Source organism: Prosopis cineraria, unplaced genomic scaffold, assembly GCF_029017545.1.
Source record: "Prosopis cineraria cultivar Desert tree isolate PC_DT_omini unplaced genomic scaffold, ASM2901754v1 PC3, whole genome shotgun sequence".
NCBI lineage: Eukaryota > Viridiplantae > Streptophyta > Magnoliopsida > Fabales > Fabaceae > Prosopis > Prosopis cineraria.
Genome location: NW_026555334.1, coordinates 31,949,692 through 32,015,160, shown reverse-complemented (window position 1 = coordinate 32,015,160; position 65,469 = coordinate 31,949,692). Strand labels below are relative to the sequence as shown.

The 65,469-nt window shown below is 34.2% G+C and overlaps 4 protein-coding genes across 9 annotated transcripts in view; 2 read left to right on the top strand and 2 right to left on the bottom strand.

Annotated features, from left to right (window-relative positions):
* Positions 1-12,828: 12,828 nt before the first annotated feature.
* LOC129306298 (phosphatidylinositol 4-kinase gamma 7-like) lies at positions 12,829-17,542 on the top strand. Of its 3 annotated transcripts, XM_054946805.1 has the most exons (3): positions 12,859-13,115; positions 14,165-14,242; positions 14,964-17,542. In XM_054946805.1, the coding sequence occupies exon 3, from the start codon at positions 15,244-15,246 to the stop codon at positions 17,116-17,118; it is 1,875 nt and encodes a 624-aa protein (XP_054802780.1). In that variant the 5' UTR covers positions 12,859-13,115; positions 14,165-14,242; positions 14,964-15,243; the 3' UTR covers positions 17,119-17,542. The 3 variants fall into 3 exon arrangements, 2 of the variants coding, with proteins under 2 accessions (XP_054802780.1, XP_054802779.1); XR_008592187.1 differs by lacking the exons at positions 14,165-14,242; positions 14,964-17,542 and adding an exon at positions 13,353-13,755 and having other exon boundaries at positions 12,829-13,115; XM_054946804.1 differs by lacking the exon at positions 14,165-14,242.
* A 1,664-nt stretch (positions 17,543-19,206) lies between these two features.
* Positions 19,207-32,016, bottom strand: LOC129306110 (calcium/calmodulin-regulated receptor-like kinase 2). Of its 3 annotated transcripts, XM_054946483.1 has the most exons (9): positions 31,740-32,016; positions 30,489-30,879; positions 30,032-30,185; positions 29,322-29,448; positions 21,302-21,384; positions 21,147-21,218; positions 19,751-19,954; positions 19,560-19,631; positions 19,207-19,420 (listed from the first exon to the last, which is right to left on the bottom strand). In XM_054946483.1, exons 2-9 carry the CDS (start codon positions 30,812-30,814, stop codon positions 19,397-19,399), a joined length of 1,062 nt encoding a protein of 353 aa, XP_054802458.1. In that variant the 5' UTR covers positions 30,815-30,879; positions 31,740-32,016; the 3' UTR covers positions 19,207-19,396. The 3 variants fall into 3 exon arrangements, with proteins under 3 accessions (XP_054802458.1, XP_054802457.1, XP_054802456.1); XM_054946482.1 differs by having other exon boundaries at positions 19,207-19,631; positions 30,501-30,879; XM_054946481.1 differs by having other exon boundaries at positions 19,207-19,631; positions 31,740-32,015.
* A 7,648-nt stretch (positions 32,017-39,664) lies between these two features.
* Positions 39,665-42,091, bottom strand: LOC129307140 (F-box/kelch-repeat protein At5g15710-like). The gene is made up of 2 exons (XM_054948021.1): positions 41,868-42,091; positions 39,665-41,562 (listed from the first exon to the last, which is right to left on the bottom strand). Exon 2 carries the CDS (start codon positions 41,539-41,541, stop codon positions 40,225-40,227), a length of 1,317 nt encoding a protein of 438 aa, XP_054803996.1. The 5' UTR covers positions 41,542-41,562; positions 41,868-42,091; the 3' UTR covers positions 39,665-40,224.
* A 20,472-nt stretch (positions 42,092-62,563) lies between these two features.
* Positions 62,564-65,469, top strand: part of LOC129304668 (uncharacterized) — a 3,643-nt gene continuing 737 nt past the window's right edge. Inside the window, exons 1-6 of one of the 2 annotated variants that reach the window (XM_054944401.1) lie at positions 62,700-62,715; positions 62,854-63,201; positions 63,350-63,386; positions 63,741-63,977; positions 64,096-64,143; positions 65,401-65,469. The exon at positions 65,401-65,469 is cut by the window's right edge and continues 377 nt beyond it. In XM_054944401.1, the coding sequence (XP_054800376.1) occupies positions 62,900-63,201; positions 63,350-63,386; positions 63,741-63,977; positions 64,096-64,143; positions 65,401-65,469 (693 nt within the window). In that variant the 5' untranslated portion in view covers positions 62,700-62,715; positions 62,854-62,899. Of the gene's footprint in view, positions 63,202-63,349; positions 63,387-63,740; positions 63,978-64,095; positions 64,144-65,400 lie in introns of both variants that reach the window. The other variant, XM_054944400.1, reaches the window with a different exon arrangement.

Genomic DNA, 65,469 nt, shown 5'->3' with positions numbered 1-65,469 from the left:
ATATGCTTGTTGATATATAGGTAAACCACTTAGAAAATTAAAAAAAAATCTACTAAATTACTAATCAGGGGTTAGAACCACTAAAATTACTATTATGGGTTGAAACTAATGTTAATCACATTCCTTAGTGTGAATCATGGATTTTCTCAACTAAGATTAATAATAGTTTTAACCCATAATAATAATTTCAATATTGGTTTTTCTTGATTTTTCCAAGTCAAACTCAATTAGTTGTTTTCTCTATGTTTACTCAAGGGTATTTTGTACACTCATATAGGTTCTTAATTCCAAGTAAGAATCATGTTCTATTGTTGAGATTTAATAATTAGGGTCCTTAATTATAATAATAATCTTATGAGGTTTTTTAATTGTCATTTTTCTAAGGTTCTAACTAAATATTAAATATAAATAAATTATTTTATACAATCTTGGGTTGGGGGATTTGTTAGATAAGTGTTACAACATTTTCGCGAGGTTAAGTGGGCCGAAGGCTTCAAAACCCTCCAAGAGGCTTCTGAGTTAACCTTAAGAGAGTATTTCAAGACATTCAAGAGGAAATGTAGAATGTTCCAGCATGTTCTAGAAGCATCTAGAATAATCTAGAAATATCTAGATCAATCTGAAAGAACCTAAAAGGATCTAGAGGTTCTAGAAGCTTATGGAAGAATGTGAAGATATCTAGAATATTCTAGGATACTCCAGAATATTCTAGAATGTTCCAAACATGTTTTGAGATAATCTCTAAATACTTTCATGTAAATATATAGATATTTATTATAAATAGCTAGGAGAGAAATCTAAAAAAATCAGTGATAGCCGTAGGATCAATTTAATCTCCACTATTCATTAAAGAGGTGGAAATTTTCCTAGAATGAAGGGGAGGTTTATAAATACCTCACCCCTCCTTATTTGTAACCATCCTTAAGTTCCTCTCATCTTTAACTTCTCAAGCAATACAACTCTCACATTTCCCAAACTCTCTCACTACCCTTTATTCTCAAGCTTTCCCTTTCCTCAATTTAGTCAAGCATCCTACTTTTCTACAAATCAAGCTTACTTAGCATCTTTCAATAAGATTGTCTAAGTGCTACAAAAGGGTTGAAAGACTAACCTCGTGACAGTTGGTATCAGAGCAATGGTTCAATTGTTTTGTTCTTGAGGAAGGTATTGCGCAATGGTAACCAAGAAAGGAAAGGTTGTTAGCGTAGAAGTGCAAGAGCAAGCTCGCATACAAGAGGAGCAAACTCATATCAAGTCCAAGTGAAGCAAGAGCAAGGTTCCTGCAGGTGAGTCCCTTGAACCCCGAGTTGCTAGCTTGGAATCTCACATAGAGACTGTAAGGTGCATTATGAGAGAACTCGACGATCAACTCAACAATCTCATCTAAGAGAATGCTGAGGTCATGTCCTGCTACCAAGTTGATGATTGAAGAACTTGGCTGTGATATTGGGAAGGATAGTTATTCCCTTACACATGATCTTGTTGATCTTTGCAAATACGTCGAGGACAAATTGCAAGGTCTATACTCTCAAATGGATGAGATTCACCATGAGTTGGGAATCTCATCATCATGCAGGGGCAGTCATATTAGTTGTAATACTTAAATACTACTTTCTCAAGAATGTAAAGGTGCCTAAACCGACAATGTACAATGGGGTGTGTAATGCGACAATTGTGAAGAACTTTCTCTTTAGCCTAAAACAGTACTTTGAGGCCATGGGGGTTACAAATGACTTAATCAAAATCAATAATGCTTTAACTTTCCTTTTAGATGTAGCTCAACTATGGTAGTGCAAAAAGCATATCGAGGGAGCTATTTAAGTTAGAACTTAGCAAGTACTTTGTTCCCTACAATACTAAAATGAAGGCTCGAGGTAGCTCCGAAGGTTAAGACAACTGGTATAGCCTGACTACAATCAAAGAGTTTACTACCATCATGCTCGAGATTAAAGGCCTATCCGACAAGGAGGCTCTTTTCTACTTCATGGATGGGCTTTAAATACTAAGTTAAAGTAGAACTTAACAGACGCAAGGTGCAAACTCTAGGGCAATTATGGCTACTAAGTACTTAATTGACTACTCTACCAAGACCCAAGAAGTTTAATCCTTGTAAGAGTGAGGGAGATAAAGGAGGACAAAAGAAAAGTTCTGATTGTAAGGATGGTGGTAAATCCTCTGGTGAAATTCTAAACAAGATAACCCATCCTCACCAAGCGTGATGCCTCAAGCCATGTTTTTATATGCGATGGTCTACATTAGACTCACGACTGCCTTAATTGCAAGGCTATGAACGCCTTAGTTGCAACAAGTGGGATAAGGAGCAATAGGTTGACCATAGTTTGCTCCAATACTTGAATGCACTGACTGTACTCTTTTCTCCATCCAAGAAGGAAGAGAAGGGTCTGCTTTATGATGCTATATTGCCATCGAAGGCAATTCTGCCTCTGTTATGCTCAATAGGAGCCTCCCACAACTTTATATAGAGTTTGAAGAAGTGAAGAGATTAGGCATCCAACGTAATATCTCACTCCACTAAACACAATTAACCAATAAAACTCATGATAATCAAGGGATTGACTCCAAGAGTGATTACCAAGTTTTAGTTTAAATTCAAGAGATCTAAAGTTTTCTAAATAACAAAGAGTTTAAATCAATCAAAATTCTTTATATCAGAGTAAAAATAAGTTTCTAAAGTATGGGATACCTCAGAGGAATGAAAGAATTCAAAAACTGTTGAAAAAACAAAACATGTGCTATAATATAAGGCAATGTGCCGTGGCTTGTGCACCCTAACGTGTTGCTATCTGCGCAATGTGCCGCGGCATGTTGCATGAAAAATCAAGTAATTCTGCTGTCAGGAACTTCTAACTTGCCTCAATTCTCCATCCGATGTTCGAATGATGTGATCTAGGTGTCTACAAAAAACTCTTAACATGATCTAACTAGTAGCACAGGTTTTACTTCTAAAATAAGTCATTAGACACTCAAACACATTTAACTACTTTCATAACTTTCACACAAATGGGTGTCCAAAAGCCTCAACAAGTGTCAAAAGCCTTTTCTAACACCTGGAACTGTCCATTAGACCTAGGACTACTGGTACAACATGTCACATGCACTATTCCATAGTATAACAAAATTCACGCCGCAACTCCTTTTTACCAAAAACAGGGGGAGGCAATTTTTCATTGTATTGTATTCAAATTGAATAAAACATGTCTAAAACATTATTTTCTACATTGCACTAGTATTTTTAAGCCCTATAAATAATTGTATCTCATCATACATAATTACTCAGGCCCAAAATACAAATCAAACATTTGTAACAACAAAAATAGTGCAAGTGTGATAACATGCAATCTAGAGTTGGCAACATAAGCTATTACATAAAATAAATCTAAACTAGAGGCATACTATAGGAATATGCTAATTTCTAGCCTCTTAAGTCTCTCCCTCTTTGTACTGAGCTAGAGCTTGAAAAGTATTAAATGAAGGGGTGAGTCTAGCCACTCAGTAAATAAGATAAAACCTACCCTATGCAAAGTATATCAATTATAAACAAACACATGCATAGGAAACCAAGTACTTAAAACATACACACACACATCATAACTCATCATTTCCTCATTTATTACTCTTTATCTCACATATACTAGGTGCATTATCACAATATTCTCAGATATTGACCATGGCCCCTCATTCACACGCGACTTGCCATAACTTAGCACGTGTGACACATCATAAATTTATATAGGTAATGATCAACCAACCTTATACCCTACTTATTTCCTCAATTGAAATTGTGAGCTATAACACTAATTAGGGCGTTGTTTGTGTGATTGGACTACCCAAACTCACCAATCATGAGGTATGATTAGGCCAAAGATCACATGACTCACTCTCAGACCACGGCTTCCCCACTTCTCGAATCTCTGGGGTGTCTCATACCCTAAGCTATTCTGCTCATTAAACTAGTGGAGAAAGCTAGGTTTCAGTCTCTCAACAAACTATGGGACAGTCCCTCGACAAATTGTAGGATAAGGCTATACCCCCTACACCGAAGGGTGGCCTAATACCATATGAATTTTTCTCTACTCACAATTCCTAGACGAACTCCCTCCACTGATCATGCTATAATCAATACTCACTCTTTTCACATTTTTGTTTATTCATTGTCACAATAATAACACGGGGTTCACAAATGTGATCAACCCAAGTAAGTATCAAGTTTCATTTCTCTTATAGAACATAAACTCAGCGTTTTCAGTCTTAGTTACTCATCTTTATCAATACCATTATCCACTACTCATATCAAACACATTATAAGCATGAAATTCACCCTTGAATATCACTTTCACAACTTGAAACACATTTGAAATCTTTTAAGCATATTAAATGCATATAAAGTGTGTAGATAAATATATAAGGTTTCATTGCATGATGTATTCATTCACAATCAAATTTACATGTTCAATACATAATTCACTTTATACTACACAATTAATAAATAACTACCTAAGATAGGGTTCTCCTTAGTTACCTCAAACTTTTAAGAGGCCAAAGGTTTACCTCTTAATATAAGAGCTTTCACAAGCTTGGAATTTTCAAGCTAACTAGGTGACCAAGAGTCAAAACTACAATCAACTAAGTTGAATTTCATCACATTACTAACTCAAACATTACAAACACCCTCATTTCTCTACTTCTAAATTGCCTAATGTCCACTCGACAAGAGTTTGAGCCTATCCATTAGATTTATTATCTATTTTTAGTCCGTAATAACATTAATGAGCCTTTAAACTCCTATTAATGGCATCATAATGCTCCCAAAATCCATATTAAATGAAATTTTGGATATTAATAGTGCCCAACAACCTAAGACACCAAAATTCATTATACTTAAGTTTAGATACTCTAATCCACTCCTATAACTCTTGAGTTAATAGATTTAGATCTATAACCTATATAGACTGAAAATCATCTTTCACAATCAAACCCTAACTATAAACTCATAAATGTGGAAGAAATGGGAAGATTAATAAGTGTGGTACTTACCTTGAGTGTTTTATAGCCTCCAAAATACTCCCAATGTTGTCCATAAGTTAACCTTAGCAGAGCTTAGTGCATCTCTCTGTTTTCTCTTTTCTCTTCTCTCTTTTTCTATCTCATTTTTGCAACTTGTATCTGTAAAAAATGACCATGCGCCATGGTAGATGCACAATGCGCCACAATGCATGGCACAAAGAGGTTTCTTACTTGCATTAAAAGTGTTCGTGCGCTATGACAGATGATCTCCATACCGTGATGTGTGGCACAACAACATCTACTCTTCCTTTTATACTCCTTTTGATGCCTGGGTAGATCGACTTGATATCGGACCCAAAATTTGGGCTAAAATACAATTAAACATGATTAGTAGACCTCACTGGCCACACACCACCTCAACTTACTTAATTATCCTAATTAGGTTTAATTAGTCAGAGGTTAAAAATCAGGATGTTATATCTAACTCAATAAGGCAAAAGGCACCATTAAGGCAATGAACTCCGCTACAAAATAAGTCCTTGGCATTACCAAGGATGTAAAAGTAAAGATTGGTAACTGGCAAGGTATGCTAGACTTTACTGTTGTCCTTATGGATGATTTTAAGGTTGTATTAGGATTTGCTTTCTTTTGTAAAGCACATGCCTTTCCCATTCTTGAAGCCAAGTCTATAGTGGTCATCGACTCTAACATGATTTAAGCAATCCCTTTAAAGCACTTGGAGAAATCCAAACTAATGATTTCTACCTTACAATTCAAGAGGGGTCTCAAGAATTAAAAAGGCTATGTTGCCACTGTACATTTATTGGCTGAAGAAGAGGATGACATAACTAACCCACAAGAAGTCGTGCCACCTTGCATCCAAGAGTTGCTACAGGAGTACAAACATGTTATGCCTAATGAGTTGCTAAAGAAACTACCTCCTGAAAAAGAGGTAATCATCAAATCAAGTTGGAGCCTGGTGCCAAACCACTTGCCTTGACACCTTATCGTATGTCACTTCCAGAACTTGTCGAGTGAAAGAGACAAGTAAAAGATCTCATTGATTCAAGGTATATCCAACTATCTATCCAAACCCCATATGGTGCTCTAGTCCTCTTCCAGAAGAAGAAAGATAGATTGTTGCGGATGTGCATCAACTACAGGGCCTTGAACAAGATTATAATCAAGAACAAGTACCTGATACCTTTGATTGTCGACTTTTTCGATCAGCTTGGAAAGACCAGGTACTTCCTAAGCTTGATCTTCAATTAGGGTATTATCAGGTATGCATCACCACAGGTGATAAACTGAAGACAACCTTGTCATGCCTAAGCTTAACCACTCATGTAAGCTTGGACAAAGCCTCCTATATAATGAAGAAGTGGGCAAATAAAAAGCAGTGCCCCACTAAGTTTCAAGTTGGTGACTTGGTAATGGTGAAGCTATTACCAAATCAATTCAAGTCACTATATAAAGTCTATAAAGGCTTGGTCAAGGGATATAAAGGACCTTTTCCTATCATCAAACATGTGGGAAAGGTTGCATATCAGGTACAACTCCCTCCTAAGCTTAAAATTCATCCTGTTATTCATGTTAGCCTCTAGAAGAAATGCTGCGGAGTTAAGGAAGATCCATCTTGAGGTATCTCCAAAAGAGTACCAACAGCAGTCGTCACCAAGTATGACAAGGAGATAGAGGAGATCTTAGTTAACAAGGTGATTAAAAAGAGAGGAGTTTCCAACTACATCGAATACTTAATCAAGTGAAAGGGTCAACTAGACTCTAAAGCCAGTTGGGAATGTGAAGACCTCTTGTGGCAGTTTACTAACCAAATCTAACACTACAGGGAGGAAGGCGTGACGAAGGCGTCACGAAATTAAGTGGGGGAGAATGTCACAATTTGTGACTTTTTACGATGTTCAAGTGATCTGGAATGCTTCAGAACCCTCCAAGAGTCTCCCAGGTTAACCTTAAGAGAGTATTTCAAGACATTTAAGAGGAATCTAGAATATTTCAGCATATTCTAGAAGTATCTAGAACAATCTCGAATATCTAGATCATTCTAGAAGAATTTAGAAAGATTTAGAAGGTTCTAGAAGCTTATGGAAGGATGTGGAGATATCTAAAATATTTTAGGATACTCCAGGATGTTCTAAAATGTTTCAAACATGTCTTGAGATAGTCTCTAGATATTTTCATGTAATTATCTAGATATTTATTGTAAGTATCAAAGGGAGAAATCCAAAAGATCAATGATAGCTATATAATTATCTAGATATTTATTGTAAGTATCAAAGGGAGAAATCCAAAAGATCAATGATAGCTATAGGATTAATTTAATCTCCACCGTCCATTAAGAAGGTAAGAATTTTCTAGAATGAAGAGGAGGTTTATAAATACCTTACCCCTCTTCATTTGTAAACCATCCTTGAGTTCCTCTCATCTTTGAGTTCTCAAGCAATACAGCTTTCACATTTTCCTAAACTCTCTCAACTATTTTTTGCTCTCAAGCTTTCCCCTTTCTCAATTTAGCCAAGCATCCTTCTTTTCTACAAATCAAACTTACTTAGCATCTTTTAGTGAAGATTATCTAAGTGTCACACAGGTTAAAAGACTGGCCCCATGATATAAGGCATTAGATGCTTCAATACCAAGTGATTCACCTTTAGGTAATTTTGGCCCAAAAAAAATTGATAGACTAATAGGATTAGATCTAGCGAAAAGCTCTAGTTCCTTACAATGTAGCAAGCCATCGTTCAAATACCCATTAGAAGAGGTGATGCATTTATGATACATTGTTCAAGTCATTCTTATGATACATTTAGTGCCCGACAGTGTCTCAAACAATATTGCCTTCAATAAAAGAATTTTCTTAGGTAAAAAAAAAAATCAATTGGTAGCATGGCCATTAATTTAGTTTAATACTCCCTTCGGTTCTAATTATAAAACACCTTTTAAAATTAATATTTGATTTAAAATATATGATACTTTATAATGATTAAACCACTTTTTTAAATTTCACTCCTTCTTGATTAGCGTAAAGGTATTCAATATAATGATATTATTTAAAGCTAAAAGTAAAAATGAAAATACATATCACTTTTTTTTTTAATAACAAGGGAGAACTTAATTTTTTTTAATATACATAAAATGATTAAAAGTATCATATAATAAGGATCGAAGGGAGTATATCATAAGAATGTGAACTCAAACTCTATTGTCTAGAATCAAATTTTATTATATACAGATTTTAATTGCTAAATAAAATTTAATGAGAAAACAACAATTAATTTAGTCTAGATATTGTGATTGATTGATTTTTAAATTAACCACAAGACGGCACTCAATTTAATATCTTTTTCGATTTTAACACCTTTACCAAGATTTCATTTGTTGATCTCGCCGGCCCAAGGGGGAAAAAAATGTCTTTTATCATGATTGGCGCATCGTTCTCTTCTGTAACTTTCTTCCTCCGTGATCTCTTCGTCTTTGCAACAATTCATCAGTGCTTTTCAATCACTTTTTCCTCGCGATTCCTTCGATTGATCATAATTCTGTGGCTGAATCTGTTTTCCCCCAGGAATGCCTCTCCGGCAGCCAAACAGCTCAACGGCTGGGAAGGAGAAGTCCCTTCCTCCTCATCCTGCCCAGATTTGGTAAGCCAAACACGGCCCCAAAAGAAAGGGCTAATTTGGACCTTATGTCATACAACAAGGGACCATACTCACGGATGAACGAAGCTATGTCCGAATGAAACCATCTTTGGCCCTTAATTCTTCATATTTATTCGTTTTGTAGATTATTTTTATAATTTATAAGTAATACCCCCTTGGCTCTCTTTTATTTTAACCTCTAATTAACTAATTTACAAAAATCAATAAAGCTAGTTAAATTAATTATTTCTTATAAAATCTCAAAATCACCTCGATAAAAGTTAAGTTTTAGTTAGAAAGCTTTCTAGTCATTCAGAGGTATAAGGTTAAAAAAATAACATTTTAAACAAAACGTTATATTATTAAATATGTAGAAGTCTCTTGTAATAATGATAGGAGGTAATGTTTACTAAATAATTACTAATAGATGATATACCATGCTATATATCAATTAAAGAGTGTTTTCTTTTAACTAATAAAAATTGATCCAATTAATAAAGATTTTGTTTATACCCTTGAGTTTAAATTTGACTATCGATGTGAGAATTTTATTAGTAGATAATTTATATGTGAGTGCTCTTTAACCTTTGAGGTATGCCTTCTATGAGTTTTCAAAATCTAACATACCTAAGATCATGTTTGGTATCTTTAAATTGCAAGTAGGGAAATGAAATTAAATATGAAATCATTCAATTGAGTTATTTGATATCTAAATTGCTTTCTTCAAGGAATTTTATTATATTCCATCAGAATTCCATCGCCATAGAATCAGCCATATATGAACATAGAATTGGCTACTGTGTCGATATATATATATATATATATATTTTAAATGCCCTTTCAACTTCAACCTCCACCGATGCGCCTCCCTACCCAGGTTCTCTCGACCTTCCATTTCATCACTTCCTACTTCTCTTTCCTCATAGTGATGATGCCTCAGGTGAAGCTTTCCTCCAACGTCGTCGATTTGGTTTTGGCCTTATGTCTCAATGATTTTGTTTTCATTTTTTTGGTTCTAACAATGAAGACAGCTTCATCCTTTTGAAGGAAGCCAAGGATGATTCTAGATAAGAAAATGAAACCACATGTGATGGCTCCGAACAAGAAAGGCAAATTTTGTAGTAATATCCACTCATTTTAGAGCCAAAGCTTTTACATTAAATATAATTTTAAATCTCAATTTAATTTAATTTTTATTTTAATTTTATAAAAAAAAACTTTTCTATCATACGTGGCCAAAATTTTTCACTCCCAAGACTTAAGAGTGCTTTCTTTTAGCCCTCATCTAATATACAGAGTTCAAAAACTAAACTGTACATTATTATTTGTATTTTTCCTTATGTGGCCCTCAATGTTTTTTCATTTTTGTTTGTTATCTTTCACCTGATTGGACAGGGCAGGTATGGACGCAACAAAAATGTACATGAAAGAAGGCATGGAGCAAGAAAGTCACTGCCTCCTTGTGCCTTAGTAAAACTACCTAACCCAAACACCAGGGGGCGGGCCTACATGGGTCCTCGGGCCCCCCAGCCCCTCAAACACTATAAATATGCATACTTATACTAATTTTTTTATTGAAACAAAGTGTCACTGTATCCTAATTATTTATATAAATATATCTATACGTATTATATGTGTATAATACAATATGCATACAGTTCTTTTATTTCTATTTCTTTAATCCTATCTATAAAGTAGAGAAAGAATATTTATTTCAGTTCTATTTATAAAACATTTCAATGTTTATTGTGTTTATTTTTATCCTTTTGTTCATATTAAATGTTGAGAATATTATTAAATGTTACAATGTTTTATTTTTAAAATATGTATATTTAATAAGGATAAACTTAAAAATTTTTTAAATTCTTAGATAAAGTTAATAAAGTTTAAAATTTTTTTTAATTTAAATGAAAACACTGAGAGTGACTAAAAACTAGGATTGGGGGGAATATATTTTACTAAAAACAACATATATTATATTTAGTCATTTAGATATATGGTATCTTGTATTTTTTTTTCAATTTTCTTGAAATACTTATGCAATTATAATTCTGATAATTATCATATAATAATATATTTTAACTAATAAAATTATTTTTAAAAATAAACAAACATTTATTTAAAAAAAAAATGGTCCCCTCATTTGTAAGGCTGGTTCCGCCCGTGCAAACACCACATATAATGCTGTAAATAACATTGGTCAAGGGATGCGTTGCTTTTATTTGTTTCCCCCTTTTTTAACATAAAAATGTATTTCAGTTTAATTATTTCTGTGGTGGTTTTTTCAACGAACAATTCAATTTCTATGGTGGTCATCCATTTTTATTACATGCAAGATGAAAACAATTTAAAATGACATTTCCGTTAATTAAAAGAATATAAATCTTAAATATATTAATGGGTTAATAAGTAAATAAAATCCTAAACTATTGCTCAAAAATTATCTTAGATCCTAAACTCTTAAAATATATAAAATAAATCATAAACTTTTAAATTCATATCAAAATAAATTTTGATCATTAACTTTTTAGCACCTTTGCTGTCCACACAGGTATTGTTCAGGGTTTTTTTCTACAAATTTAACCCTCACTGTTACAATACCTGTGTAGACAGTAATGATGTTAAAAAAGTTAATGACTAGAGTTTATTTTGCTATAAATTTAAAATTTTAAAATTTATTTTACATATTTTAATAGTTCAGAACTTAGGGTGATTTTCGAGTAAGAGTTCAAGATCCTATTTATTCATTAATCCTATATTAATTTATTTGTATTTTCAAGATTGTTAGAAATATTCAATATAAATTCAACAATAATGTTATTTAGATCTTCTTCTTTTTTTTTTGAATTTTGTACAATATACCAACAATCCATCTAATTTTTTCAACAACATGATCAGAATGGTTAAAAAAACTGTAATTAAAAAATTTAAATCTATCATGAAATAAATAAATAATTAAATGTAAATATTTTTAAAATTCACATTATATCATGTGAATAATTTCAAGATCCATTTAAACTCTATAGATATCTTTAGAATTCATTTTATATAATTTGAATAACTTTAGAATCCAATCTATATTATATGTAGATAACTTTTAAATTCACTCCATCTTATTTGTGAATAACTTCCACATCCAATATATGTTATTTATGGATGACTTCTAAATCTATTATATATTATGTATGGATAACTTTCAAATCCATTCTATGTTATTTGTGAATTAATTTAGAATCCTCATTTTTTAAAATTTAAGTTGTGTCTCATTCCTCTAGATGTGAGACATAATATGCATTTTATTTAGGAGAAGAAGAAAATAACTGAGTAAATAAAATTGATAAATAAATAACAAGTAAATATGTCATTGAGATTAGCTCATTTTAAAGAGAGCGTGCTTCCCTTCACATCATAGATGTTCATTGACATAAATATTAATTTACAATTCACTAATAGGATAAGTGAAAGTAAATTAAAGAATAAAAATAAAAATACAGACCTAATAATGCTAGGAGTAGAACAATTTGTGTTGACAATGTATTATAAAATAAATAAAAATTTAGAAGAAGAGAAATATTAAAATAAGAGAATGTTAAGATAGTGAGAAAAGAAATGATTCTCATTTTAATATGTTGAATATAACTAAAATGACTCTTATTTATGAGCACAGATGTAACTAATTGGAATAAATAAAGTATATAAAATAAGAATAGTTGAAATATATATATTGAAATAATAAAAAGGTGTTGGAGAAACTGAAACGCAGACAGACATTCACATAATATCAAAAATATTTATAACAATAATTTTTTTGTCAAAAAGCATCGATAACTTTTTAAAAGTAATGTTTAAATTTTTAAAAATTTATTAGTGCACAAAACCTTATTATTATTATTATTATTATTGAAAAAAATAAGACATTAATAAAATTTTCATATCGTCATCATTAAAGTCTTCTACTAAATTTATGCCAAGAGTATAATATAATATGCTGTAATTTACATTTTGATGTAATAAATAGACAGCAATTTTGTAGTAGGTCCACGTGGTTTCCGGAGGTTCCAAGGGGTCCACGTGGCGAAACGATGTGCGTGAGGTATCATTATCTGTTGCCATTATGTTGTCGATTCATGACAGTAAAAGAAATAAGAAAAGTAGAACCATAAGCAAATAAGCATCATTAAAGAATAAAAAATCCGTTGAACCCCGGAGGTGGTAGTCGCACTGTCTCGCTATTATCGAAGGGAAGTTAGACAAACTTCCGATGGCGGGAGTGCCAAACTGACCAACCCATCGCTTCTTTCCCGGCTTTTGATGTAGATCATCAATCTGTCCAATCCTGGCTGTTCATCTTCAACCTTTCTTCCAATATCGGCCCGCTGTCCGCGGTGGGGGCTCCGCCTGAACTCTGCCCTCCCCTGTCTGATCTCCCTGTCGCCGGTGAGTCTCTTCTTCGCCTTTTGTTTTCGCAATTTTGATTGTAACTGACTCAGTATCGACCCTGTGATTGTCGCTTCTTCTTTTGTTTCGGTTTGGAAAAACATCGAGTTGAACCAAGTTTTGGTGTTTTTATTTTCTTCCTCTATATTTTTGGGTTCGACTTTTATTTTTCTAGGTATCGAACGGTTTCCTTTTTTGTCTTCTTTTCTTTTACACTGACAAGGCCAAAATCTTCAGTTCTCAGAATAGATGTTAAGAAAGGCCAGTATTGCGTGGGGAATGGCATGTTTTCTCGCACCGGAGCCTGAAGCAGGGGGGAATCCCATCCGATTAACTATTTATACTTTAAGTTTAATTGTTTTCGCAATAGAATTTATCCATTGGATTTATAAATTTGCTAGTAAAGATTATGAGTGTTAGATATAGTTGATCTCTGAATTACTTCAGTAAATTTTTCCAATCCTTTTCACCGACTTATCAGTTCGACATGCCTGTGTGTTTTTGTGGACCTTCTAGCATTAAATGATTGATCTGTGAATTTCTTGTTTAAGTTTTCTTCAAGCTTTCTGGCGTATAATCGCTATGTCATCCCCGCCCTTAAAGTTGACGACTTGATAAAAAAAAAAATAAAAAAAAAATTTACTCTCATGTTGATTATTTGAATGTTATTCGACTGATTAAAGAGTAAATTAATGCTTATTTGAAATGAGACGTCATTTTTCTCATTATCTAGGCATTTCGCTTAGGCCTTTCAATGGACATGTGAGGAACCGGGTTCCTCTGCCCCTCAAGAGGAACAATATAAAATTTATCAAATTTTGACTATTCAATTTGTTAATCTAAATTTTTATTTTGTATTCTGTTTCATTAAAAATAAAAAAATTTAAAATTTTGAATAAGAATAAAAAGTAAAAGTAATATCTAGAGGCCCAGAAGTAGCAAGCCCTTTACTGCTCCAAGAGAAGCAGCGGAAAATTTGATTTCATGGATACGCGCATCACTTCTGTGCGTTCCATTTGTTTCTGAATCTCCCAATTTGTGCTACATAGTCAGATCTTGGAGTTCGATAATAAAACATGACATGGATGGAATGACTGGCTTGTCTGATTTACGAAGTTTATTTTTAGGTGAGTAGTTTGGCTGTTAGGGCTGTTGCAAGGCTCTAATTAATTATGGTTTTTGATTCTTTTGAATAATAATTTCTAAGGTATGTGTTTTGGCACTAAAATGAAGCCAGGGTAGTATTAGGTTTTTTTTTTTTTTTTTCAAAGGCTTGCTAATTTATGAACAATTGAGATCAAGATGATGAAAAAAGCTGAAAGGAAATTTGTGGTGTAAAAAAAAGTTTATGTGCTGGTTTTTATATTCATACTATCTGGTTTCTTAATTAAAACTAAAATTTGAGACATTACAAGTGTATGTTTTTTCTGAACAACTGTATCGAACCAAACTATACAGTGTCATGACTGAACCTTTTTTCCCACATGGCAAGGCCGATAATGATCATTGCATCTTTTCTGATTCACAAGCCCACTTCATGCAATTGCTGCAACTCTAGCATAATTTATTTGCGTAGGAGTAGCTCAAGTAAGATGTTGTATTTCCATTTTACACTAATGGTGTGGATATCCATGAACTTAGCCTTCCTCCGTGAAACTATAATAATTGATACCTCCTATTATTTAATGGCTGACTGTCTTTACATGTTAAAGTTTAATTATCCTCTTTCATTCCTCTTCTCTAAACATCAAGATTCATACTGAAATGCATAAATTTAAGTGCAACCACTAACCTCTACCAGTTATATATCTTTTTATTTGTTTATTTTTAATGAGTTTCTGTTGCCAGGTTACATTTCCAATGTAGAGGTTTGACCATGTGTAATAAGCGTTACAAATAACGCTGCTCCAATGTGAGAACTGTTGGGGGATTTCAGATCTTACCAACTTGACTATGATTTTTCAAGGCACAAACTCTTCTCTGCAACATCAAGTGCCAGCATCTGAGTTCAGTGTTTGCTTGAGAGAGGAACTCTCTGCCACTGTCACCTCCGCTGCTGGCTTTGAAGTTTGCATCTTCTCCTTTTCCTTCCACGTATCCTGATCTGGAAACCTGTTTGCATGCTGAGATGGCTGTTGCGACCTTTAAAGGACCCCCTAATGGTGAGTGTTGTGGGAACAAGAGAATGGAAAGAAAGCCTTCTGGAAAGAGGCGAGTATTCGTGCAGACTGAAAGTGGCTGCGTTTTGGGAATAGAGTTAGATAGAAGTGACAATGCCCATACTGTGAAGACTAAGCTACGACTTGCATTAAATGTTCCAACCGAGGAAAGTTCACTTATATGTGGTGATATGGTCTTGAAAAATGATCTGAGTGAAGTTAGAAATGATTCTCCGCTTCTTCTCACCAGGAACTTTTTGCATAGGAGCTCATCTACCCCATGTCTGTCACCTACTGGTAGAGATCTTCAGCAGAGAGATCAGAGTGGACCAATTGAGATATTAGGTTACTCAGATCAATTTGGTAAAACAAAACAACTGGTTGATGATATTATGAAGGGATTAAGGTTTGGTGTTGAACCAATCCCCATTCAGAGTGGACTAGGAGGTGCGTATTATTTTAGGAACTGCCATGGTGAAAATATTGCTATTGTGAAACCAGCAGATGAGGAACCTTATGCACCAAACAACCCAAAAGGCTTTGTTGGCCTAGCCCTTGGACAGCCAGGATTGAAACGTTCTGTGCGTGTTGGGGAGACAGGTTTTAGAGAAGTCTCAGCTTACCTTCTTGACCATGATAATTTTGCTGACGTGCCACCCACTGCCCTCGTGAAAATCACACATTCTATATTTAACATAAATGATGGGGTAAATGGTATGCATCGAAAAAAACAGCAGATCAGTAAGATAGCATCACTACAACAGTACATTCCTCATGATTTTGATGCGAGTGATCATGGAACTTCTAGTTTTCCTGTTTCTGCCGTGCATAGGATTGGGATCTTAGACATACGAATGTTTAACACTGACAGACATGCAGGAAATCTTTTGGTCAGGAAGCTTGATGAGGGAAGTTTTGGCCAGGTGGAGCTTGTTCCTATTGATCATGGCCTTTGCCTACCTGAAAGCTTGGAAGATCCTTATTTTGAGTGGATCCATTGGCCACAGGCATCAATTCCCTTCTCAGAAGATGAGCTGAATTATATATATAATCTAGACCCATTTCGTGACTCAGAATTACTGAGGATGGAATTGCCTGTTATTCGAGAAGCATGCTTGCGGATTTTGGTTCTTTGTACAATCTTCCTTAAGGAGGCAGCAGCCTTCGGTCTTTGTCTAGCTGAAATTGGTGACGTGATGAGCAGGGAATTTAACGGCCACGATGAAGAGCCCAGTGAGCTTGAGCTTATATGTATTGAAGCAAGGGAACTGTTAGATCGGGAAGAATTCTCTTCTCCTGTGGCAGAAGTAGGAGACAAAGACGTGATTCAGTTTCATATAGACTGTGAGGATCATGATCTGGACTATACTGCAAATTTAGAGGAGCAACTGACAGAAAGCTCAGGTGAACGTGGAACCAGGTTTAGAAATGGCAGAAACCCTTTTTCTTCTGAACTGGAGGAGATTTTAATGGAGGACGAAGGAGAGAATGAAGGGGAGGAGTTGCCCTCAAGGTCTGATGAATACACTGTTCCTGAAGAAAATTGGGCGCCTAATATTTCGAAGTTGTTGGTGTCTATGAGAAACACTACTGTCGGTGAAAAAAGTTGGCAGCACCAGGGTGTAAAGCAAAAGACTGGCTGTTTGGCCAGCACATCATCTGGAAACAGGAGTGTGAATGAGTTGCCTGCAAATAGTAGTTTTGTGAAGCTATCGGATTTGGATGAAGAGAAGTGGAACCATTTTCTCGAGAATTTTCAGAGGTTGTTGAGTCCAGCTTTTGTTAGTCGCAAGCGACGGCTTGTGGGCCAGAGGCAGAGGCTTGGAACTTCGTGCCAATTTTAGGGGCATCATCCATTTAAATTATGGTGGGAACCATTAAAATTCTAAATAAAGAATTCGATGTGTCAGGTGATAGCCTGAACTATAGACATAAAGAGATGCAGAAGATTTATTTCCGTGTTCTGAGCAGGAGTATTTAGTTGCCATATAATATGAATAGGTTGGCGGAGAAAGCTCTTGCATCAGCATGTAGAGGTACCAATAGATGTGGAGATTGTGTTCTCAATATGTTTCCTCTTTATGTTCACTTGTTAGCATGATGAATAAATCAGATCATAGAGATACACGAAAATAAGTTTGCCTTGATGCAAATACAGTGTTTCTCTTGGGAAGCTATAAACAGTTTGTGTGTTGCTAAAATTCTTCCGTTGCCTTAAATTATTACTGCTACTATAAATTATTTTGTGAGATTTGATTCCATACTCAAGGTGTGAGTGGTGCATTCGTCACGACGCACCCCCAATCCCCTGGCCACAAAAGATTGAAAATTTGTCCCTGAATCCCTTCTCTTCAAAGGGCTTCAAAAGTACCATGCTTCTAAACAATGTAAATGTAGTTAAGTGAAAGTCATCATTTGCGATTTGGTTCGAGATTACTTGCAGAAATATCACCAAGTGTGTGAAAATCGAATCTAAATTTTCGTGTTATACATTACGTCTAAATGGCTTTCTAGCAAATGAAGCATCATGCTTGACCGTGGCTTAACGCTATGCTGTATGCAAATTGAACCAGCAGAACTTCATCCACTCTAGTGCTGAGAGGGACCCACAAATTTTAGTATGTTGGGTAACATACAAATACATCGTGTACGCATATTGGGAATTAGGACTAATATTATTAAATACTCTCTCCATTTTTATATATACAAGAGAAAATACTACAGGACTATTTGAAGTTATTTTTATTTTATTATTTTAAAAATTGATATTTTATAAAATATGTTTTGAAAATAAAAAAAATAAAAATAAAAACAGGTATTTTTCTCATTTTCTCTTGTTTTCCAGAACAATAATCTTAAAACACTTAAAAGTTATTTTCATTTGTTTGTTCTCCAAAACAATATTTTATTTTTTATTTTTCAAAAACACATTTTAAAAATATATTATCAAACAAATTTTTTTGTTCTAATTCTGAAAACAGAAACTATTTTCAAAACAAGTTTCCAAACAGGCCCTATATCTCACAGTTAAAAAAGTCAATTAATTATAATAATTATGTTTAAAAATAAAAAAGTAAACTGAAATGCCCTATATTAATCAACATAAGTATACATTAATTGTTTGTCGTTAATGTAAATTACGAGGGGTGATTTAAAAAATATGCAATAAATGTTTATCATAATGGGTAATTTTACTTATAAAAAAATATAAATCAAAAGTGATAATTTCTCTAACAATAAAAAATTGAGGGAGCATGGAGATCACCTATATTATATACATTGTATAAATAAAAATAAGCAAAATGGAATTTTCCATGTGAGGCACTGGCACCGAAGACCTGTACGCAGGTCCATCCCCGTTGAGTGCTGCTATTACTACTCGCAGGATACAAAGCAAGTTAATCAACTCAGATGTCAGGTCCAAAAACAAAAACTCATGATTTCACTGGGCCAGGGCCATACAAAAGAACGTTATAGCAATGTGCATTTACCTTGGGTTCCGTCTTGTTTCCAAAATTGATGTCCCCGAAGGGACAGGTTCTATCCTGTTTAAATGAACAAGTGAAGGGAAAATGCCGTTTTCTTTCGTCTGAATTGGCTCTCTCTCTCTCTCTCTCTCTCTCTCTCTCTCTCACATTTACACACTTTTTTTTGGGGGGGGGGGTTTTGGTGTTTCATTTTACTACATTCCTGCGTTGCTCGGTGGCCCTCTCCGTAATCCTATTTTCCTCCAAAGACGTAGATTTTTGTCAGCATGGAAGGCAGATGATGGTTTACTTCAAAGAATTTTAAAACTGATATAATCATCATCAATTATCCTGTTGAAAATAACGTGCTTGGTTCTCTGCTCTCCTGCACCAGAGGTCCAGAACTATCAAGAATCAAACACGGAATGCGCCCTTCGTGAATGAAACTGTCAGCAAAGAACAACATTTGCAGAAAACTGAGACAGTAGCTTCAAAATTTCGTAGTTGTTTCATCAATCTCCTGTACATCTCAGTTGTTTCCAAACGAGTACAGAAAGAGATTCCACTCCAAGTAAAAGCAATTGTGTTCACCCAGTTTCTCTGTGGTTCATGGTAGCTAACCTATTTAATTCAACTTGTTGATCCTCTATTCGACTCAAAGCTCTGGAAAAGTTACTGCCTGCAAATGACAAGGTATCTTCTTTCACAAGGTGCCTTTCTTTTATTCTCAATATGCCCTGTGAAACCTCACCAATGGAGGGGCGTTTCCTAGGAGATTTGTGCAAACATTTATATGAAATTTTAGCAAGCTGCCTTACTTCTTCAGGGTTGCATTTTCCTACAAGTTGTTTGTCAAGTATCTCATCCACGCCATCATGATCCATAGCAGCCTTACAGAAAGAGATGAGCCAATTAGAAGAAACCCAAAAGGAGATCTAGGAGGATGGATTACAATGCGAGTATCAAGGATTTCCATGGCATAAAGAAAAAAAAAGAAAGAAATTCTTACAAGGTTAATATATTCCATCAAATTTTGATGCGGGTGGATGGCTGTAATGAGCTCAAAAATGATTATACCAAAACTGTAGATGTCACTCTTCATTGTGAACTTGTTTGTGGAAATGTATGCTGGGTCCATGTAGCCGTATGTACCTTTAAGGCCTGAATTCCGGCCATCAAAGATCACTTCCTTTGACAGCCCAAAATCAGCAACCTACACAATCACAATTTGGAAAATAGTTTAGATATATAATCATAGATGATTCAAACTAAAACGCTAGCATCCACAGTCACAATAATTTTTTTTTCCCTGATTGTTACGTTGAAGTTATCACAAGAATGAGCAACTATGACATGTTAGAAAGTCATATCACATGAGCCTACGAGAAAAGAATATATATAAAGCAAACTGCTTGGGGTGGACAAGATAAGTATAAACTCCCCAAAAAGAAAAAAAAAAAAACTTTCTTATGAATGGGGTAAGAATAAGTCTGGCAAAATCTTCTGTGTTATTAAGCAGGAATTTGCCTCCTAGCGATAAAAATTGAAGAGGAAATACACAAGGGGCAGAGGAGGGAAAGAGAGCAGTGGCCAACAAATGTTAGGCAACAGGGCCAATCGATACTATTAAACAAGTATATAAATAATTATATTTATATATACATATATATATTTATCATCTATACATTACTAAAAAATTTCCGCTTGTCAATAATTTGATGGCGTTTCACATTAACCAAAACAACTTAAAGTTAGAGATCACAAGTCACCTCTATAATTTACACCTGACCTATAAGAACCAGTGGGGTATGATATAGAAGATTTTGAAAAGGTGAAGTGCGGGGAAATGAATGAGAAGGGTCCCCCCCCCCCCCCCCTCCGGTCTTTTTAAGACTATCAAAATCGAAAAGTCCAGTCTTCTCTTTAGACTTCTGATGTGGCTAGAGATGTACTTTGCGTCTACTCAACTCAACTGTTTACACAGGATAGGCAAGATACCAGCCGCTCAAATTGCTTTTGTGGGAACAGGAACAACAAAAGTAAGTTATACATAAATTCACCGAAGATAATATAACCAGCAATCCAGTACTAACCCCCATATGCAAAACATAGATCTTCCAACCTTGGGGAAACCGAGAAAGGAATGTAGGCTAGGTGTGATGTATATGAAGATAATCGTCAATGCATTTGATAACTTCAATGTTAAATTCTTTTTACTAAGCAAATAACCAAAAAAAAAATCACTATAAAATCTCTTAAACAAATGCCCTTGAAATTCTTCTTTTATTAATGAAAATTACTAGATTTATTGAATCACAATAACATGGAAGGATAGAATATCATATGCAAATTTTAGAAACCACATTGGAAATCTAACATATCAAATCACACGAAAGAAAGCTTACCTTAGCTCTCATTGAATGATCTAACAATATATTGGCAGACTTCAAATCACGATGTATAACAGGTGGGACTGCCTGTTCCATGCATATTGATATTAAACAAATGTATTCTCACATAACGTACAAGAAATATATATCTTTTTTTAAAAAAAACATACTCCTTCATGAAGATATTCAATTCCGTGTGAAATATCAATAACAATTTGAAGCCTTTCATTCCAACTCAAAGCCTTTTCTTCACCTAGGATACAAAAGAAAGAAGATATTAAAAAATAATAAAAGCATATTGATGAAATATGAGATCAACATATTTGAAGAAATCCAGGCTAGTAGCTTATTATCATTGTATGTTGCTTGCAAGAAACCTATCTAGGAAAAAGTAAGTTACTTTTGCATTATTTTAATACTTTGTAAAGAGGGAAATCTGAACCTTAGCTTTATCTAGCCAAGTTATCAAGGTTTCCTTAATAGATAGGAAAGTTTAGTTTAAATAGATTAGGCTTTGCTCTTGTAATAACACTTTTGATGAATGAATGAGCATTATGTGTGAAATCTTATAGCTTTCTCTCTCCCTCTGCGTTCTGCCTCTCCCCCTTGCTCCCCCACTGTTCTGTCTTCATCTTCCTCATTTCTTCCTCCTTATTTCTAATTTCTCTCTACCCTTTCCCTCTGTCAGCACCATGCAAGTATGTGTAAGTGTGTGTTACATCAGTATGGTATCAAAGCTTGTGTTCCTACGTTCTTTGGTCATTTCCGTCACCTGAAAATCACATAAAACTCACTTGAAAACCTCGCAGACCCTATTCCACGCTGCCTACCCAAAAACCCCCACTTCCCAATGTCAAATCGCTAAACCACCCTGACCATCATGTTCAAGAGCAGGAATCCAATCAGAACTCAAAGTATCACCTCCTTTCTCCGTCGCACGCGCCTCCACGTGCCAGTGGAGTGTTTTATGTGTGGAATTCACGCGCCAGCGACAGTCCTTGCACGTGACTTCATGCGCTGACGTGCATAGTTCCTAGAATCTGAATTTTTTTTGCATTTTGGATGCTTTCAAAGAGTTTTCTACAGTTTTGAGCAACTTGAGGGTCCCAAATCATCATTCAAAGCATTATTTGGGGTAAAAGTACAACTTTTAGGCTTTTAAAGCCTTGTTCGTAAGCCAATGACCATCTCAAAACCCGTTAGTTCATTGTTTTTTTGTGGTTTTTTTTTTTTTGCATGGTTCCTCCTGTTCAGACCTATCATATGTGGAATAAATCATTTGTGAGAGTTTAGTTTGTGTTTATTATGTCTTGAATCACTAATAGTTGCCCTTGAGGAATCTCGTAAGGCTGGTAAGGAAGATGGGGAAAGAAAAAATCAAGAGTTCAAGAAATACATGGGTAGTAAGGTTGATGAAATCTTAGGAGCTTTTAAGTGTGTACATAAGTGTACAACAACAACAACAACAACAAGCCTTTATCCCACTAGGTGGGGTCGGCTACATGGATTGCAAGACGCCATTGTGCTCTATCATTTATCAAGCTTTTAGGAATATTATTAATTAAGACATCACATTCAACAACTTCCAAGAGTGTTCTCTTAGGCTTTCCTCTACCTCTCTTAATCGGACTCAAAGTTATATGTTCCACTCTTCTCACTGGTGCCTCCCTTGGTCTTTTTGTACATGCCCAAACCATCTCAACCGATTTTCTACCATTTTTTCCTCAATAGGTGCCACCCTCACTTTTTCGCGTATATGCTCATTTCGAATTTTATCTTTACGTGTATATCCGCACATCCATCGTAACATTCTCATCTCTGCTACTCCAACTTTATGCTCTTGCTGTCCCGTTAGAGCCCAGCATTCACTACTATATAACATTACCGGTCTGATAGCAGTGCGATAAAACTTTCCTTTAAGTTTATTAGGCACCTTACGGTCACAAATAACTCCTTTAGCTTTTCTCCAATTAAACCACCCAGCTTGAATTCTATGTGAAATATCTCCACTGATTTCGCCATCATTTTGAATAATGGCTCCCAAATATCTAAACTTTTCCACTTGAGGTATAATTTGATCTCCCAATTTTACTTCCAAATTATTTTCGAATAGTCCTTTACCAAATTTACAATATAAATATTCCATCTTACTTCTACTCAGACGAAAACCTTTCAACTCCAATGTCCTCCTCCATAACTCAAGTTTGCAATTAACCTCTTCTCTTGTCTCTACTATAAGAACTATATCATCCGCGAAGAGCATACATTTCGGGATTTCCTCTTGAATATGTTCCGTCAAAACATTTAAAATCAAGTTGAACAAATAAGGACTCAGAGATGATCCCTGATGTAGTCCAATCTTTATAGGAAAATCTTTTGTTTGACCACTAGGCGTTCTTATACTAGTTTTTACCCCCTCATACATATCTTGTATGGCTTTAATATAAGCAATCCGTACTCCCTTTTTTTCCAACGCTTTCCAAAGCACTTCTCTTGGTATACGGTCATAAACTTTTTCCAAATCAATAAAAACCATGTGTAGATCTTTATCTTTACAACGATACTTTTCCATTAATCCCTTAGTAGATAAATCACCTCTGTAGTTGATCTACCTGGCATAAAACCAAATTGATTCTCAGAAATACTTGTCTCCAATCTCAACCTGTGCTCAATTACTTTCTCCCACAATTTCATTGTGTGGCTCATGAGTTTAATCTCTCTATAGTTAGTACAATTCTGAATATCTCCTTTATTTTTATAAATAGGAATTAATGTACTTCTCCTCCACTCATCAGGCATTTTCTTGGACCGTAAAATCACATTAAATAACTTAGTTAACCATCTCACCCCTTCTTCACCTAAACATTTCCACGCTTCAATAGATATACAATCAGGTCCGTTGGCTCTACCATTTGCCATTTTCTTAAGAGCTTCCTTTACCTCCTTATCACGTATTATTCGATAGAATGACAAATTTTATTCTCCTTCAACAATTACTAAATCCTCCAAGTTACTAGATGAATCCTCTCCATCATTGAAAAGTTTAGAAAAATAAGTCTCCCATCTATTTTTAATTTCATCATCTATAACTAAAATCCTTCCCTCTTCATCCTTAATACACCTTACCTATTCTAGATCTCTTGATTTTCTTTCCCTACTCTTGGCAATCTTATAAATATTTTGCTCTCCTTCCTTCGTCTCAAGGTTCTTATAAAATTCTTCAAAAGCTTTAGAACGAGCTTCACCCACAGCTCTCTTAATTTCCTTCTTAGCCATACGGTACTTCTCTCAATTTTCCTCATTGTTACACAAATGTATGGCTTTAAAACAATTCTTCTTATACTTGATTTTGTCCTGTACACTATTATTCCACCACCAAGACTCCTTATCTCTCGGACCAGAACCTTTCGATTCTCCCAAAACTACTTTTGCAACCTCCCGTATCTTTTTAGCCATATCCTCCCATATGATGTTAGCACTTTCCTGAGATTCCCAAATTCCTTTATCCAAAAGATTTCGCTTGAAAATATCTTGCTTCTCACCTTTTAATTGCCACCACCTAATCCTTGGTGTTACTACTTGTCGACGTTTTTGGATTTTACTCATAATACACACATCAAGGACTAGGACCCTATGTTGTGTCGTTACAGCATCTCCGGGGATCACCTTACAATTTTTACAAAGTTTTCTATCTGCGTTCCTAACCAAAAGAAAATCAATCTGTGACCTTGAGGCTCCACTTTTGTAAGTGATGAGATGCTCATCTCTCTTCTTGAAACAAGTGTTGGCAATCTTAAAATCATACGCCAATGAGAAATCAAGAAGAGTTTGTCCTTCATTGTTTAGCTCTCCAAAACCAAAACCACCATGCACCCTCGCATACTGACCAGCTTCCCTCCCGACATGCCCATTAAAGTCTCCTCCAATAAAAATCTTTTCACTCTGTGGTATGTGTCGAATCAACCCCTCCAGATCCTCCCAAAATAATTCCTTAAGACTGGCTTCTGTCCCGACTTGCGGCGCATAAGCGCTAACAATATTAACAGTCTCACGTCCAATTATCATTTTTAAAGAAATAATTCTGTCCCCAATTCTGCTAACTTCTACAACGTTCTTCTTTCACTCCTTATCTATAATGATGCCTACTCCATTGCGTGCACTTACTTTTCCTGTATACCAAAGTTTGAAACCTTGAATATCCTTAGCTTCTTCTCCACGTCATTTTGTTTCTTGCAAGCAAAGGATATTAATTTTCCTTTGAATCATAACCCCTACAACCTCTACAGATTTACAATTTAATGTCCCAACATTCCAAGTACCAAATCTAATTTTGCTCTTTTGTGTACATAAGTGTGCTGTGGGAAAAACTTTGTAAAGACCAAAAGGGGATCATGATTCTTTTGTGGCATTAGAAAATAGTATCCTCATCAAAAAGCTTCACCTATGTCAGTTACACAAAAAAAAGATACTAACAACATTAGTGGTCTCAAAATTGGAAGCTTAGTTATGGAAGAAGTCAAGGCAATAATTGAGGCTAGCACAAATGTTATTACGAAACAAGAGAATGATGCTGATTTAAAAGAAAACTCCATGAAATATGAAAGCATGAGTCTTGAATTGAATCAAGGTTAGAAATTGGTGGCCAAAGATCTTGAATTGCAAGCCTTAGAGATTTATCAAGTTAAGGATCTCGACAAGAGGAGTGTTCAACTTTGTCAAATTCCTACTTCCAATCATCCATGTGCCACAACATTTGCTGGAAAAGAAGTTGTGGTTATGAAAGATTATATTGCTTTCCCATTTGATAACAGCCTCTACAACTACCTTGTTCATTGGAAGGTTTTCCAAATCACTATAATCACATTGCTTACTCTCCACATAGTCTCATCTTCTACTATCTTGTATGTTGGAAAGGATATCTAGATTAGCTGTGATACATAGGAATATGGGAATTGGAAATAAAAAGGGTAATTGGGGGAATTACGGATAAAAGGGGTAGTCTGGGTATTTTGATATATTATCTATAAATAGGGTATTTAGGGTGCAATGAAGGATGTCAGTGAAATCAGTCTCTCTTTTCGTCTATATCTCTCTTCTTCCTCTATCAAGGTATCAAAGCCATCTCTCCGATCATGTCTCCGCCGGAGACGCGGTCCTCGACTGAATGCGTTGACGACTTGGAACATCGCTTGGAAATGCAATCCTTATTACTTCAAAGTACTCAACAAGTTCTAGACCAACACGCTAATAATATATCTGAGATTAAAACTACCTTGTCTCAGTTTATTAAGGAGATTTTTGATAAGCTTACTATGCTAGCAAATCAACCATTACGTTTCCCTCCACTTCAAGTTGGTGAACCCTCCCAGCAACCTTCCCAAACACCCTCTGTCGCTCTCCCTCGACCTACAACTTCTTTCCCTCCGCCCCCAATAGCAATCCCACCACCACCCCCTTTATCTCGACCAACAATCCCTTTTGCCTCAGCACCCCCTCCCCCCATTTTCACACCACTGCCTCAGTCCAGTTCCTTCCAAGGTCTCCTTCCCACACCACCCAAATCATACTCTGTTCTTACTAAGAGTAGCAGAGTCGCATTTCCCAAATTTGATGGCACTGACTTTTAAGGGTGGGCCTACCATTGCTGCCAATTTTTTGACATGAATGTGACACCTGTTGACCAGTGTATTCGTCTTCTTAGCATCTACTTGGAAAAACATACCCTGCGTTAGCACTTAGCCTTTACTAAATAAAGGCGTTTGGGCGAGATATCATAAGAGGAATACTTTTGCGAAATGGAAACTAAATTTGGGGATATAAAAGATGAAAACCCCATGATTGCTATAAAGAAGTTGCAGATGCAAGACTCTGTTGAAGAATATGAGGAGAAATTCGATGAGTTGCTTACAGAAGTCAACTTATTAAAGGCAGCAGCCATGAATTGCTACATTGAAGGCTTGCAGACTGATGTGGAACAGAGTGTTTTAAGCCTTCAACCGTCTTCCTTGGCAAGCACAATGAAATTGGCCCAGAGGCAAATGGCAGCTATTCGTGCGATTCACAAACACGCCCCTAGTGCGACAACGACTTCTACTTTCTCCATTGCGCTCATGTCCTCTGCAATCTCTCGATCTCCAGTCTTCTCCCAATCGGGTTATAAGGGTAACACGCTTACTAAACCTATATCTACCAATGACCAGATTACTGAGCCTATGTCCACCATTGACTCGGCTAATAAGCCCATATCCACAACAAGCCCATTAACAAACAAATTCAAACAGAACCCATCCTTTAGCACCTCCAGTTCGGCATCCTCTAGGCCCTCAAAACAACTTTCAAAGAGTGAGATGGATGATCGTAGGCGTAAGGGCTTGTGTTATTAGTGTGATGACAAATTCAACAATGCACACCGTTGCCGAGATTTGTAGGTCTTCTCCCTCATTGTTGAAGACAAAGCAGAGCTATTTGTAGACGCTCAAGAGGAGATGGCACCAGAAGAAGTCATATATTAGATATAGGTTTTAACTTTTCATCTTTGTACTAATCCTTGAGGACAATGATCTCTTTTAAGGGGAAGTACACTGATACATGGGAATATGGGAATTGGAAATAAAAAGGGTAATTGGGGGAATTAAGGATAAAAGGGGTAGTCTAGGTATTTTGATATATTCTCTATAAATAGGGTATTTAGGGTGCAATGAAGGATATGAATGAAATCAGTCTCTCTTTTCATCTATATCTCTTCTTCTATCAAGTTGCTACCGGGAGGAATTCCCTACATCGTGCTCTAGTGGAGTTACATCAACTTTTTTTTTTAACTCTCCGGAGGAGAGTTCCATCAAGCAAGGGAGAATGATGAAATATGAGAACAACATATTTGAAGACACCCAGGCTAGTAGCTTATTATCATTGTATGTTGCTTGCAAGAAACCTATCTAGGAAAAAGTAAGTTACTTTTGCATTATTTTAATACCTTTGTAAAGAGGGAAATCTGAACCTTAGCTTTATCTAGCCAAGTTATCAAGGTTTCCTTAATAGATAGGAAAGTTTAGTTTAAATAGATTAGGCTTTGCTCTTGTAATAACACTTTTGATGAATGAATGAGTATTATGTGTGAAATCTTATAGCTTTCTCTCTCCCTCTGCATTCTGCCTCTACCCCTTGCTGCCCCACTGTTCTGTCTTCATCTTCCTCATTTCTTCTTCCTTATTTCTGATTTCTCTCTACTCTTTCCCTCTGTCCAGCACCGTGCAAGTGTGTGTGAGTGTGTGTTACATCACATATGCTCTTGTATGTCTCAGCCAGGGACAAAACAAAATAACAAGGCAAAAATATAAATTACCCCCTGAACTATGAAGATCATTTTCATACACCCCCTTCAACGTTAAAAACAATCAATTACCCTCCTATGCTTTCATCCTCTAGCATTTGTGAATGTCAGGATCTAAGTTGGGGTATATCATCACAACCCATGCCTTTTTGTTTTTAATATTTTAACTGCCCATGCTCACTTTTAAACCAATGGAGGCATGCCATGTGGCTAAGGAAAGGTGTGACCTGACATCTTGTGTTGGTGGGACAGTTTTAAATGCAGGAGGATGACAGGTTAGAAGACTAATCTTTGATTCTTAAAATTGAAGAGGTGCACTTGCATTTTCCCCATATAATAATCATATATCAACAAACGCTAGAGTACATTGATTATTTATTTCCTGATAGATTCTTTTGTTTTCAATTTGGTCCTCCAAATATAAAGTCCCTCAACTTAGTTTCTTACTTTCTGAAAGATTACTTTTTCTTAATTTGATCATCAAAAGATCAAGCCTCTTATTCTTAATTTAGTCCCCAAAACATTTTTCCTAAATCAAAGTTAACACTTTCTCAAGAAAAAGTAGAATCACATGTGGCTGATAATGAGTGATATGAACTTGGCCAGGTGCCTTCATCGTCAATACCCTAACATCAGTTGTGTTAAGAGATTTAGAGCTTGACTTTAGTGCACTAAAGAGTTACAAATGCTCATTAAAGGGACCAATTTGATTGGGGAACTAAATGAGAAGTTGTATCTTTGGAAGACCAACACTGAAAAAAAATCTCCCCTTATATTTGATGGCAATATCAAGTTAGTCTCAATATACAGTTATCATAACAATAGAAGTTCTTTAGATGTGCAAGAGATCTTCAACTTACTGTATAAAAGGTTTGACAAACTTCCATTGCTCATGAACTCATAAACCAGAATACGCTGTCCTTTATCTGCACAATATCCTACTAAATTCACAAGATTCCGATGATGCAACCTTCCCAGCAAAAGCACCTGTAACATTAGAAAATTCAACAAGCTTGACTAAAGAAAGATTTAAGTTATAGTCAGAGTTTCTCAAACAAGTTTCTTCAGTATAACAAAACCAGGTTGAAGTATGGCCATCCGGTGCCATTTCAAAATAATAATGTCTTCTTTCTGATGAAATAAAGGAATTAATTGCCCTTGTAGGCTATCATGTGCCAATCCTAATAATCACATTGAACAATGTGCTTACAAACTCCAAGAATTTCTTAGATTAGGTCATTCAAGAATGATGACCAAAATAAGAGTTAGTACTGATTGACATTTATATAACTTGACTAATTTTTTTTAAGTTAATGTGAACAAGTTCCTCTTCAAAACACAGGCTACTTATGGCCAATTTAAATTATCATGATGCATAAAGTTCCTTCAAATTTATAGTTTTGACTTAGGCCAAAACAACAAACAACAACCATCAAATCAACCATGATTTCTTGAAAACCAAGCGATTAGAAAAGGTAGGGACAAGGCAAGGAAATGAAACAGCAATTATAGAATCTTTTTCAATAATGTTTAATCTAGCATCAAGATCAAAGTATTTTTTTTCTCGCACCTCTGTTTGGAATTCTTTCTCCCCTTGTTTAGAATTAGAGTCAAGCACCTTTACAGCCACCACCTCTCCGGTAGGCATTGTAGCTTTATAAACTGTGCCAAATGATCCTTGTCCCAAAATAGTGGTGAAATTCTGTGTGGCCTTTTGGATTTCTCTGGACATGTAAAGCATCAGATATACCATTACCAATGTTCATGTCTTCGTAGAAGTTATTTAATATGCAATTCCCAGTCCTACTTTTCCTACTCTTTCTTTTTTTTTTTTCATATTATTCTCTATCACACAATAAAACTTCGTTAGAATTAAAGAGACAGCAGCGCCTTCACAAAACCACAAACAATCAGCATATTTTAATACCAATGATTAATAAGCTTTTCACTCTGATAGTAGCCATCCAATAACAAAAAGATTTGATGGAAAGAAATGGATAGGAAAAGAGAGAGAGAGATATACATACTTGTATGAGTACTTTGAAATGCTAGATGTCGGAGAAAATCGATCTTTGTTTTGATGACTCCACCAAGAGAAATTGGAGGTTCTTTGCAGATTTTCTGACATCGAATTGGATATGGAACTTGTAAGAGATGCACTAAAGTCAGTGCTTGTTCCTAATCCATTTGTGCGTATTGGAAGAGTGGTTAAACTACTCTCTTTTGCAGAATGTGTAAGACGAGCATGCTTCTTATACCACCTTATCCCAAAAAATACAAGGGAAGCAATAAAAATTCCAAAGGCCACACCAACTGTGACACCAATGATAACTAAAGTAGTTTGACGAGCCATTGCTTGACCTCTCTTGACGTAAACAAAGAAATCATCGTGCAGAAGATTGGCGCTAGAGACGTCCACTGTCACAAGATTGACATTATTTAAAATTAATTCAGGACTGCATCCAACGAGAACTAACAGAATTGAACATTCAAGACATTGTGCGATCTGAGTTCTCTTTATATTTATTATTCTGTGTCTAGGAGGGACAGAATAGAAGTATAGAGAATTTACATTGGCTGTTTATTTGTTGCAAATGCAAACATATAAGGTGCTGCTAATTTCGGGTATTGAAGTTAAATGGTTGGAACTACTTCTCATGACAAAAATATGAAGGGAACAGGGAAGTGCCTTATGGAACCGCAACAAATTGAAAGAGTACCTTAAAAATGCCTCTCTATGTTAAAATATTTAATACTCTCTTTAAGTATCAGCATCACAGGTGTGACGTAACGAGAGAATATGACGTCGACACCCTGATTATGACACTGAAATTCCGCAGAATACATCCATGAATATTAAGAGAAGTTACCAGAGATGCGTAGAGAGAGAAAAGATTAAAGAAATACCCATGAATTAATATGCATCCCGGCATACACCATGTTTTATTAGTTTCTGTGACAAAATTTGTTTTAATTATGTGGCGAGATGTACAAAATTTGCTGTTTTATGATCACATAGCAGTTATTACAGCAAAGGTTTTAACAGATAGTTATCTATTCCCGGACTCATCAACCGTGCCCCGAAAAAGTTATTGTTTTCCGAACACAACAAAAACAATAAGAACACGAGCGAGCAACCAAAATTCCCCCGGAACAAACAAACCCCTCCACGAAGCACAACAATCCAGCAAGCCAAACCAAGAGAGAAACAAGGAAAAGTCAGAGCAAAAGATGGTTTGGAAGAACGTGAAAAGCAACCACGAAAAATCACTCCGTACCTATTCAACAGAAGAACGCCGTCAAAATGGAATAACCAGTTTTTGCATGAACAATGATCATGAACTTGAACCCCGTCCAATTTTACGCGTCTTTTGGAAGCACAATAAACGACATGGATTAAGTAACGAGCCAGAGAAGGAAGAAGGAAACTGACTCTGGAAACCAAAGAGGAAACTCAAAAAGAAGAAGCGAGCGTGAGTTGGAGCGGGATGGAAATAAAAAGAGAAACGCGGATTTGGTGGTGATGACACGGAAGTGGAGTGGGTCTCAAATAAAATCTAAATCTAAATTTAAAGAAAGCACGAAGCCGGAAAAGCCTGCCATTTGGATTCTGTTGCAAACTAGTAGTAATATTGGATGCGTTTGTGTGGCCCACCATCAAAGTGACTTAATTAAATACAAATTGTAAAACAATTACTTCTCTTAATCGCATTATAAGCCATTTATTAAAAATTTTACCTAATTTAAAATATAGAGAATCAAATAAATTTTATATTCATTTTATTAACTATACTCCTACTTCGTTGCTCTTTTTTAAAAAAATCATGCATTAAAATTTTAATTATTATTATCAAAACTTTTATATAAGATATTAAATAAGATATAAATGAAAAGATATGAACATATTTAAAAATTTAAAATTTTAACTAATATTATTCATAAATTTTAAATTAGTTAACTATAATTTTTATTGTCGTATGAAGTAAGTAAATTAACACTCATACTTAAGGTTTTCCGCCACTAAATATGATGGTTTAAGTTTTGTGCCTCCTCAAGCCTGCATAATTTTTAATGCATTTAGTCATCTTCCTCAAGAAGTTGGCACCTTGCACTGTCTTTTCTCTCATTCAGGATCATTCTATTTTTTCAATAAGTGATAATAATTTTTAATTCATTTAATTTTTTGTGTCTGTATCTTTTGAAATAAAAATATGAAAATAGATGTTCTGTATAAATATAATATAACGTGATTGGGATGAATCTTTTAGATGTTATAGTTTTACCAATATAATGATACTTAACAATTATTTAATTCTTGTCCTTACAAAGTTCTAAGTTTGATTAGGGCGATTAGGGCGGCCATTGATTGCATTACTTGGGCAATTTTGAGCACTCAATTTCGTCATACAATATTTTCACGTATTAGAATCATTTGATAATACATTGACTTATACCTTTCTGGTCCTTTCTCAATTTTCAAACAAAGACCAGTACCATGACAATCCTCACGATTCAAAGTTTCCAACTTTACCAAACTTTATTCTTAAAATAGATTATGGATTTGCGGTTTGGTTTAACATATTGTGAACTTTTATTATTTGCAGCAAACACATATTGAGAAAAGTCGATGTTTAGAAAGAAATAAATATAGTGTTTGATAAATTTTTTATAAAGTTACTTACTTTGAAAATATAATTAATTGGTAAAGCTAAAGATGTTATAACTTGCAAGTACATAAAATGACAATAATGAACCAATGCAAATGTGCATAGAAACATTATTATTGACCATCATATATTCATATTCTATAACTTGGTTTTAATAATCGTATGTGGCGCCATACCTCTGTCTTCTGCATGAATCTAAATTCCTTCTAACCAAATAACATTTCCCTATTTTTTGGCATGAACACAGAAATATAAAAAGCAAGAAAAAGCTATTTTAATGGTGGACCCACCTCCTAGGTAGCTTAGGGAAAACTTCTTGAGAAAATAACATCTAAAAATCCGTGTATCGAATTTATATCACATAAAGATTAAATAATTTGGTGTTTGTTCCACAATTCTCTGGCCCTTCTTTCATGTTAATTTCATAAGTAAAATGATACAATTACCCCTCAAATTAAAAAACAAAAACAAAAAAAAATCTCATTATCTTTGACATCGACTGCCAGACCCCTGCCATTGGAGAGGTCACCCAAGCCCAATAAATTTAAGTTTTGACAACAACTCATTCTAAATTAAATATAGTCCATTTGGACTTCAATAAGCTAGAAAAGTATATAGAATGAACATAATTATGTATATTAATCTTTCATTAATAAGAATTCATTCGGGTTTTAATAATAACTCATTCTAAATTAATGACAATCCAATTGAGATTTAACACGCTAGAAAAGTAACAGTCCATGAAACATGTGCTTTTAATCATCAACTACAAGTATCGATTCAGGTTTTGACAATAATTTATTTTAAATTAACAATAGTTCATTTGACCTTTAACAAGTTAGAAAAACGAATAAGATTAGTTTAATAGTTTGTGTTAGTATTTCATCAATAAGTGCACATTAGGTTTTTACAACAATTTATTTTAATTTTAACAAGTTAGAAAAACTAATAAAATGGGCTTAATTGTACATGTTAGTCCTTTATTAACAAGTATCGATTTGATTTTTGATAATAACCTATTCGTGATTAAAACAATATATTTGAACTTTTAACAATAAAATGTATAAAGTTTTAAAGCTCTCAATTTATAATTGTTTATGTCAAATTAATAAGTAACATTTATAAAATAACAAGTTCTATTCAAAAATTAACAAAATACCGTTATGTTTTTAATATTAAAGTAGTTAAAAGCTTGGTTTATTATTTATATTTTTGTTTGCAATATATAATTAAAGGGTTTAATAGTTACTAGGCCACTAAATTTTTTAAATAGCCAAGGGTCATGGAATCAAAACCTCCCTTCGCCACCTAAACAATTATTCTTGAATAAATATGTCACCGATGCCAAAGGTCTAGTGATCAGCCACCAGCAGCCCCGCCTTTAATAGGGGCTCCGATGACCTCATTGATGGTAGCGGACAGTAGGGTTTCTTTTTTTTTTTTTGTTTTTTAACTTGAGGGACAATTTCATCATTTTTTTTATAAAATTAATACGAAAGAAGGACCAGAGGACTACAGAGCAAATACCAAATCATTTAATTTTTATGTGATATAAATTTAATACAAAGATCCTTGGATGTTATGTTTTCAAACTTCTTCACTTCAGGGATATTCTTGTCCACTCACTGGGATTTTAATGATAACATATTTAATATTTAATTAAAATTATATATATATATATATATATTGGAAGCATATTATCAAACAAACTTAAACAAACTAAAATTCAAAGGCTGTTGTTTTGAAATAAAAAAATGATAATATTCTAACTTTAATCCTCAATTCATTATCATATCTTTGATAGGTTTGGAAGAGAGAAGGGACCAGGAGATAGCCCATAATTTTTTAATTTTTTTCAAATAAAATGTAAGAATTACATATTTTCAACTCCCCTTAAAATATTATGTACACAGCTTAGTTCATTGATTATATATTACTTTTGTTGTAGTTAAAGAAGTAATTGATGTACATTCATACTTTCAAAACTTGAATATGATTATTAACAATGTGTGTTCTTCTTATAAACACAATGATGAATTATAGGATATTTTTGCAATTCAAATTGCCAATAATTTAGTTGAAAATTATGAGATTAAAATAGGAAGGGATAAAGTTAACACATTATAGTGGCTTGGCGAACCAAACAATGTTCTCATTTCAATTTTATAGAGTAAATACATGTATAGTATAACTACTTTAATTTTTGAAGATATAATTGTCACACAATCTATTTATTCTCATTGAGGTGACGTTATAAATATACATAAAGTATTAATGTTATTTGATTTTACTTTGATTTTACATTTGATAAATTTTTTATGAAAATTACAAACAAACTTTGTAAAACATTGCAACAAAAAATGTTAAGATATCTTGAATGCTATATTTTTTATACCACAAAATTATTTATTCAAAAATTAAAAGATTATGATTGAAAAAGGTTTTTAGAAAAAGTTACTTATTTTTGTAATGATGATATGAACGTGTTTACTTTGTAACCTCAGCTCCCCTAATTAAAATTTCTAGGTCGGCCCCTCTTTGATAGCATTCATAAAGGATGTCATATGGAGATTAAAATGATGTTCAGCACCCACACAGCATTCTACATCTATAACTCTATGGAAACAAACAAGAAGTCGTCCTACGGCTGCCTTTGTCACTTACCCAAAAAAAAAAAAAACCCAATAGAAGGCTAAGCCTAAACTTCATTTTTTTTCCCCCCAGTTTCTCGGCTCAAGATAATTGATAGGTGGCTTGCCGTGGGCCATTCCCTTGTAATCCTTATGCATCAGATTCACGATCTCATTTGCAGCCTCACGAAGATTTTTGGCTTCATCTTTCTCAGGATGTTCTTCAGTCATTTGTCTTTGAGTAGTCCTTGAAGGATTCCCAAACCTGCCTCTACCTGCCACCTTTGCATTAGAATATTGCAAACAGAAACACTTCGGATTCCTGCTACAAGACTTACTCCTTTGAATTGCAAATTGGGGCTCTTGGATGCCCTCGGCACCAATATGGTCATATGCCCCTTCTGTGGAAATTATTTAAATTAATGTTGGGTCTGGCGTTTACTACTGATAAAATAAGTGGTGAATTTCAAAATATCAGTACTATTCTTTTTTGGCCCAATAGCGTTATTCTCTTATCAGTAGAGATTTGAAAAACCAAGATTTAAAAAAAATCAATAAATGTAGAACCTGATCATTCATTTGTTACAGTAAGCTTGCTACAGACTTCTTCAAAGTGTCATCCTCCTTCTCTGAAGCACCAGAGCAGACACACATGATGAGCCACATTAATAACTTCATGGTAAAATACTGACACGTTTATGTATATGGTATATATAATTTTCTATGAAAAACTTCAGCAGAAATATATGGATTTTGGGCATCAAATTAAGACTAGGAAACTGCAGTACATGAATTCACACATGAAAGTAACACGAGTGCAAGCAAGACATTAACAAAACAAGTCTTCATTGCGAAGCCGAAGCCAGCAGAATCACAAGGGTTTCAATGGTTTCACTCACAAGTGAAATATACAAACCAGCCCTTTGAGCTTCCTGGGTGCGCTAGTTTTGCCCCTTCTCTAAAGGTTACTTTTATATCTCCCTTTCAAAGTCATTATCCTATTTTTAAAGCTAGGTTTCACCTAAAATCTTTGAACTCCTTGCATGTGCTTCTTTCATTCTTAAAAACCATACTTGGCTCTTTCTGGGCCTTAAGGTTGCTTTCTCTTAGCTCAGGCTTGTTTTCTTTCCTTTCCAGACCTGCTGTTACAGCTTTGAAAATCAGTTCACTCAATCTTATGGTTTGATCATTTTGAAAGTAAAATAAACGATGATGATATGATGATTTTAACTAAAAAAACACTTTCTGACAAATCCACCAGGGTTGTAACCAAGAGAATCCCTAGTAAAAAGCTACGCAGCAATCTGCACTTCATCTTTGCTTGTTTCTTCTCACTCTTGGGTTTGTACAAGTATTGTTCAACTGAGAGAGAGAAACTCAACAAGCGGAACCTTGCTTTTACCTTGCCAAAGCTGGCTAGGATTCTGACATGCTTGTCACATAACCGTACATTAACCCTAGATATAAGGAAAATTTTAAAAATCTCATCAAACAGATTAATAAAAATAACACAATCAAATACAAATTTTGAAACAAAATGGGGGGAAAGTGTTCAGAATTCCAAGTATGAATGTGGTTGTCTGATTTGAACAGAGCAGTCATAACAAGTCATTTGGTCATAATTTGCATATATATTGTCTCCTCTGATGCCTGATGAAAGCATGGTACATAAATGAAGCTGCAGATCACATGGCATATGTCTGAAATATACATTGAGTTATGATCCTCTGGTACACTACTAATAAGGTCATTTCAGCTGGTACTTCATTTGAAGTACCAAAGTCAGTGCAGGACCACATTACTTTTAATATTTGAGAATCATCCGCTTTTCCTGTCAAATAATCCAAGCATCTGACCTTGAACTCCATTTAGCATGTCTACTTGTCTAGGTTCAAGCCAGATCAGCTCAGACAAAAATCAAGATACATCAGAGGTATTATATGATATTCCTTCAAAATCATGCATCAAACTACAAGCGATACTTTGGCCCAAAAAAAACAAGAAGCGATATCAATTTTTTTCTTCCGAATGAAAAGGGAATATCATATCAACTAAACTGTACAAAGAGACGAGGCATAACAGCCGAAGCTGTCAAAAAAGCAGTACAAAGAACACAAAATTATAACGGAGATTTAAAAGTGGAAAAAATTGACAGTATGATCTACAAGAGCTCGGACATGACTCCTCCTTCGTGAAAGATTCATCAGCAAACATGCAGCGATTCCTGGCCTCCCATAATTTCCAACATAGTATGCATATTCCAATTTTCCAGGAAATGTCAATATGGGAGTTTTGTAGGACTTGTAATATCCATTGCTGGAGACTTCCCATAAAAGTCAGCATGCATATCCTGCATCAACACCTTTCGCCGAACATTAGCAGCTAGAGAGCATTCCTTGGAAAATATGGTCTATAGATTCAGCTGGTGAGTGGCAAAATAAGCATTCGTAATCAAGTGCCATCTTTCTTCTGTAGCGTTCAGTGTTAGTCACCAATCTTCCCTCAACCAGTAACCACATGAAGGTTTTAACTCTTTGGGCCCCAGGAAGTTTCCATATATTCAGCCAATTGACGGCTGTGTCTTGCCAATCTAGTGATTGACAGAAATTATAAAAAGATTTGACATTAAATTGGCCATTTGAAGTCAGATTCCAGGAGCAAGACGGAGCTTCTATTCCCTGAGTATTAATAGAAACAGAAGCAATCTCATTAAGAGTGTTCTGCGGCAATAGATGGCTAAAGAGATGCCACAAGTGATATCAACTTAGAACCTAGATGGTTGTCGTTTAATATATTAAAACTAAATTGAACTGAAGCACCATTGTAGCTGCCTGAAAGACTATTAGCATATGGTCAACTCAGGAGATTCTTAGTCAGTGACAGATACATGAGCAAAAGAATGATAAAGAGAATCAGCATTCCTTCTTTCTATGGATGCCTTGATAGCAATAAGAACTAAAAATCTCTCTCTCCCAACTAGCAAGCAATAAATCCCATGTTTCTGTTGATGTTCCAAAATACAATTAGCAAGCAAGGTATAGTCCATTGTGAATCTATCTTACAAGCAGGTTCAGCGTGTTAGCCACAAAGTCTTTAATTTTGAGGCAATGATATTATGAACTCCAGATATCAGCGAGTTCAACCCAAATATCACTTGTTGAGATTACGAATCACAGAAAAATTTGGGTCCTACAAAGTGAAGGTAAATGCAACGATATGATTCAATTGCATGTAGGACACCCATGTCAGACTGTTAAAATCAAATCCCGGCCAGTGAATGATTGTATATTATATGGCAAGAATTCATCAAGAATCACGTCCCTCCAAATCAATAACAGCATACACATAATACAATCTAGGCTACAACTACATGGGGTAGTCCCATCACCACAAGCAGTTTTTGGTAGAAAGTATATCAAAATAATTAGACGTGGGTGAAGATTTCCACACAATAACATAATTTAGAAAACGTGAATCCCAAAACCAACTCAAAAAAATCTTCATTAGCAGCTTTTTAACAATTCAGAGATCTCAGCCAAGCTATATTAATACCTTTCATCCATTACTCTGGGATCACATTAATCATTTCCTGATCCCCATATCTGTCAGAAATTTTAGAGAAAACCTGCTAAATGGAGCAAGTAATTCCAATAGTTTGTTCTTGACTTGACATACATGATAAACATTATTTGATGTCTGCGCATGTGAATATTCACACAAGACTAGAATAGTGGCTTTTTCCACATATATGAAAGTACTTGAATTTTTTCTTTTTCCTTTTTTTTGGGGGGGGGGGAGTGGGCGCATCAATGGCAACAAGAAACAGTAGCTTAGTCACTCTGGTCGAATAAGCTATCTCGTCATTAACAGTTCCTGTACTACAGTAGAGATCACTAAGAAGGATACTATAAAAAATAAAAGATTCACTGATAAACCGCCAGTGGGGGCGAACCCCTTTACAGGAAAAGTCATACAAGGTTATTGTCCAAGACAAGCTTAAAAGAAATTACATTATACTGGTAAGCCAGAATGCGTCAAAACAAATGAAATTTGAAGATATGTAATTTCATTGTCACAAACATTTCCAAGTGGTGTGCAGTTATTCAGGGAAAAAAAATATCTTCTAATTGTACCCTGAACATCATCCTTCCTTTTTAACATGCCAATCCCACGTATATAAGTTTGCAACCTTTCTCAATTGTGTACTTCAAAGGCAGAACCCTAATTCATAGTGACACCCTCTCTGCACAGTTCAATTCTGTTTCTGATGCTTAGTCAGTGTTGATGATCAGGAATCTGCTTAGTAGTACTTGTGAGAACTTGACTGATAAACAAATCAGCCCATTGCAAAATAAATTTTGAATTGTTAGAAGGAATTTAATGGTCAAAAATCCATGTCAGGAAGAAATTTTTCGGTAAGCCCCTCAATTGTCAATTTGAATGGACATCCCACATCATGCCATAGCTTAGTATATAGAAGCATCAAATCTTGGCTCATAGAAACAAACCTGGCTATTATATGACTGAAGGGCAAAGCCCCCAATCCAGGACCAGACCTTTTTATCAACGTCAAATAGAAGGCCCTTTCCCTGGTTCCAAGATGTGAAGCAGATTAAATTGTCCTGTCCAAAGCATTCAAATCTCTCAGCTGATAATCTCAATAAAGTGCGAAAATACTTTGGGGGCATCCTACTTAACTCCACCCACACGATTTTAGCATGATCCAATTCCCAAATTCTCATACTCTGAAGAGTACTATAAAGGCCAATCCTCCCAACAAGAAAAAGACGTTTCTGGGTTCCAGCAACCAAATACCCATCCAATAAGGAGCGGGGGAACTTTGCTGGAATATGTTCCCAATGACCTGTGTCTATCCGATACATCATCAAACCAAGTGGTGAAAGGGTCTCCAAATACAATCTGGAATCACAATATGCCATCTTTGAAGAGCAGAGATTAACTGCTGGCATAATTTGATGAACTGACCAGCTGTCAAGCTTTGAGTCATAAACTTCAGTTGGCAAGGACTTGTCACCATATATATCACTAGTGGCTATCAATTTAAATGACCGATCCACTCGATCAACAACCATTATGAGCTGCCTCTGCTGATTATAATGCATACTTGGAAGTGTCCTCCATGTTTGTGTAAGAGGATTACAAACCAAAGTCCTAAATGTCAACCCATCAAGCCCTGAAAAGCAAACAAGACCGCCGGAAGAACCAACTAACCAGAAAGCCCAGTGAGGCAAAAATGTGAATGGTATTCTATACCATGTTTTGAGAGGCAAGCTAAAGACCGAGCATTGTGGGGTTTGTGAGTTCTTCCAGAACGTAAGAAGACACGGCCCATGAGATGGCACCCGCGAATGGAACTGGAGAAAACTGCTATCTTGAAGCAATGAATACCACCGCTTACAGACAGACCGAAGCCGAAAAATAATAAATGGAGGGACCCTTGCTAAGATCTCGTACAATAAGTCCTCAGGTAACATTGCCCATATATTATCCTCCATTTGAACATCAGTATGTACTGCCTTTCCAAATGTAGCGAGTGTTTCCTCGTCTAAGCCTCGTGGCTTGGTCTTAATGACCTTTTGCCTTGACGGGCTAGTGTTCCTGGACCCTGCACGACCCATAGGGCTCGTATTCCTCGAACCACCAACCCTTGGAGGCGAAACTTGCTTAAAGCATCTTTCATCTCCCCGAAGAACTCCATCTTCCATTGACTGAGCATTAGACACTCCAGGCCGGGACTCAACATAATCCCCATTACAATCCATATTCTCTATTTCCTTGAAGTCCTAAAACAACCCAATATCTCAAATCATGCATATTTAAGACATAATCACTATTTGAGTCGCATCCAAACAAATTTTTTCAGATTGAAATTATAGATATTGGCAAAATCACTAGAAGCCTTTGTTCAAACTAGTCAAGCAACTTCCAACAACCTAATCCAGATCAAGATGCCAAATGCTCATTTCGGTCCAAAAATGACGATTGACACCAAGATACACAGGTAACTCAACCAAAAGATAGTTTTTCTAGTCATGGACCAGAGAAGGAAGACGGTAGACTGTAGCTGTGGAGGTTCGAGATAAATTACCTTGGATTTCGACGTCACAAAGCTCTCCGTGATGAGAAAAGCTTGTCAGAGCTAGACAAAGTTTGGTCTTAACCAGGAGACGAGGAAATTAGAACGACAAAAACCTAACCAGGGTAGTGCCTGTTCGGTATGTCTCCGTGACTCCTTTTGCTAGCTTTGCTTCCCTTGGATTTGATTTACTTTGTCATTATTTGACAAAGTGCAGAACAGAGAGAGAAGATTGGAAACGGCGTTCTCGGATATTGTCCAGTGAGAACAGAAGTAGAATTCTCGGTGATTAATCAACAATTTTTTTTTTAATCTACTTACTCAAAAAAAGGTATATATTGAATCATTTCTCATTAATAATTCTTACGTATATATAAATATAAAATTAATAAATTGCTTTGTTGTTTATTAATTAATTTAGAGGTCTCTGGTCTCGTTTGAGACCAAACAAAAATGCTCTAATCTTTATTACAACCTTTTTTAGCAAGTATGACATATTTTCACTCAATTTATATATAAAATAACAATATTTTTTTATATTTATTCTTATTTAATAATATACATAATTTTAATGTGAATGGTTAAATAATTTATTAATTATGAGTATTTAAAAAAATTATTAATTTTATATTAAAAATATCCTATATTTTTAAATATTTAATTTGAAAAAAACTTATATTTTCAAACTGAAGGAATATTAGTTATAAATAAATTGTATATAAATTATCTTAAATTTTGTACAAAATATTGAGTTACAATTTACGAATTCATCTTCAAAGTCTATGCATAAATATTAAAAAAAAAAAACAATACATACCAAACAGTGAACAACTGTGAATCTGTGATAGGAATAAAATAAGGTCAAATCAAATTATTCAGACCAGAATTATTTTACTTAAGTATTATGTAACTGTAAAATGACAGCGAGCCAAATGGCATGGCTGGGCGAATGAATGAATTTATCGGACGGTGGATATTGATGCATTTCAATTTTGAAAACTTGTTAATACGATTTCTTTCGAGAAAAGCATAGAGTTAGAAGATGGGGGCCCACTACTGGTAGTCCATTTCGCTGCCGGGCTCCACTAACGTTCAAGTGGCTGTGCAGGATTAAAGTTTTCAAATAATAAAAAGGATTGAAAAAGTCACAATCAAAAACCGTGAAGATAATTAATTGCGCTGCTGAATTAAATAATTCTCATATTACTTTATAGCATTAAAAATCTGAATGTAATTGAAATTTATTATAAAAAAAACAAAGCTACTCTTGATACATATTCGTTGTGATAGGAAATTGAATGTTGTTGAAATAAAGATGAAATTTTTTCTTAAATGAAGACTTATTTGTCATATTACAATTATTTATTTTTATCAAGTTAATATTTTATAATTAATAAAAAAAATTAATTATTATTAAAATATAAATGAAATTTATTTTTTTTTGAATGAAACTTATTTACTAAATTATAACACTATTTTCTACAGTCAAATTAATTTTTTTGAGTTGCTAAGAAAATTAATTATTGTTAAAATAAAAATGAAACTTTTTCTTTTCAAATGGAGAATTATTGTTAAAAGAGTATATATATACACATATGAGGGATAGTTTTATCTTTTCACAATAAATTTTAATTATATTTAAATCCTTTAATCCTACAAAATAATATAGGAATCATTTGATTACGTAATGTAGTTAATTATCTCTAATAATCCTTAATTGTAATTTTTCCAAAAGGACGACGAGGATAACAACAACGGGGTGGTTGTGGCTTGAGATTGTGTTGTTGGTCACATGGAATCATTTGCCATTTGAAATTTAATATAAATTAATAATTAATAATACTATTAGTATTTGTCTTAAACGAGATGGATGCAGTTTACGCGCCACTTTTTGTCCTTCTTGCAACTTTTTAATGTGGTTCAAGGCAGAAACAAAGCAACATTAATAGAAAAATAAAATGCTCAAATGGTATCGATAATCATCAAATGATTCAATTCAATCATGCGTTACCTTTTTCTTTTAATTTTTTTCCATCAAATGGATAAATAAATAAGCTTTTCTTCTTCTTGAATTTTGACTAATGGTGTCTTTTTTCTACAGGGCCTTGAAGAAGGATGGACAGTGGCCCAAATAAGAGAAAGCACCTCATAAACCAAAGTCCAGATTATGCTACTTGTGTGTGTGTGTGTGGTTCACAAAATCTGAATATTTTAGCCACCATGTTTTCGCGACCCTAGCACTGAGACTCGTGTGTCTTGCACTGCAAACAAAATATTCGGTCATGTCACTGAAGTAGGAATGTGTTTGATTTTCATTTTAAAGTTTATTTGCTAAAAATTTATTTGATAAAAATTAATTTAGTAAAAATTAATTATTGTAACAAAATTTATATTTAATATATTTTTTAAAAAATTAATTTAATAAACTAAAAGTTATTTAGATTATGATAATAAAATGTGCTTTTAAATCTATAATAACTAATAAGGATATTGATTTATGATAATTTATAATTTTTATTATACAAATGTAATATATTTAAAATATTTTAAAAATATGATAAAAATTTTAAATACCATAAAATTTAATATGTTAAATAATAAAAATAAAAATATAAAGTTTGATATATTAAAAAATTATATAATAAATAGTTCAACATATGTTAATATTAAAAATTAACGGGATTGAAAAGATATATATGATAAAATTTTTTATTCAAAAAATATTTAACCAATTAGGCAAATCTTTATTGGTTATTAAAAATTCTAAATAACATAAAACTTGATATATTAATTAATAACAGTATAAAATATAAAATTTGATATATTGAACAAAAATTATATAAATAGTTGAAAATACAACAATACTAAAAATTAATGAGATTAATAATTCAATCTATAATACTAAAAACTTAATCTCAAATGATAATTATTATTTAAATGATAATTATATTTTTATAAATTAACAATATATTTTAAGTAAAAGAAGAACATGTTAAAGAGGTAGCATTGTTAAATAATATCTTATTTTTCAAATGCTATCTCAAGTTACTTTTACAAATCTACATCCAAATCATTTTAGGAAGTGCTTTTCAAAAATACATTTTCCCAATCATTTAGTTCACAAATAACTTTTCCCATCTCAAATGTTAGAAAGTGCTTCCCAAATGTGAAATGTAGCTTATCCAAACATGCCCTAGGTGTTCTAGTAACAGTGTTATTTTATTTACTTGGGAAAGGTGATCCCAAATTTAAACACGACGTGGGTGTTATCCCTGGCTTTCGTTCAAGTACTCCTTCCTATCTTTTATATTAGACGTCTTTTAAAAGTACAATTTGATCAACTTTATAAGTCATTAGCTAATAGAATTTTTTTTTAAACTAAAATATCCAAATTACACTTAAAAAGTAAGAGAGAGAAATAGACAAAATAATATTATATATTTGTTTTTTTTTGCTTTTTACTTAAAGGTTATATTTAAAATTTTACTTATTTTTATTCTTTATAACTTTGTTACACTGGTATTGATGAAATTAGTATAAACAATTTATAACTAGGACTAGGGGAGTATGCATTTGTGTGTGTATTATCTTAAAATATATACTCATACATGTACATTTTTTCATTTTCCTTCCATCTCAAATGCTTAATGTAGATGGATACACATAAATTATAATTCATAAATATGAATTAATTCTTTTAAAAAAGGAGAATTACATATAGGTCATACAAGTTTTAACTACCAATAACTTTAGTTTAGTTGTTAATAAATTTTGGAGTAAGTTAATTCTCTTATGTGGAATTTCAGCATAATTCTCCCTTTAAAAAAATGTGTGGCAGGTATATAATCGATCCACCCTTCAATCCTACTAAATTTAACTTTGATAGAAGGGGGATTCAATGGATTGTTGACTAGCTAGAATTTTTTGATTGCAAAATCAAACGTTTCCCTAGTTCCCTATCATACCAGTGACCAATCTAATGTTGATCCTAATGAATGCAAGTACACGTGGATATCTTCAACATGGCTTTTTGGCCTAGTTTGGTAGACAAGAATCTTGAACATGAAATTAGAATTGGAAATGGATTTTGGGTTGAAGCATGTTTGGTAGACCAGAATTGTAATTCCCAAGAATTCTTATTCCAGCAAAAAATCCTGAATTGGATTCCATCTCTATAACCATGGAATTCACTTCTTTATCCTTCCATGTCTATGCCGCCTTTACATTTATCCCTTCTTCCCTCAAACTTTTTTCAGCCAAATCTTGTTTCCTTTAACTAAAACTCTTCATTGATAGTGATAAGAGCTCCCCTCTGATGCCTCGCAAAGGTTTTCCTCATCAATGACAATAATACACCCTTGTATTTCATAACCAATAATGGGCTTTAGCATTTTTTCTCTCAATGATGATGGATTTCATATCTGAATGATAACAGTAGCAAACTTCCTCAATCACCTACACCCACTACTTCCTATTCGGCGTTCATTTTCTCCACTATTTCTAGCATTTTTGTTTAAGGTTCAGTGCTCTATTGCCTACTCGTTTTATGCTGTTGCTGTCGCAATATAGAGAATAATTTTTTTGTTGAAATGGGCAATTTTGTCTTTTCCTATTTTAAGACATATATATATATATATATATATTAAAATTATATAAGGATTTCATTCTCATACCAAACATACTTTTATAATCTAATTCTATTCTGATTTCAATTTTAATTCCATTGAAAACTTTTTCATCATATCAAATAAGGCCTTTTATTTTTTTACCCTATTAATAGCACAATTGTACATAACTGGGGAAATTAACAGCACGTGCTTTATCTGTCTCACACTCCTATCTTTTGTTTTTAAATTGAATCTCTCCTCTGTTGTGTTGGCTCCAACGCTAGAATTGCTTATCTTCATAATTCATGACTCTATCTAACTTTCCCATGGATAACAATATCATCAAATAAAAAGGTCATGATGATTTCCATGATCAGTCCAATCATCTAAGATGTCACGATTATGAGAGCACTTATTAAATTTTATGTGAATTTAAAATAAATGTACCTAATTTTACTAAGCACTTTTGACATAATGGAGGGGTTTCTACCTTTTCCTTAGGCCAGAAACAAGGGATCGTCTACCTTACTTTATATCATTATGAAAATATATATATATATATATATATATGGGACTCCTTTTGATTCTTTCAATTGGCCTTTCGCGTCAATGATCAAATCCTGCAATTACAATTAAAGGTGGTTAACATCACAATAATAAATTAGGAAAAACGTGGGAAATAATTTTAAAGACGCCAAAATGCCAACATTGAAGATAACCCATATAATAATGGTAAATGCTTAGTCAAAAGCAGAAGAAAGAAAGAAAGCTTATGTTGGGTTATACACCCTTAATAGATCAGGCCCATATAAAAGCCCAAATTGAGGAATGAGGTTTTTGTCACAATTATGAGAAATACTTGGGTTCAATGTGCAATTTACTAAGGGCCTCAAATATAATTTTCTCCCTTTTATATTTTAGCTTTTGAATTTGAGAGGGAACAGTTATGTTAACCGTATATGCATGTTCCCGATTTAGTATTGGCTCATGGGAGTAGTTCGTCGATTCGTTTGTTAACAAACCAAAGCCAGTAACTTGCACTCTCATCCTTTCTTCATTCTCATCCTCTCTACATGCATTTGCTATGTATCTGAATGAAGTTCGATCTTGTGGCTTTGTTCCCACATACGTCCGTGCAACTCAACCACTATAGGTATCTATTCCTCCTTAGTTTCTTACAATTTACACGACCTTTTTCCATTGTTCTATTCCACGTTTAACCCATACAGTCAAAGGAAATAATCATATAGATTAATGAGTTAAAGGATAAAAATGTCTAGAATTTTTTTAAAAAAACAATTGAATATTCTTACTTTTTTATTAAAGTAATTTTATCCAAAAACTAAACTATTTCCTCCCTTCCCTACCAAAATTTACATCTATACTATTGAGGAAACTTTCTTTGCCATGGATTATATGCCTCAATGGGGCATTGTTTCAGCTAGTGGGTGTAATAAATGGTTGGTTCTTCTCTCTAGGCCAACAGAATAAATAAGAAAAAGAAAAAGAAAAGATAATAACAATAGTAACAACCTATTCTTGTTAGGAACGATGAGGTTTATAACAAAGAATTTGAGATATAGCCATTGTCTCATTAGCCGCATCATAGCTTGAAATACTACTCGTTTGGAGCGAGTCTTAGTCACAGAAACTCATCTAATAACAATGTTGTCTCTAACAACTTTATAAGGATTGAATTCACAATCATATAGTCTGGAGATCTAGGAGGTGGCATGAACTATCAAGACTGTAGGAACCAAGCTAAGAAGGACTGTGCACATCTCACAAGCAAGACTTCCTGTAATAGTTGAGGGTTTCAGTACCAAACCCACATCAAGAGAACTTAGCCCTATTTAGTATGCAGGCCTCAATTTAGAAAGATTGAAATTGAGATTGATATTGGTATTAGTACTAGGAATAGGAGTGAAAATGAAGGTTTAAAATTGTGTATGGTATGGAATAATATTGGTAAGGAATACTTTCTTTCATTTTATTTTATAATTAAACATAAATTATGAAAAGATAACAATATTTCTTAAAATTAAAAAAATTGTAACCTTAACCCATTTGATGACTCTTCTTCTCCTTGAGTGACCATAATAGCTCAAAAAGCCATTGCCTCTGCTATCTGACCATGCACGAAAGCTCCTTCCATTGCTCCAGCCTCCTCGTTGTCTTCCTCCTCCTCTTCTTGTTTTTGCTCTTTTGGTCTTTCATCACGGCTCTTTGCTCCCTTCTTCTTAGCAGCTCTAACATCTTGTTTTTCGATCAATGCCCATTCCTCTTCCCTCTTCTACATCTTCAAGACAAACTTTGGAGCAATAGCCTAAACCTCCTCACCTGTCTATGAAAGGAAATAAATATACGAAATTTGATTACAATGAAATAATGACGATGATTCAAGCTAAAATACTTAATCATATGGGAAAATAAAGTAGACACCATCAAACTTGGGCAATATTTATTGAAAAAAATTTAGTAGTCCTAATAAGGTGTAACATCTTAAAAAATTTAACTTAAGGTAAATTGGATTATTAAGGATAAATTAAATAATTGAGAGTTAACTTGGATTAAAAGATAACGTATGAATAGCTAATAAGTCTATCAAACCCTAATTAAGGCTTAGAATTAGACCCTAGGTGGTATTGGGCCATATTTAGGCTCAATTAGATAGACCATATTTGGAATTTTAATTTTTGGTCTTTGGTCATAGCTAAAAGTCTCCTGGCAGTAGCCAAAGCTTGATTTTTAAGCTTTCAAATCCACATTTTAGCTTAGCAAATTAGAGTGTTAAGTAAGAGTTCAAAGATGAATGAGAAGAGCCTTATTAGAGTTTGTTATGGGCATTCAATTGAGTCTATTTGGAGCTTATAATCACTTGAGTAAGTACCTATAACCCCTTCTCTTCCTCTCTTATGATTTTCATTACTGTTTTTGGGTAGTTCTCTAGAAGTTCGAAAATGGGTTGTGGTTTTGCCTAGAATTTTGATTTCAACAGGATTAATAGGTGTTTATCTAAATGTCTAATATTTGGGTTTGATAGTTATTAATCTTTTAGGATTTAAAAGTGGGGTTTAGAGTAAATTCTAAAGCTAATTAGTTGAGTTAAGGAGGCTATGAATTATCAATGGTATTGATTAGACTAATGTGAATCTAAATGAACTAATAAAACCTAAAAATGGATTTGGTTGTGGATAGAAGACCACAATGTGATTTTTAGGTTTAGGGTTTGACTAGAGTTAATTAAGGATAATTAGTCATTAAAAAATATTAATGTGTTTGATTGTAGATTGAACATCATTAGTGCCATTGAGCTTATCAAAGACTTCATTTAATATTCATGGGTACTCTTAGTTGATAAACCAAAGGTTGAGGTAACTGAAAATTTAATTAGATTATAACATTATGTCTGCATTTATACTTTAAACATTATTATAGATTGCTTGAAATAAGTAAAATAAGCTTATAAATGAATATGTTAATTTTAAACTATTAGCCTAATATAAAACTTGACTCATTGTGATGAAGTACCAGGTGATTATATTTTTATAAATGCTATGTGATATTAGAGTATGAAATGTTAAGCATGAATTGGCTATGACATGAATGTGTGTTAGCATAATGAGTGATTGTAATTGATGATATTCGAAGAGTTGTGATAAGCATGTATATTTGTGGTGCAATACTTGATGATTATGTTTATATAAATGTTATGTGGTATTTGAAATATGAATTGTGGGCATGGATTGGCTATAAGTTGATTATATGATAATCTATTGTAAACTATGATACGGTGTAGATTGTGATAAGCATGTAAGTTCTGAAAAATTATAAGGACGATGAATGACTATGATATGCATGAGTTTAGATTCGCATATGTTGATTAGACTTACATAATCATAATAGGTAGGAGTTCACCCTTACATTGTTGAGGGATTATGATAGAAAGTCCATGTGATGTATCCTTCAATGAGTTTGCACACAGTAGTTGGCATACTTTATTACTTTATGTGCTTAGTATTGCTAATAACCTATGGGTGTAGCATGCGTCGGACATGATACTCAGTATCACCGATCTTGGATTGAACAGTATAGGTTGGGCACTTATGACATCCTGAAATTCAAATAGGGAAAATCTATGGTCTGAGAGTGAGTGTGGGAGCCTTTGGCCTGATGACCCTTCACAATCAAAGAGTGGGGATAATTCAGTCACATAAGCTAGACCTATATAATATAATAGCCTATGGATTCGGTCAGATGATATAAAGGGCAGTATGAGGCAGATGCATTTGATCATGCGAAATACATTGTAATAATGCATTGTGAATAATGTTAGTTTGCCTTATATGATATTAAATGCTTAATTGTTATAAATGTCACACTTTAATATACTTGATTATTGAAATGTTTATCCCACTCCTATAGCTTAATGTTTACAGGCAAGGATCAAGTTAAGAGTAAAGGGGAGGCATCTAAAGCTAAAGACTGAGTAATCAATTGTAATATTTTAGTTTTATCTTTTATGTACAATTTGAACACATTATTTGCTAACAAGGGGTCTTTCATATTGACTTATATTTATTTAAAGTCTACTTGCATTTGTAACCTCAAATATTAAATTTAATCATTTTTGGATTGTCTTGACCATAAAAGGGTCCAAACCCTTAATTTGACTATGATAGTGTGCCAAGATATTTTAAACAAGTATATCTTGATAAGTTATATGAGTTTAACATGTTTTGAATAATTATTTAGCTTGAATTCAAATAACTACATTTTTACCCCTTTATTATGCGCCTTCTGGTGGTTGAGTGGTCAACTCTTGTATTAAGAATTGTTTGATACTTGTGACTATTTAAAAAAGTATATTAGGACTTATTGAGTATGGTTCGAGCCTTTGTATGGGCTAATAGCTTATAGTTTGAAATTTGGACACTTGGTTAATAATTTAGAGGTAAAAATATAAAATTGTAGTTTTGATTGTTCAAATTCTTCATCTGATGTCAAATCAACATGAAACTAAAACTATTAGCTAGATTATGAAATTATTGACATTTAGGCACTTGAATCATCTCAATTGGAGGTTTGAGTCAAAAGTTATGTGCGTTGAAAATTCATGGTTGCGGAGTTATCATGATAGTTGCTATCATGAAGTTTTGGCCACGGCTTATAAATTGTTAGCCATAGCCAAAGGAGTGACTAAGACCATTTGGCCATAGCCAAATGTTCTTTGAAAGTTTCGGCCATGGCTTAATGTGCTCTACCTGTAATGTCTATGTAACATCCTAAAAAAATTTTAAGACTCAAATTTATTTTAAAAATAAAATAAAATATTTATAATTAAATTAAAATTTAGAATAATTTAATAGAGGCTCAGAGTTTGAATTTTACTAAGCAAAAGTTTAGTTTTATTTGATTTTTAACTATGGGAAAATTACCAAAGTTGACCCGGGCTTTTGTGCAATAATAAAAAATATTGGGTCCTTTCTTGTAATTTTCCCCAAACTTTTTGACCAGCAATTTAAAGAGCAACACGCAGAGAAAATGAGCAAGGAAAGAAACGCACAAACGGGAGAGAGAGAGAGAGGAAGAAGAGAAGAGAAAGGGAGGGAGTTAGGCTTGAATCTAGGAGTCTTTGCGACCGTTGCGAGCTTGCCTACACGATAGGTAAACTCCCTACTTCAATCCTCTTCTCTTTCTCTTGATTTTCTTCAATTTTTGGAAGAGTAAATTTTTAGATTTTGATCCCAAAGGCTTTATTCTTGTAAGCTTTTGTTTCTTTGGATCCTAGAGAGTATGTTTTGAGTTTCTATATAGTGATCTAATGTTTTGAGTGGATAATTGGATGAAAAGAGGTGTTTTGGGCACAAATTAAACCCTGAGAAATTGGGTTTTTGCTCTTCAATGGTTTAAGCCTATTGATTTAGTTATAATTTTGCTATTTGAGCCCAATAAGATTTAAATTAAGGTTTGGTTTTCATTATAAGGGCTAATGGTGAAAGTTGGTGACACTAAGTGAAGGTTTTTAATTGATAAAAAATTATATAAATTGAAAATTAGCCTAATGATGGCTAATAAATGGTTTTGGTGGTTAAGTGATATTATGTGAATGGTTGGTTTAATATATGGACTATTAGGGTGGATTATGACTCATTGACCCAAGTTGTGTGGTATGAGTTATAGTCTTCATTAATACTATTTGTCATGATAAGTGATGTGGATCACTTATATGTTGTAGAAAATTGTTGGTGGAACTTATTGAAAAGTAAGGAACAAGCCGAGCCCTATTTTGTACAAGGGGAACCCTTTTGGTACCAAAGGGTTGAGGTAACAGGGAAATTTATATTTCTTATTACTTTGTTTTAGCTATTTTTGAATAAATATTACTAGTTATCATGCATTACATGTTTTAAAAGATTAAATGTGCTTTATAAGGGGTTATGGGGTACTACTTTGATTATAGTGCAAATATGTTTTCTAATTGTTTAATAACAATGTTTTTATGGAAATGAGATTTATAAATATTATACTACTTTAGAGTGTTGAATGGTCAATACTCAGGAAAGGTAGACAAGAGTAAAAGGTATGATCTCGGTGGGAGTTCACCAATGAGAAGGTGTGGATTTTTGATATTCTATGGCACACTGTCAGTACTCAGTGTTGTCTTATGTATTGTGGGCTCAGTGCACTGAAGTGGTTAGTGTATTGAGTATTCGAAACCTCTCAGTGGGGGAGGGAATCTGACATATGAAGTGTGAGGTTGAGTGCCTAGGCCAAGGTAGCCCTCACATGGAGAGTAAGTCGGGCTGGCTCTGGGAGGGAGTTAGCTTTGACTGCTCAGGATTCACGTCGAAGGGGCATAGGCGGTTCGGTGGATTAGATCATGCCTTAGATTATGTTTTGTGCCTGTGGAGGTACAAGTAGGTACAAGGTTTACCTGTGAGTTAAAGAGTGCCAGGGGGCATTTTATTGGTCATAAAAGGCCATACCGGCCTAGGTCATGCATTCATACATTTTAAATGGCTAAATTATATACTATGTTGAATTTATTATTCATTTATTTGATTATGGCTTACTTTGTAATAATCAATGTAGATTTCTCTGTTACTGAGACTGTGGTTGTCTCACCCCTTTCTTTTCAATATTTCCAGGTCCAGGTGAAGGATCCAGTGGTGGACGGGAAAAAGAGCAAAGCTAGGGGTTTGCTTGTGATTTGTAAAGAACTGCAACCCCTTTCTTTTGAGTAAATATATTGTAATGTATTTAGGATTAGGGTGCCAGTAGGATATGATTATGTATGTATGTGTGAATATGTGTGAATTGTGTGCTTGTGTATGAATTTTTGTCTGTTTGCAGACTTGTGGCTAGGAAACTTGGTTATGGTGTGTGGTTTTGATGGATTTACTTAGTAGACCAATTTTCTATTACAAGCAGATCTTTATTTTGATATATATGTGATTTTATAAGCAAATACAAAGTGGTTGCATTGCAAATGGTGTGCTATGGGCAAATATACACCTTAGATAGAGAGAGTGGGTGCGTGGGCCCCACAAGGAGCTCTGAGCCAAGTGAAAATGTTTAGCATATGTATTTATATAAATACATGGTATTTGAATTGATTTGTGACCACTCTTATATGATTTGTGCATTTTGGGGGTTTAGGGTCCATTTTGGGAAATGGCACCCGGGTGATCAAATTTTGATGTATGGGGGTTTTTTATCATTTGAATATTCTATCAGGTATTTTTAATCTTATTTGACGTGTCCAAAGTGTTCTCACAGGTTTGTGATCATTAGGATGAGATTTGGACAATTTTGAAAATGGTTTTTACCAAAAAGCTGCACTTTTGCATCCGGGTGTCCAAATCTTAATCCGACCGTTAGATTTCTCTAAAATTTGGGTCACAAGTAAAACCTTTTATAAGCTTCGTGTGGGCTTTAGAATCACGTCAATCAGATATCGGACGGAGAAACAACACACTTCGGAATTTGGTCTGGAGGTGCTGTCATGACAGCATTAAATTGCTGTCATGACAGCTACAGTAGTTATATTGTAACCTGCACAAAATTCAATCCGTCCGTTGGATCTTTTCAAAATTTGATATGCTAATAGTATTCTTAAAAAGTGACATATGGGCTTTGAAATCACTCCGATCGGAGGTCGGATGATGAAACGGTGCACTCCGGAAGTTGGTCTGGAAGTGCTGTCATGACAGCTTTTTAGCTGCCATGACGGCAAAAGTAACCAAATTTATAACATGTCAAATTTTTAATCCGACCGTTGGATCTTTTTGAAATTTGGTATACTTATAGTACCCTTTAAATGTGACGTGTGAGCTTTAAAATCACTTTGATTGGAGGTCGGATGGTGGAACGGTGCCTCCCAGAAGTTGGCCTGGGAGGGCTGTCATGACAGCAATTTAAATGCTGTCATGACAGTATCTTTTTATTTCTCTTTCGTCTAGCTTGCTTCCATGCGCTATGGTTAGAACCTATAAATTTTTTTTTAAAGGCTTTAAATATTTACTTTGTAATCGTGTATTTGCTTAGTGATTTAAATGGTTTGTTTCCTAAGTTGGTTTTAGGATTAACTCCTTAACCACACTTAGTTTATTTGACTTGTGTGATTTTTGGATAACACTCGGGGCAAGTGTTACAGTCTATCTTGACATTATCAGGACAACATTCACACATCGTTGTGATAACTAAGATTAAATAAAATCCCCTACCGAAGCTACCATAACTAAAGAATTTGAAGATAATTAGTTTAAAACATTGGGATCATAAGAAAACCCCTTTTTTAAAATATTATTTGAGCTCAAACCATAGTTAAAAATTAATTAAGACTAGTTATGGAAGCATAGGCAACAAACCACGTTAAAACTAGGCTAAAAATGTCATTCTTCTACAAATTCTGCTCCGTCCGCCACGACACAAACTGCGCTCATCGGGCGGATGGCACAGAGGGACAAGTCCCTCGAAGGCCTCTTATGACGTGATGCAACAACCAAACGCCATAACGCACATTTGTTGTCATGACAGCCCTCTGAACTTCCAGAGCTCGTCGCATCGCCATTCGATGTTTAATTTGAGTGATTCAAGTGTCCATATGAAGCCCTTTAAGCCTTCAAACTAATGACATTAGTTTCAGACTCAAACAATCATCCATTTAAAAGATGGGCACTTAAATTCTAAATGGTTTGTTTTCACCTCAAAACACACAATATTGTGCAACTTATAATACCAAATGCTATTAGCCCTATAGATACTTTAACCACCTCAAATGGACCACACACAATATGAAAATTCATTCATATCACATAAATAAGCAATATTGCTCAAAATGACTACCAAACTCCCATTTGATAACAACACAACGGGGCAGATCAAATTTAACGCACAAATCAATTGGTCATTTTGGCACTCAAAATACTTGAAATATATATATCACATGTAAGTGTAACTTAGCCAAACACATACTTACTCCACAACATCAATCTTAGACCAAGACATATACACTTATCACAAATTTATATAAGTGATATCCAAAATAATGTCATGATCCTAAGTTAATAATAGATAATGGCAATATTCGTTACAAACTTAAAGAGAAAAGGGAAAGAGCTATACTACATACTCTTCACTCTTCAATTGTCCCTTTCTTTCTCTTGCCCTTACTGGAGCCCTCATCTGTAAAATATAACCATTAGGTGAGATAAATATCTCAGTAACAGAATAATTTACTACTAATCATTAACATACATAACCATAAGAGGGCAAAACTATGAAACTTTAAAATATACATTGAGCATATCGCTATATACTCTTTTCATTAGCACAAATCCTTTACACTAGCATGATCATTCTACCATCCGAGCCTCCATATCACCCCGACGAAAACCTTAGGCTCTTGGACTAAGTGCACATTCACAACGATCTAAGCTCACCTTCAGTGGTAGGATTACTCAGCTAAAGGTGTCCCATCCCACTTTCGGACTACGGTTTTCCCCCTATTGCACATGAATTAGGGTGTTGTTACTCCAACACCACATCATTGATGCCAAGGAGCGTTGCTCTCCAACGCCACATCCCACATAAATACTAAAAAGAAAATCTCCAACACTGTGCCTCACTAGATATTAAGGAGATACATGCTATATGGACTTCCATTACTCCTTTCTACAGGTGAACTCTTACCCCCTAACATGATCATGCCCACACTCAACACATATATCACATATACATTACAAATTTCTCAACTCTAGTTTCCATCATACTTCATAATTTGCAAATAAATTTTTCATGTACAAAAATTATATTTTGTAATATACAATATTATCAAATCTCAAGTTCAAATCAACATATTTATTTATAAACAGTCAGGCAATATAATCAATCAATATAAATTATTCTATTATCCTAACCTTTTATCACACATAAAAGGGTTACTGTGGTTCAACATAAGCTCCACACATTCTATACGCACAATATAGCTCGAGCAATGCTCAATCTACATAATCAAATGACAATTATCAATTATTACTGTAGATAACTTTAAATTCTCTAGGTTCTAAATGTCTAAACTACACAAATTTCTTTTCTAGCAACATCAACCATTCTTAAACACTTTAACCATCTTATTAAACATCTCAACACACCAAATTCACTAACTAATGTCCCACATTATCTCAAAATCCTTAAATTATACTTAGGGTTCGTCCAAACCTTTACTAAAAATTCTCAATCACCATAAAACTCATAAACTTAAAATTAGAGGCTTGATTTAACTCTTTAAGACCTTAAATAAATTAATGTGTTCGGTTTAAATCCAAAGGGACCAAAATCAAAGCCCTCATTGCCCCACCAATCTAAATTTTCACACAATGAGGGAGAAGGAGAAGAAAGGAAGGCTTACCTAATATATATGAAGTTTGAAAGGCCTCCAGAATCACATTGGAAGCAAGCCCTAGCAACCCAAATCTCTCTTTGTCATTGCTCTCAAGTTCCTTCTTTCTCTCTTATATTTTTCAAGTTTGATTCGCAATCTGAGAAATGCAGATTTTGTACGTGTGCCGCAACACATCAACACGCCCGTCGCGGCGTATGGCACAAAACATCCCATAAAATTTTAAACTTCCTTCTATGCCATGGCTCGCTTAAACATCAACCTAGCCTTCTTTTAAGGCTATTCAAGAATTCAAAAACCATATCAGTCTCCCGTAACCCTTACTAAATTAATAATTTATCTAAATTAACCAAACTACCTTTAAAAATACTGATAATGATTAATAGGGAAACTTAGGATGTCACACTACCCGCTGCTAAGTGCCTCTGTTAAGCAAAAATGACCATTTTGATCTTCTTTTCAACTCTAAATAGTTTTCATACTTCTCAAATACTTTTTACTTTGATTTATAATGGTTAAATCACATTTTCAACTTAGTTTTGAGGTTAAATGATTTATAAGATTTTATCTTTACAAGGTTAGCTTACTTAACCTTATGAGTCTTTAAACAGCTAAAGTTGATCCTTTTATGTCATGATATCTTTTATTATTGATTAAATTAGTTGTAATTACTATGATAGTTCTATTTTAAGGTCAAGTGTGGGCTAATTATGTGTTTAAATGGAGGTTTTACATAAGGTGATGCTCAATTTCTTTCGAAACAAAAACAAAAAATAATGGTTATATGGTCCACCACTCTTAAAATTTTGTACAACTATCTAACTTCCCCTTAATTCACAGAAAGTGGATAAAAATAATGTATAAAACCCATAAAATAAAGGGAGAAAACAAACAAAATGAGTGTTATCAATGCCAATTTTCTCGTCCAAGCTAAGTAAAAAACTAGAGGAAATCAATGGAGTGAGGCTTTACCTGCAATGGAGATCAACGAAATGGTGGAGATCAACATAGTGAAGGCTTCATCGATGATGTAGATTGATGGACTGGTGGAGATTGATGGAGTGAGGACTTGGCCAGTAATGGGAATGAGTGTTCTACTAGTATTGCGATGGACATTGACAAAATTCACAAGGGCACTTTTGTCAAAAATTATTATGAACAAAGATAGTTTTGTCTCACAGTTTTCCAATCCCATGACAGGTTTCTCAATACCTAAGGAAGGAGGGTTTGAACAATCCCATCTAAGTGGTACTAAGAAATACCATGCTAGCCTCAATTATTCATACCAAATATATTAAATTAGGTCCCACTATTCCTTTATATCAAATAGGGCCTTAGGTTCCCACTACTAAATGTCATAAAATATTTTTTGCATTATAGCAATGGCAATAGCATGACCAACAATTTAAAGGAGATAATTCAAAATGACACAGAGAAAATCAAGCTTTGCACTCTCTCACCAACGCTTAGAAAGGACAAAGATGGGAAGCATTATTGAGGAAGTTAGATTAGATCAAATCAAGTTATGGCGAACACTTGAATTTGTATTTGTTTTTTTTTTTAAAAAATCATGTGGCTGCCAAGAAAATAAAAATCAAAGTAACGATTGCACTAACAACTTGATAAAATTGTTCTCTTTATTCCATCTAAAAAGTAAAAATATCTAGTATTTTAGAAAATTTTCAAAACATTTTTATCCCTTAACCCCCTTTTAATTTAATTTACGGTTAAGGGTCAATTTTATTCTTGAATTGAACACAAAAACCATAAACGCCCTAAAGTCAATTATGGTTTAATTTTAACTTTCAACTTTAAAGATTTTCTTCTTTATCACCCTATTGTTTTTCATCATAAGTTGACCGTTAGTGGGCCTTACAGTATATTTTTTATTATAAAATATTTGAGTTGAGTGGCAAAAACGACCCTTAACTTGATAAAAATATTTAAAAAATAGTGAGATCCATTGATGACTAACAGACATTAAATCTTTTTAACATCAGGGTGATGAGGAAGGAATTTTTAATTGAGAGATAGAATTAACCTATAGTTGAGTTTTGTTTTGTTTACAGTTTAAGGATAAAAATAATCACTAACCCTTTAATTTAAATGCAATATTTATAAAAGTCATGTGTAATATTCATTAACTGAGCAACAACACTAGCAAAGTAAAGTTCGGGACCAAACTCTACCCTGATTTCAGCATGGCAAGTATCTGTCGGTTCTTTCATGGACACCTAGACAACATTGTAGACCGAGAACCTGCTCATATGTTAACTATAAACTTGTATTTAAGGACCGACAAGCCCATGGTCGAAAATGAAAAGGACTAACAAGCTCGCATCATTAATATTAGTAATGGTAGTATTATTAAAGAATGATTAGTTTAAAGAACCTTTATGGTTAGGGTTGGACTTTAGTGGCCTGTACAATTCCAATTTCCATCAATACAAGTTCATCGTAGACCTTCTCGTCTAAAACTTCATCAAAACCTAACGGGGCTAATTCCTTTTTTTTTATTCTGAGTTTTTAGGATCTACATAAAGGACACATTCTTAGCCTAGGAAGACTTGTTTATATGTTTTCTGTCAAACTAATAATTAATACTCTAAATGCCTAGCTAATTATATCTTTTAGGTTTTGTTCTTTTGGATCTACTCACACATGCTTGGAATTGGATTGTGGCCTCAAAGTCCTGCTTGGCACATGCAACCTATTCCAGCTTATCCTATGAAATGTTTAAAAAATATAACTTGTAAACGTTCAAGCATTTATGATTAAAGTGAATTGTAGGATGTAGAACAATACAGAGTAAGCATTTTCACCCTTGAAAACATGAAATATTACTGACAACTGTAAGGTTGACAAAAACAAATACTATTCAACAAACAAAATACAAATAAGATCAAAAACAACACAACAAAAAATTATAAATCAAATGCAAAACAACACAAAGAAAAAAAATAAATGACACCATCATCACTATCTTAAGCTTTAAAACAGAACTAGAAAACAAGAAATGCCATCGCTACCATGAAAACTCAAAAAGAATAGAAGTCACATTGAAAAGTAAGGATGAGGTTTATAGAATCATTCTAACAATCCTGTCCCTCTGTGAACAATAACTGATATCCAAATAGCACATTCACCACCTTCATGCATCAAATTCCATGTAGAGAGAACCAAAATCATTAGCAATGACAACAAACTAGCTACTAGCATTGCAAAAATGCACCCCCATCTTTGTTGCAAACTATTGCCTATCGAACTAAGAAGCCTAGGATGAGACCCTTAACAACAAACCAAAATCATCAAGATTCATACTTAAAAAACCTCATACCTTTTTGCCTACAAGAAGTCAAAACCCACGATTAACCATTGAATAAATCTTCAATCCTTTTGATGGACAATCTTTGCCTTGTCGACGCTAGTTGAATCCCCATTCCCTTCTTAGCAATTTAGGTCGAAGGAGAAAACAAGACACCCTGGCATAAAGAGATGAAAAACCAATCACATGCTCACCCACATCAATTGCCCCTCTCATGGTAGAAATCAACAAAAGCAGTGTTGGAGAACAAATGTTATGCAAATGAACTCCCACAAATAAAAACAATAGAGCAAGCATGTTATAGTTATAAAAAGTGATACTCCTTTATCTCAAATTATAAGATATTTTGAGCATATTAAAGTTTCATTAAATAGACTTATTGCAATACTACTCTCTTTTTATTTAATTTTTGTCCCTATTTTTTTTCAATATATTAAATGAAATGTATTTTTAAAATTTTATATTTTTATTTTAAAAAAATAAGGTTGTTAAATGTATTTTATATAATTTATTGATATGTGAAATTTTATCTAAAAATGTCTTTGTCCAATGCTACCTCTTTCTATTTAATCATTGTCCCTATCTCTCTTCATTATATTAAATAAAGAATATTTTTAAAAATTTATATTTTTATTTTTAAAAAAATAAAGTTATTAAGTGTATTTAATTATATCATTAGTGTGTGAGATTTTATTCAAAAATATCTTATTCCAACACTACCCTATCTTTAACTTTTGTCTCTATTTATTTTTTTTTTAATATATTAAATAAAAAGTATTTTATTTTGAAAAAACAAAATTACTTAATATATTTAAGTAAATTTATTGATATGTAAGATTTTGTTTAAAAATATTTTATAATTTAAAATAGAAGGATTATTATTCACAGTTTATGAATAAAGTGAATTTATAAATAAGGAGTGTGTAATAATATAATATACCGATGATTGATGTGTACTAGATCTCATGTGTTTCTACAGAACTCCAGACAAATCAATCATTTGTGGTTCGTGAGTAGTATGACTCCATATCCATATACGCCCCTGGAAATAACAGTGATAATGATTATAACCAAGATGCCGTTGTGCATCTATTCGCGCGTGTGAAATATAATTTACCATAGTCTTATTATTCGCACATAATAAATAGTACAAATTATTTTTTAAGCCATGACTAGTTTATGTGACAAAAGTGAGATTGAATGCGGGCATAAATCAAAGGTTTGATTTTCTCTAATAAATCATTACTTCCCGTCGTGGAACGTGGCTTCCTCTCACTGGGATGTAAATTAACCAGTGAACAAAATACAAAAATTCTGTGACCAATCCCCCCTTAATTTTGAGATTCATTGACCATTCTGTCCTTATCCGAAGTCTCCAATGTATCATGGGAACGAGGGTCACTGTCCATGTTTCCCAAGCCTTAATCATATCATACTATATCTAAAAACGCAGGACCGTGTGTTACCTGAAATCGCCTCACGCAAACTTCATTTTGATTTAACGTGACAGTGGTTGAAATTTATAAATAATGATAAACTAATACTTTCCGCATCTTCAATGTTTTTTATTTATAAATAATATAATAAAGATAATTAAAATTTTAACCTAAATAGTTTTAAAAAAACGCATTAGCATTTATTTTTTTTCAGAACAAAGTACACCATGCTTATTTTAATCCGAAATTTCAAAACCGTTTGAGGGCAAGTTGTTTGAGCAATGGTAGAATTGGGATTTGGGTCGCAGCTGGCGCTTTGGAGAGGCAGACAGTAGGCACAGTGAAGAGAAGCCACCCCGAAGGGACACGTGTCGGTGAAATGAACAACTGTCACTGTTCACATCATAAACATCGCCATCACCTAATTGCTGGTCCAAGCGATTTCACACGTGCTCCCTTCCCTTTCCACGCCGGAAACGCCTCCCTCTGTAGTCGTCTTCTCCAACCCCACCCCTCCCTACTCAATCTGCCAGACTAATCTGAACCCTAGAAATTTCCCCCTTCCTACCCCACTTCCCCAGCTTATGTATGTGTTCAATCCGACTTTAAGTTTTTATTTTCGTTCGGATCACAAAATCTTAACTTACATGATTTTTAATTTTATTTTCCATTTCCTCTTTTCCTGCCGTGTGTGTGACCTAGTTCACTGGAAATTGAAAACTAGTGTTGGTTTGCTCTGCTATATATATATATATATTTTGTCAAGAGGTATGGGGGCGGTGACGTCGTCGATGGCGGCGAAGTTCGCATTCTTCCCGCCGAATCCGCCGTCGTATTCTCTCGGAGTTGATGAGGTGACCGGGAATCAGACGATGACTGGGGTGGCCTTGAGGGAGAACGTAGACGTGTTGAAGCTTTGCACTAAGAGGGGGAACAACATCGTGGCGATGTACATCAAGAACCCATCGGCGTCGCTCACGATGCTTTACTCGCACGGAAACGCAGCTGATCTGGGTCAGATGTACGAGTTGTTCAGTGAACTCAGTGTCCACCTACGAGTCAACCTGATGGGGTCAGTTCAACGTTTTAGCCTTTTGTGTTGTCCGTTATGCATGCTCTCAACTTTGCGTGGAACTATAGATGCATGAGTTCTTATATGCATGCGCAACTGTAGTATGATGGCGACCTATGAATGATCGGATTTCCCTTTTCTCCTGTAGCTATGACTATTCTGGGTATGGACAGTCCTCAGGGAAGGTACGCTTCCTCTGCTAGCTGGACGTTTGGATGATGAAATGTTTAGGACATTATAAAATACCAAGTTTCCCCCCTCTACATTGCTTAGCAGGATCATTATTTTGTGATTTACACATTTGGGAAGTTTTATACTTATCGACGAGAGATTTAACATTTGAACTTGGCATACTTAATGTGATTTAACTCCGACGCATGGACAGGCATCGCTTTGCCCATCTGCACCCTGCAGCCTCTTGTTTAAAAGTTTAAGATGATGCTCAATTTTTGTTCTGATTATACTTTTCCGAAATATAAGTTGAGGAACACAGATCATTATTTCTGGCGAGTTTAACAGTGCGCTATTTTTTCAAACAGCCAAGTGAGCAGAACACTTATGCAGATATAGAAGCTGCTTATAAATGCCTGTTGGATAAGTATGGAGCAAAAGAAGAAGATATTATCCTGTATGGGCAATCTGTTGGCAGTGGACCTACTACAGATTTGGCTACCGGTTTACCAAACCTTAGGGCTGTAATTCTCCATAGCCCAATCTTATCTGGCCTCCGAGTTATGTATCCTGTGAAGCGGACATACTGGTTTGACATTTATAAGGTATGACTTCTTTCAACATTGAACTTAAGAATCTCAGTAACGCCGTTCATTTTTTATCAGTAGTTCTTAGTTTTAGCTGTAACTCCATTTTAATGTTGATTTGCTGCTTTTGGTGCAGAATATTGATAAAATCCCCTCTGTCAATTGTCCTGTTCTGGTAATTCATGTGAGTATATATTTTTTGTTTCTGGCGGCTGTCAAGTATTTTTAGGCATCCCGGTTATGAATCTGGTTCGTAATTGTTGTGTTTGGATATCTTTTATCATTGTCATTGCTGATGCTCATCCGAGGTTGCTGTTTGCACTGTCCAAACATTGGAAGTGTCTTTATGCATCAATTGTGGATTAGTAAATTATGACCTCATTTATGTGCCAAATTGTGTTGTTTCCTCTTAAGTAATTCTTTGCGACTAGATAAATTCACCTAAAATTTCTGAAGTTAATGCAATATTCATTGCCTCTCTTGCATGTCCCTATGGATATGAAATTGTCTTTTCTGTTTGTAAATATCATATAGATAAAGAGCCTTACAACACTTACACCAATAAAAAATCAAATGGAAGGAGAAGCCACACATATTTTATCAAAGATTGATTTAAAAAAAAACACTAGTAAAATCCTTTGGCAACTGTTTTCTGGACTATTTCATGTTTCTTCCAAACTTGTATCACTGTGCTGAATGATTTTGAAACAGTAGTAAAAAATGTCATGTACTCGAGGCAGTAAAATCCCTTGGCCTTGCTTTATCTTCACCGTTGGTTTGATAAATCTCTGTAACTGGTTATGCTTAGAGAAATCTGCATTTGCTGCCTAGAGCATATGACATTTTTGTAAATTTATTTATTTTTATTTTTTTAATGTTCATTTCACTTTTGTTAGCTGGATAACGAAAACCATGTATTGGATATATTACCTGGCAAATATTAGGATTGTACTGATGACCATTGCTGTAATGCTGTGGAAGCTTAAATGCCATCTGTGGGAAATACTATACCTAATGATGTCGTTATTGCCCTGCAGCTATTTTTTGTGTTTTTTATTCACCCTACAATTTTTGTCAGTTACAACTTATAATTACCAAATATTATAGTTTTCAAATGATGTGATAAGTTGTTTGCACTAGAAGACGAAGAAAAACTGTGCCTAGGTACATGTTTTACTGATGAGCAGTGACTCTCTCAGTGCATTTAAATGGGCATTTACTTGTCATGAAATCAGCATTTGCCCCTGTTAAACAAACTTGCTATCAGGGAATATATCAGAAAGCTTGTAACAGTTCGTTGTTAAATGCACATGTAACAATGATGCAATGAGGGTTGCCCAAAATATATATATATATATATACATATATATGCGATGAGGGGTGTGTTTGAATTGAAACTTATTTGTCTGGATGGTTCTTGGCATTGGCTTGTATGTTTCAGGGAACTGCAGATGACGTAGTTGATTGCTCCCATGGCAAACAACTTTGGGAACGTTGTAAAGAAAAATAT

What these genes read in the sequence shown, in the direction of transcription:
- LOC129306298 (XM_054946804.1), top strand. Translation starts at nt 15,244, where the DNA reads ATGGCTGTTGCGACCTTTAAAGGACCCCCTAATGGTGAGTGTTGTGGG.
- LOC129306110 (XM_054946481.1), bottom strand. Translation starts at nt 30,814, where the DNA reads ATGGCTCGTCAAACTACTTTAGTTATCATTGGTGTCACAGTTGGTGTG. An exon ending in ATCATTCAATGAGAGCTAAG is followed by an intron (nt 19,955 to 21,146) that starts GTAAGCTTTCTT and finishes GTGATTGTGTAG; the next exon opens with GTTGCTGATTTTGGGCTGTC. An exon ending in TGATGGAATATATTAACCTT is followed by an intron (nt 19,632 to 19,750) that starts GTAAGAATTTCT and finishes TCTTTCTGTAAG; the next exon opens with GCTGCTATGGATCATGATGG.
- LOC129307140 (XM_054948021.1), bottom strand. Translation starts at nt 41,541, where the DNA reads ATGGATTGTAATGGGGATTATGTTGAGTCCCGGCCTGGAGTGTCTAAT.